At 50.9% G+C, this 71,120-nt stretch overlaps 2 protein-coding genes and 1 pseudogene across 3 annotated transcripts; 2 read left to right on the top strand and 1 right to left on the bottom strand.

Annotated features, from left to right (window-relative positions):
- Window positions 1-27,094: 27,094 nt before the first annotated feature.
- On the bottom strand, window positions 27,095-38,093 carry GPX6 (glutathione peroxidase 6; the record flags this gene model as incomplete). Its single annotated transcript, XM_080805997.1, has 5 exons — window positions 27,095-28,023; window positions 29,432-29,531; window positions 29,997-30,114; window positions 34,191-34,344; window positions 38,016-38,093. 5 exons carry the CDS (start codon window positions 38,091-38,093, stop codon window positions 27,817-27,819), a joined length of 657 nt encoding a protein of 218 aa, XP_080662123.1. The 3' UTR covers window positions 27,095-27,816.
- Window positions 38,094-47,176: 9,083 nt separating this feature from the next.
- Window positions 47,177-48,570, top strand: LOC308344650 (integrator complex subunit 12-like; annotated as a pseudogene). Its single transcript has one exon. The product of its transcript is annotated as an integrator complex subunit 12-like (transcript).
- A 15,170-nt stretch (window positions 48,571-63,740) lies between these two features.
- LOC308344651 (epididymal secretory glutathione peroxidase) lies at window positions 63,741-68,473 on the top strand (the record flags this gene model as incomplete). Its single annotated transcript, XM_080806378.1, has 4 exons — window positions 63,741-63,894; window positions 66,364-66,481; window positions 66,884-66,983; window positions 68,267-68,473. The coding sequence occupies 4 exons, from the start codon at window positions 63,741-63,743 to the stop codon at window positions 68,471-68,473; spliced, it is 579 nt and encodes a 192-aa protein (XP_080662504.1).
- Window positions 68,474-71,120: the final 2,647 nt, after the last annotated feature.

A 71,120-nucleotide genomic window follows, 5' to 3' on the forward strand; every position in this document is an offset into this window, starting at 1 on the left:
GGATGAGGGATCGAAGAGGAGGAGACTGGCAGCTGGGGGTTGGCTGGAAATTTGCAGGAGTCCGGGGAGAGAGGCTGAGAACGTCAGCTGGGAAATCAGGAGACAGGTGTGCGTGAGGTGCCGGGAGAATGGAGATTCAGTGAACGAAACGGGCATGTATGTGCAAATTGATAGGAATACGTGATTCAACCAAAAAAGGTCTCCTGAAAAAGGTAAATGTGAAGCTTGGCTTGTGGGTCCGTCCTCTCACCAGAGGATGGATTCCCGCTTCCCCAAGACACCTCTAGGTCGACTTGACCAACTTCCCCGTCACAAAATGTCACGTAACTAACTACCTGAATTCATTGTTAGGACGGTTTGTTGTTGCTGTTTAACCACCAAGGACAGGGACAGGGACAGATACTGAGGCAGAGGCAGTGGCAAAGGAAACTTCTCCAAAAAGAGAGAACACAATAAGCTACATTTGCCAGAAAGCTCATGTATCTGAGTTGAGGGGGAGACGCGTAAAACGAGATCCCACAGCACCGCCCCCCAATCCTCGGTGCTCCGGCTTCTTGGTCATTGTTCACAGCGCCTGAGCTTCCCATCTGCCTTCCGAGCATCGCCCTTTAGTGACTTGACCTGCTCTCTTTCCTCTGTCTCCGAGGGAGCAGGAACTTCCGGACACGATTCTGAAATTAAAGTCAACAAATGATAGCTCGTGGTCTGGCACAATGAGAAGTCACTTAGCTCATGGAGTCATCTCCCCCTGCCTGATCCTGTTCGGAATCCAGAACCTTCATCTTCTGTCTCGGAACAAAATAAAACTGAACCACCCCAGTGCCATCTAGGCTGGGGTGCATAGAAAGAGATACCACCAGAACACACCTCTTCTCATCTGGACTTGTATCAAGCAGGTGTCATTAGCTACAGACATTTAGGTGGGAGAAAGTTTGCAAAAGGGTTGGATCCCAAAAGTCCGAGAGGGGGAAGCAGGTACAATTTGGCCGGGGTCCAGTGAGAGCCGCTAAGCGTCTTGAGATGGCAGGTAGGATGAATGTACTTCTGTAGAAATAGGTTCCAAGTCTGAGTCAAAGGCAGACAAAACCACTTCTCACCCACTATGCCAGTGGTCCCGGAGGGGCTCTCATTGGCAAATGAATCTCCCTGGAGAAACAGTGTCCATCTTTCACTTGCAGTTCTGGTTATGATGACAGATTACATCAGTCCTTCCACTCATTAATCCCATCTTAACAGCAAGGGAGAGCAGGATTTACCCCAACAGTTTTCAGAAACCAAATACTCCATTGGTGATGGTGATGATGATGGTGATGATAGTAGGTTAATATATGTAGATTTAAAGTAATTTAAAAAGTGCTTTGAAAGTAGGATGCCTGTATGGGTCAGTCAGCTGGGTGTCTCCCAGGTTCTGGAATCAAGTCCCGCACCGGGTTCCTTGCTAGACAGGAGCCTGTCTCTCCCTCTGCCCGCTGCTCCCCCTGCTTGTGCTCTGTCTCCGACAAATACATAAAATCTTTAAAAAAAAAAAAAAAGTGCTTTAAAGGCCAAAGCCTTGCTAACTGTGTGACAATACTTTCATGTCCACACTTTCTGCACATCCACAAAGCTGCCTCTTCAGGTGCCACTTAGCTAATTAGATGCTGTCCTGATGAGGCTGTCACTCAGAGCTGCGTCATGCAATTCTCCCTCTCCTGCCTGTTATGGACCGAATTGTGTTCCCCCTTCCAACCCCTATGTTGAAGCCCTTTAGCCTTAATGTGACTATATTTTGGGATAGGACCTTTAGGGAATTAGGGTAAAATGAGGTCCTAAGGGCAGTGCCCTTACTTAATAAGACTGGTGTCCTTATAGGAAGAGAAAGAGACACCAGAGCTGTCTCACTGTCTCTCTCTCCTTGAAAGGCCACGTGAAGACACAGCAGGAAGGCAGAGGCCTGCAAGGCAGAGGAAAGGCCACACCACGTAACCAGCTCTGACGGTACCTTTATCTTAGACCTCTGGCCTCCAGAACTGTAAGAAGATACACTTGTCGTGTAAGCCACCTGGTTTGTGATACTTTGTTACGGCAGCCCTGGCTGACTGATACACTATGTTTATATCAAAAGGATCAGGGGACGAGGAGAGGATGTCCCAGGCAAAAGCAGAGAGAGCCCAGGAGATAGAGAAGAACAATTCAGTTTGTTCATTTGGCCTGTTCATTCCTCATGGAGAACTTTTCCCATAGATTTCCAAAGTTTTATTTTACATTTTCCTCTTCCAGGATTCAAACATGAGTCAGGTGTTCTCTGGGCAAGTACTTTCTCACAGAAAACAGAAAGTTATCTCAGGCCCCCAAACCCATAAGACTAAGGTTTGAGATCAGTCTAAGTGGCTTAATTTTGTTTGGCTCTGTGGCCAAAGCCTTCATTCTTGACCCTAATAAAAATAGAAGACAGGTATCATAAGAAAGGCATGGTTCTACAATCAGACAGACAGGCTTGGGTTTGACATTGAGCTCTGACCTTACTATCTGTCTGATTACATTACTGAGCCTGTTTCCTCATCTTCAAAGAGCTGATTATTAGACATATTTGACAGGATTGTTGGGTTGATTAAGTGAGAGTGTATCTGCAAACACCTGGGATATTGTAGACTTCCAATAATTCTCATTTGACGATAGGAGGGTACGCAGATGTTTCTGAATCAGCACAAAAGTGCAAACGGCCTTTGTAGACCTCACTTTTCATTCAGCTTTGTCTGTAATGTGGAGTTCTGCCAAGGTAATTCACTTGCTTCAAAATCACTTAGAGTACTTGCTAAAAGTATGCATTTCTGGGTCCTTCAGCAAACCAGAATTAAAACTTCTGGGGATGAGTCCCAAGACACTGTATTTTAACAAGCTCCCTAGGTGATTTAAATGCACACCCAGCTTAGGAATCACTGCATTATAGGATCATTCTATGTTTTTAACTGCAGAATTAAAATTCAGTTTCCAGTGGGGCTAACTTATTTAGTTCCTTGGGGACTAAAACCCTTCCTTGAAGACTGAAGACCTATAAGAAAATATACACTACTATTTCACAATTTAGTAGCATTCGGAAAACCATATGTAAATCATAACATGCTGGATTCTCTCAAATCACTAGTTAATTATATGGGAATTCAGAAAAAGGCTTTCAGCGTTGGGAACATTTTTCTTGTTCTTCCTCCATCCCTCCCCAAAAAAGAGAGGACAGGGAGGAGCTTCAGCAAAGTTATCACAAAGGAAGTTACTGATTTCTGGATTTCTCAGCTCTCGGTCCACAGGAAGTCCATTTCCATTCTGTTTCCCTCTCTGTCGGTTATCATAAAGAAACACGCCCCTTTTCCTTCAAAGTGAGAGTTTTGCAGTCACAACTGCTTCGGAGTGACTGGATCAGAATTTATGTAAGGAGCAGAGGGGGTTAATGGGGAAAGCAGCTTTCGGAGAAGAGGAAAAGCCTAGGCCCCGCTGGGAGTCGAACCCAGGATCTCCTGTTTACAAGACAGGCGCTTTAACCAGCTAAGCCACGGAGCCCGCACGCGCGCCCGCCGGAGCGCCGCGTCTGTCCTCGCTGTTGGGTGACATACTCTCGCCGGAGCGCGCGGAGCCGAGAAAGCGCACGAACCCCACGACGTCGTTTCGTTCCTTGAGCGGGAGCAGCGCGGCGCCGCTTGCGTGCTGCGGCTCCCGACCCTTCACTCGGCCAAGAACAACCCTCAGGGACCGTCAAGGCCCCGCACTTTCCGTCCCCCGCTGGGACGAAGCCCTCCCGGAGCTCGCCGCGCTGGGGCTGCGCCGGTCCCTTGGAACGCGGACGCGGCTCTCCCGCCTGCGAAGCGACGGGCTCTCCAAAGGGGGCTTCGTGCAAGACTCTGGGGCCGCGGGATTGGGGCGCATTTCCGCCCCGCAAGCAGTGACTCGGCCGGGGGCCGGGGGCCGAGAGGAGGGTGCGGGGTGCGGACCTCCGCGGAGTCAGTCACGTCGCGGTGTCACACCCGTCACAAAGCGCCGTGGGGGGGGGGGAGACGAGGGGGCGCCGCCCGCCCCAGGGGGTGTCCTGGGTCCAGGTACGACCCTCCTAGGGAGGCGGGCTATATCGTCCCTGCGGGCCACTGCCCTGCCCACTTCTGCACTGCCGAGGCCTCACATCGAGGGCAACGCGCCATCTGCTCGCGGAGGTGACGCCTTCTCCCCTCTAACACCACCCTCTGGGGTCGCTGCCCCCGCGGTGGCCCGCACCCTTTCCCCGAGGTCGCGCACCACGCCGCGACCCGAATCACCTCCACCAGGTTGTCCCCGAGGCGCGAAGAGCGGGGCTTGCAGGAGGCACCTGGTCCCGCTGTTCGCGGGCCGGAGGGGCCTGGGGCTCGGGGGTCTGAGGGCAGGGCCTGGACAGCCAAAGGTGGACCGCAGAGGGGCAGGGGCCGCCGGGCGGGGCTGGCCGTGGTAGGAGACCCCCGGGACCCCCCCCCCCCGACCGCGCTGTGGGCTCGGGGCCGCCGGGACCGGTCCTCTCCCGCCGGGAGGACGCGAAGACCCTCGCCAAATTCGAACTGATCCCCGTCCTAAAATTTGGGACCGTGTCCCTCTGTCCGTCTCTCTCCCACGCACGTCCGCACGCACAGCGGGGACTCCAGCCGCGCTGCAGGTCGGGTGGGGAGGACGCGGGGATGGGCAGGGTCCCCTCCGACTTGCTCCTGCAGAGCGCGACACAGCTCCCGGTCCCCTCCCCGCCCGCAGCCCGCCGCACACCTGAGACTCGACTGAGCGCGACCGAGTCGGAACGCAGCGGTGCCACGGGCACTCACAGACGGTTCTAGAGCTTCCGTGCAGACACGAGTGACTCCGAAAACCGCACGAGACTGAGGAACAAAGTTGGAGGACTGTCCCTACTCGACCGCAGGTTTACCATAAAGCGCAGTCATAAAGACGGTGCGGCGGTGGTTAAAAAAAAAAAGGAGAAGAAGACCGCGCCGTGGAGCAGAATAGAGCGCCCAGAGGGAGACCCGCACAGTGAACGGGCCGCTGAGCAAAGACGGGCGGAAGCCGACTCTCCCGCACGCCGTGCCCGGCGACTGGGTGTGCGCGCGGGAACCAAGGAACAAAGAATCTAGACACAGACCTGATACCGCGGCCTTAAAAAGAATATTTTATTTCTCTGACAAAAAGAGAGAGAGAGAGACAGAGAGAGAGAAAGCAGAAGCACAGGGAGTGGGAGAGGGAGAAGCAGCCTCCCCGCTGAGCAGGGAGCCCGATGCCAGCCAATGTGGAGCCCCATGTGGAACTCGGATCCCAGCACCCCGGAACCATGACCTGAGCTGAAGGCAGACGCTTAACAACTGGGGCACCCAGGCGCGCCTACTCTTGCCTATTTAAAAAAGATTTTTATTTATTTGACAGAGAGAGAGCATACCGTGGCAAGAGCGCCCAGCAGAGGGGCAGAGGCAGAAGCAGACTCCGCGCTGAGCAGGGAGCCCCATATGGGACTGGATCTCAAGACCCGGGGATCTTGACCTGAGCTGAAGGCGGATGCTTAACTGCTGAGCCACTCAGGCGCCCTAGACCATACACACTGTACCAAAAAACTTGACTCAAAATGGATCCTAGACCCAAATTTAAAATGTCAAACCATGAAATTCCCAGGAAGTAACACAGAGGAAAACATAGGTGACTTTGGGTTTAGTGATAACTTCTTAGACACAACACCAAAAACACGATTCATGACGGGAAAACGTGGTGAGCTGGAGTTCATGAGAACTTAGAATTTCTGTTCCGCAAGGCACGGATAAGAAAATGGGAAGACACGCCACAGACTGGTTGAAAATATTTGCAAAAGACGTATCTGAGAGAGGACTGTTACCCAACATATGCAAAGAACTCTTAAAACCAGCAAGAAAGGAAACAGCTCGATTATGTGTGTTTTTCCCATCATGGTAACTGTACTCTTTAACGCCTACCCCCGCTTTCCCCCACCCCCTCACCTCCCCTCTGGCAACCACCAGTTTGTTCCCTCAAGTGAATAGTCTGTGTCTGGGTTTCTCTCTCTCTCCATTTTCTCTGTTTCCCCCCCTCTACTCATGTGTTTTGTTTCCTAAATCCCATATATGCGGAGAGCCTTGCGGTACTGGTACTCGTACTGGTACTCGTCGGTCTCGGACCCACTGACCGCTGCCCCCCGGCCGCCGCCGCGGGTTCCTCCTCCTCTCGCCGCCGGCTGCCGGCCGCTGTGTGCAGACACCCCACCTTCCTGCTCGCCTCCTGGGTCAGGCCACACTGGGCTGCTCCCGTGATTTGGCTCTGGTTGATAACGCTGCAGGTGTTCTTGTATTTCTTCGGTAAACACCCAGCAGTGTGATTCCTGGATCACAGGACGGTTTTATTTTTAGATTTCTGAGGAACCGCCACAGTGTTCCACGACGACCGCACCAATCTGCGTTCCCACCAGCAGTGCACGAGGGCGCCCCTTTCTGCACATCCTCGCCAGCACTTGTTCTTCCTTGAGCTGTTGACGTTAGCCGTACTGACAGGGGCGAGGTGACATCTCGTGGGAGTTTTGACTTGCGTTTCCCCGATGGCGAGTGATGTGGAGCGTCTTGTCACGTGTCTGTTGGCCGCGGGTGTGTCACCTTCGGAGCAATGTCTGTTCGTGTCTTCTGCCCGTTTTTGACCGGGTTATTTGTCTCTGGAGTTTTGTTGTATCAGCTCTTTCTGTATCTTGGATACGAGCCCTTTATCAGATGTGTCATTTGCAAATATCATCTCCCATTCAGCTGGTTGACTCTAGCCTGCGGGGACGATTCCCGGGCCTTGAAATTCCGCCAAACTGTTGTTTGCCTGGCTGAACTTGGAACATCCAAAAGGGACTCGGAAAGTTCATTCTGCAATGACTTGGGACGGTGACTCCTGCTCCCCTTTCAAGAGCGTCCCTCTGAAGGGGGAAAGGCTACAACGGTTATCCTGGACCTGGGCCCCCGTCGCGTGCTGGGGAGCAGAGACCTTGCGACTTTCACAGATCGGTAAGCGGAGAGGCACTGGGCCCAGAACGGCTTCTACACAGAGCCTAACTCATGCCTGCTTGTGGGGATGCAGAAGAAGAGTTGGGGCTGAACGGAGCTGAGATGGGGGGGAGATTGGGGTGGCGTGAGCCTTGTTTCACGTGGCGGAGGTGCAGGTCTTTGGGAAGCGGGGGGCAGATGACGTTGGCCGTGATAGTGTCTCCCGCCCCTTCACCCCTCCCCGAGAGCTCCACTTCCGAGTCGCCACAGCCTGGGAGTAGTCGTCCGGCACGGCAAAGGGGAGCTTGAGGATGTGGTGGAGGCAAGGCCCTTGAGACGGGAAGAGTGTCCCGGCCTCCCCACGTGGGCTCAGAGTGATCACAGGGTCCCCGGAAGAAGGTGGGAGGAGGGTCCCAGTCAGAGAAGATGTGACAACAGGAGCAGCGGTGAGAGCGACAGGGTCCTGTCAGGAGCCAAGGAACATGGGCAGCCTCTAGAAGCTGGAAAAGGCAAGAAGGAAGCCCCCCGGGGGCCTCTGGAAGGCAAGCAGCTCTGTCACCTCTCGGTTGGAGCCCCAGAGGACGCATGTCCGCCTTCTGGCCTCCGGGTCTGGAAGGTCACACACTGATGCTCTTTTAAGGGAGGAAGGCTGTGGTCAGTTTGTAGGGCAGCAGAGAGGCAGTCAATCCAGACTTCCAGGCCAGTGTGCCCTGAGAAGTCGTGGGGCTCACTGCTCCCCCATGAAACCCTTGAAAGGGCTGGAAAGCTCTGGGAGGACCCCGGCCCGGTTCTAACCACAGCGCTGGGACTGGGAGCTGGCCGCGGGGCTGCACAGCTGTCCCTTTGGGGAACTTGATCCGCGGGCCATCGTCCCGTCGTCCCCACCGACACACTTCTGCTCCAGACCAGGTGTGCCTCCGCGACAAAAGTCTCGTGCCTTCTCTGAGGCTCGAACTCAGGACCTTCAGATTATGAGACTGACGCGCTGCCTACTGCGCTAAGAAGGCACCGGCCCCGCGCCCCCCGGCAGAACCCTTCCTGCCCGGCCGCTCCCGCCGACGCCCGTCTCTGCGGGGTCGGGCTCTTGTCCCGAGCCGCGCACCCGAAGGACGCGTGGCTGCCGGGCCCCCTAGGTGTCCGCTACCCGAGCCCCGACCCCTGATGGGATCCGGATCCTTCCCAGAGCTTATCCTCCAGGACACCAGCGGGTGGGGGGGGGGGGGTCCCACGTCGCCGGCCACCCCGCTCACCGCCCGCAGACCCCGCACTCGGCTCGGGCGCCTTGCACACCGCCCCGCGTCACACGCGCGCGGGGACCCGGGCCCGAGCCGCCTGCGCGCGGACCTCCAGGCCGCGACGAGGACCGGCGCCGCCCGCCCTGGCCCCGACCAGCCGCGTCCCCGGCCGCAGCACCCCGAGTCCCGCAGGGCGCGCCGCGGCGGGACCGGGGGACCGGGGGCGGTGCGACCCCCGAGGAGCGGGAATAACACACCCGGCCGAGGGCAGGCGGCCCGGTGAGGCGGACAACGTCCTCACCTCCGGGGTCGCAGCGCGAGTCTCCCACGGGCCGTTCAGTACGGCGGGGAGGACGGCCGCTCCCGGCTCGCGCCCGGAGGCCGCGCGCTCTGTGACAAGCTCCGTCGTCTGTAAAATGGGTCAGCAGCTCGCCCGGGCGCTTCAGAGCCTGAGCACCTGACACGAACAGTTCCGCGAATTCTCCGGACTGATGGAACAATGATAGTAACCGATATAGAAAAGCAAGTCCAAGTGCGTGGGGGGGGGGGTAAATATGAAAATATGAGAAAGGCTGTCACTGAGGTAGACAAAAGTAGATGGGGTGTTCCGAATATGGTGCTGAGTAGCTGTCTAGGAAAACCACGCTCAACGTATCACCTGCAACAATAAAATACATTTGAAATAGATACAAATTTTAAAAGAAGGGATAAAACCACAAAATCTGTCCCAAGACAGATATTTTTATAACTTTGGTGTATAAAACTAACTTTTGCAAAAAACTCAGAGACAATTAAAGTGACATAACCCACTATATTAAGACAATATTCTGCTTAGATATACCCTCATCCTCTAGAAAAATGCATAGGCAAGGTGAAAAAATCAAATGAACAAACTGGGGGAAATGTGTAAGTTGTGTTATCAAGAGTTAATTTTCTTAGTATAAGTAAAGAAACCTCAGTAAGAAAACTTCCAACTTGTGGGAAAAACTTGAAAAAGATATAAATACTGAGTTCATGAAGAGGGAGAACCAGGGGCTCCTGCCTGACTCGGTTGGTTATACCCTTAGCTCTTGGTCTTCGCTCAGGTATTGATCTCAGGGCTCTGAGTCAAGCCCCGTGTTGTAAAGAAGAAAGAGGAATATTTATGAGAGTACTATAGAGTGAAAAGATCATTAACTTTACTCTCAAGAAAAATTCAAGAGTGAAACTACAGAAGGGTCCTGCCTTTTCCCTATCGGACGGGAATGCTGTGTATTAGCAAACAAGGTTGAGTTCGTTTTCTACGGCTCCTGTAGCAAATTACCACAAGCCCCGTGGCTCAAAGTGGCAGAATCCGTATTTCCTCCCTCATAGTCAGGAGGCCAGAAGTCCAAAAGTCAGTATTACTGGGGAGAAATCGAGGTGTTGACAAGGTCATACTGGCTACTGAGGCTGCGGGGGAGAATGTGCCCTTGCTTCTTCCAGATTCTAGTGGCTGCCAGTGTCCCTGGCTTGTCTCCGCATCTGTATCAACATACCTTGTCCCTTTCCACATCTCTCTTGGACAAAGGGCACAAGGACACTTGTGATGACATTTCAGGTCTGCCTGAATCATCCAGGATAAATTCCCCATCTCAAGATCCTTAACTGAATCTCTTCTGCAAAGACTCCTCCAGTATTTGGCCATATAAGGTAATAGTTACAGATTTCCGGAATTAGAACAGAGATATCTTGGGGGGGGGGGGCTTTTTTCAGTCTATGGCAGGTATCAACGTCCTGATTCCTACACTTATAGGCAATGGATTACTCGGTCCTAACCTTAGTCTCCTTCTCTGTGAAACAGGAATAATAATATAAACTTCCTTATGTAATATTGAGAATATTCTATGACTTAATACGTGTAAGGAACTTATGGCAATATCTGGAGCTTAGCTGGAGATAAATGGCAATTAATTGTCATTAGTACAATGTTGGTCAGGGTGTCAAGGAAACGGTCACTTCCCAGGAGCTGCAGGAAGATAAATTAGTAATATTTAGGGAAGACTAAGCCAAGACTCACCAAAATCACCATCACAAATATGATTTGACTGAGCAACTGTGCTTTTAGAAAGTCCTCTAATACTGCGCCTTTCTGAAATGCTGATATAACTTACTGCAACACCATTTGTAGAGTTAAATGTGTCTGGTGAAGCCAAAATGGGGTGTTGGTGTGGAATAAGGTGGAATTAGGTACATTTGTAGGTGTAAGTGCTGTCACGTTTTTGTAACTGTGAACTTTATGAAGGCTTTATTCATTTCTGTAGAACCTTTTGACTTTTAACTTGCAACATAAAGGTTGGCAGCGGTGGGATTCGAACCCACGCCCCCGAAGAGACTGGAGCCTTAATCCAGCGCCTTAGACCGCTCGGCCACGCTACCACACACCTGCCCTCCGGGGCTTCTTCCGGATGCTCTAAGTCTACGGGAGCGCTCCCCCGACTCCACAGTTATTTTTCTCCAGTGTTTCTCTGGGTCCACTGCGGTGAGACCCCCGCAAACGGCGCAGGTGGGACTCTCGCCCCGGGGGGCCTGCGAGGCCCGGATTCCGGGTTCCAGGCCTGCGGGTACAAAACCGAGGGCGTGTCCAGCCCTGGAGGGCGTCCCTGCGCTCCCATGGGGTGGTGTCGCGGGGGAAGCAGCCTGCAGCACGCGTACTTTCCGGGTGGGCCGGTGCGGTCCCACCCGACGCAGGACAGTCCCCCCCCCCCGTGTCCCCAGCCCCACCCATCGCGTCCCAGCCGTCCCTCCCACGGCCCGGGCCCCGGCCACTCACTGAGGCTGGCTGGCTCTCGCTCTCCCCATCTACAAAGTGACACGAGAAAAAAACTTCCCTAAAGAAAAGTGGCAGATGATTTTGTCCGTTCCTGTAAGGAGTTTAAAGAGCATTTCCCAGTGAAGCTTTTTATCAATGTCCGTATGGGCGAATTCGCGGATCAACTGTTCGTGTCAGGTGCTCAGGCTCTGAAGCGCCCGGGCGAGCTGCTGACCCATTTTACAGACGACGGAGCTTGTCACAGAGCGCGCGGCCTCCGGGCGCGAGCCGGGAGCGGCCGTCCTCCCCGCCGTACTGAGCGGCCCGTGGGAGACTCGCGCTGCGACCCCGGAGGTGAGGACGTTGTCCGCCTCACCGGGCCGCCTGCCCTCGGCCGGGTGTGTTATTCCCGCTCCTCGGGGGTCGCACCGCCCCCGGTCCCCCGGTCCCGCCGCGGCGCGCCCTGCGGGACTCGGGGTGCTGCGGCCGGGGACGCGGCTGGTCGGGGCCAGGGCGGGCGGCGCCGGTCCTCGTCGCGGCCTGGAGGTCCGCGCGCAGGCGGCTCGGGCCCGGGTCCCCGCGCGCGTGTGACGCGGGGCGGTGTGCAAGGCGCCCGAGCCGAGTGCGGGGTCTGCGGGCGGTGAGCGGGGTGGCCGGCGACGTGGGACCCCCCCCCCCCCCACCCGCTGGTGTCCTGGAGGATAAGCTCTGGGAAGGATCCGGATCCCATCAGGGGTCGGGGCTCGGGTAGCGGACACCTAGGGGGCCCGGCAGCCACGCGTCCTTCGGGTGCGCGGCTCGGGACAAGAGCCCGACCCCGCAGAGACGGGCGTCGGCGGGAGCGGCCGGGCAGGAAGGGTTCTGCCGGGGGGCGCGGGGCCGGTGCCTTCTTAGCGCAGTAGGCAGCGCGTCAGTCTCATAATCTGAAGGTCCTGAGTTCGAGCCTCAGAGAAGGCACGAGACTTTTGTCGCGGAGGCACACCTGGTCTGGAGCAGAAGTGTGTCGGTGGGGACGACGGGACGATGGCCCGCGGATCAAGTTCCCCAAAGGGACAGCTGTGCAGCCCCGCGGCCAGCTCCCAGTCCCAGCGCTGTGGTTAGAACCGGGCCGGGGTCCTCCCAGAGCTTTCCAGCCCTTTCAAGGGTTTCATGGGGGAGCAGTGAGCCCCACGACTTCTCAGGGCACACTGGCCTGGAAGTCTGGATTGACTGCCTCTCTGCTGCCCTACAAACTGACCACAGCCTTCCTCCCTTAAAAGAGCATCAGTGTGTGACCTTCCAGACCCGGAGGCCAGAAGGCGGACATGCGTCCTCTGGGGCTCCAACCGAGAGGTGACAGAGCTGCTTGCCTTCCAGAGGCCCCCGGGGGGCTTCCTTCTTGCCTTTTCCAGCTTCTAGAGGCTGCCCATGTTCCTTGGCTCCTGACAGGACCCTGTCGCTCTCACCGCTGCTCCTGTTGTCACATCTTCTCTGACTGGGACCCTCCTCCCACCTTCTTCCGGGGACCCTGTGATCACTCTGAGCCCACGTGGGGAGGCCGGGACACTCTTCCCGTCTCAAGGGCCTTGCCTCCACCACATCCTCAAGCTCCCCTTTGCCGTGCCGGACGACTACTCCCAGGCTGTGGCGACTCGGAAGTGGAGCTCTCGGGGAGGGGTGAAGGGGCGGGAGACACTATCACGGCCAACGTCATCTGCCCCCCGCTTCCCAAAGACCTGCACCTCCGCCACGTGAAACAAGGCTCACGCCACCCCAATCTCCCCCCCATCTCAGCTCCGTTCAGCCCCAACTCTTCTTCTGCATCCCCACAAGCAGGCATGAGTTAGGCTCTGTGTAGAAGCCGTTCTGGGCCCAGTGCCTCTCCGCTTACCGATCTGTGAAAGTCGCAAGGTCTCTGCTCCCCAGCACGCGACGGGGGCCCAGGTCCAGGATAACCGTTGTAGCCTTTCCCCCTTCAGAGGGACGCTCTTGAAAGGGGAGCAGGAGTCACCGTCCCAAGTCATTGCAGAATGAACTTTCCGAGTCCCTTTTGGATGTTCCAAGTTCAGCCAGGCAAACAACAGTTTGGCGGAATTTCAAGGCCCGGGAATCGTCCCCGCAGGCTAGAGTCAACCAGCTGAATGGGAGATGATATTTGCAAATGACACATCTGATAAAGGGCTCGTATCCAAGATACAGAAAGAGCTGATACAACAAAACTCCAGAGACAAATAACCCGGTCAAAAACGGGCAGAAGACACGAACAGACATTGCTCCGAAGGTGACACACCCGCGGCCAACAGACACGTGACAAGACGCTCCACATCACTCGCCATCGGGGAAACGCAAGTCAAAACTCCCACGAGATGTCACCTCGCCCCTGTCAGTACGGCTAACGTCAACAGCTCAAGGAAGAACAAGTGCTGGCGAGGATGTGCAGAAAGGGGCGCCCTCGTGCACTGCTGGTGGGAACGCAGATTGGTGCGGTCGTCGTGGAACACTGTGGCGGTTCCTCAGAAATCTAAAAATAAAACCGTCCTGTGATCCAGGAATCACACTGCTGGGTGTTTACCGAAGAAATACAAGAACACCTGCAGCGTTATCAACCAGAGCCAAATCACGGGAGCAGCCCAGTGTGGCCTGACCCAGGAGGCGAGCAGGAAGGTGGGGTGTCTGCACACAGCGGGCCGGCAGCCGGCGGCGAGAGGAGGAGGAACCCGCGGCGGCGGCCGGGGGGCCCGGTCAGTGGGTCCGAGACCGACGAGTACCAGTACGAGTACCAGTACCGCAAGGCTCTCCGCATATATGGGATTTAGGAAACAAAACACATGAGTAGAGGGGGGGAAACAGAGAAAATGGAGAGAGAGAGAAACCCAGACACAGACTATTCACTTGAGGGAACAAACTGGTGGTTGCCAGAGGGGAGGTGAGGGGGTGGGGGAAAGCGGGGGTAGGCGTTAAAGAGTACAGTTACCATGATGGGAAAAACACACATAATCGAGCTGTTTCCTTTCTTGCTGGTTTTAAGAGTTCTTTGCATATGTTGGGTAACAGTCCTCTCTCAGATACGTCTTTTGCAAATATTTTCAACCAGTCTGTGGCGTGTCTTCCCATTTTCTTATCCGTGCCTTGCGGAACAGAAATTCTAAGTTCTCATGAACTCCAGCTCACCACGTTTTCCCGTCATGAATCGTGTTTTTGGTGTTGTGTCTAAGAAGTTATCACTAAACCCAAAGTCACCTATGTTTTCCTCTGTGTTACTTCCTGGGAATTTCATGGTTTGACATTTTAAATTTGGGTCTAGGATCCCCTTTGAGTTAAGTTTTGTACAGGGCTGAGGTCTTTGTCTAGTTCTGTGCCTAGTTTGTTTGTTTGTTTGTTTTGCACGTGGACGTCCAGTGGTTCCAGGAACACCTGTTGAAGGACTATGTCCGCTTCACGAACTGCCCTTGCTCAGCGATCAGTTGACCGTGTGCGTCTCTCTCTGGGCTCTCTATTCTGCTCCATCGATCTGTTTATCTATCTTTCTTTTTTTAAAACCAACACCACACTGTCTTTATTACCGTCACTTTAGGGTAAATCTACGGTTGAATAGTGACGCTCCTCCAACTTTGCTCTTCAGTTTTGTGCTGTCTATCCTGAGTCATTTGTGTCTACATATAAACTTTAAAATGTTTGTGAATATCCATGAAATAACTTGCCGCAATTCTGGTTGGGTTGCAGTGAATCTATAGATCAAGCTGGGAGGAACCGACATCTTGATAATATTGAGGCTTTTTGTCCATTTATATGAAATATCTATTTATTTAGATCTTTTCTTTCTTATATCAGAGTTTTGTAACTTACCTCATCTATCCCACACATATTTTGTTGGGTTTATACATAAGGTTTCTCTCTTTTTTCAGTGATAATATAAATGATACTGTGTTTTTAATTTCAAATTCCACTTGTTCACAATCGATTTTTGTATATTTAACTTTGTATCCTTTATCCTTTCCATAGTTTGCTTATGAGTTTCATGAGTTTTTCTTTTTGGCACTTTGGGATTTTCTGTGTAGACCATCATATCAGCTATGAACAAAGACAGTTTTATTTCTTGCCCCCCCCCATCTCTATACCTTTATTTCCTTTACTATCTTATCGCAGTAGCTGGGATTTCCAGGACGATGCTGAGTAAGAGTGGTGAGAGTGGGCATCCTTGCCTTATTCCTGATATGAGCAGGAAAGCATCTTAGATCTTAGTTCCTTGTCAATAATTCTGTTAGTAGTAGGTTTCTTGTAGATGCTCTTTATTAAGCTGAGGAAGTTCCCTTCTATTCCTAGTTTGCTAAGAGCTTTTTATTATGAATGAGTACTGGGTTTTGTCAAACGCTTTCTCTGCATCTATTAAGATGATCATGTGAATCTTGTCTTTAGCCTGTTGGTATGATGGATTGCCTTAATTGATTTTTCGAAACTGAACCAGCCTTGCACACCAGGAATAAATCCCAATTGGTTGGGTGCATAATTCTTTTTATACATTGCTGGATTCGATTGGCTAATATTTTCTTGAGGATTTTTATGTACATGTTCATGAAAGATATTGGGTTTTTCAATTTTTTACCGGCTACAAATGCCCTCAAAAAAATTGTTTTTTGAGGAAGACCTTATTGCACCTTAACTTTTGAAGGACATCCTCACTGGGCACATAATTAGGGTAGTTCTTTTCTATTAACACTTTAAATATTTTGCTCCACTCATGCTGGGTGTTCTCTGGGCTTCCTGGAGATGTGGTTTGCTATTTATCATTAGTTCAGGAAATTCTCGATCATTATTGCTTCAAATATTTCCTCTGTTCCCTTTTCTCTTTCTTCTCCTTATTTCCCATTAAGCATATGTTATACCTTTTGTGATTTCCCCGTATTTCTTGGGTATTCTGTTCTTTTCCATTCACTTTTCTTTCCTCTTTGAATTTCAGTTTTGGAAGTTTCTATTAACATTTTCTCAAGACTGTTGATTCATTTCTCATTTGTAAACAGAACTATAATGATGCAACAATAAAGGTCAGTCAGCCACCAACTTTCTTAATACTCCTCCTGTTCTATGCCAAAACCTTGGTTTTTCAAAAGGTCTCATTATCAGGATCTGGTACACAATGTGAATGCCCTCCTCAGATCTAAAGCTGTTGGGTTGAATTTTTCCATAGGACAACTTTGTTCAATTGGTCAAATATGAAGGATTATTTTAAAAAAAAGAAAAGAAAAGAAAATTCCAGAGCAAGTTTCTTAGGTCCTTACATGATACTCTCAGACAGAGCTACAGGTGTATGTAACTTATGGGGGGAGTGATCCTCAGAAGGCGGGACAGGAAACAGCAAAACGAAGATGTAGCCTTGGATAAAGTCTGCCTTAGCCTTGGAAAACCCTTGGAAAAGGGGGGTCTTGAGTACACATAACAAAGCAGAGTGGTCACTGATTTAAGGGGTTTGGAGTTTTCTGCCTGCCCCTCCCATCCCTTAGTTATTGGTGTAGCTGATAATGGAGTGCTCATCTATTCTATGAGATGTCTCTAAATAGTCAAGGTCAAGTCAGTGGAGAAGGTCACATGGATAAACCATTGGGAGGATGGGTGTGGAGTCCTGAAAAAAAAAACAAAACCCAGAAAGAGGGAAGAAACTGTATTACTGTAAGATAACTGGGTAAGTGGAAGATACTCTGGGTTTGAAACTTTAAAGTGAAGTGTGAATGTCCTGTGTATTATCTATTAGTTTAGGAGAAATTACAGATTTTATTTCTTTGCTAGCATAAACCATTCATTTTGTTGTAATGCTTTGTATTAGTTTCCTAGAGCTGCCATAACAAATTAGTACAAATTGGATGGCGTAAAACAACAGAAAATTATTCTCTCGTCGTTCTGGAGGCCAGAGTTTAAAATCACGCTGTGGGCAGGGCCATGCTCGCTCTTCAGGTTCTAGGGAAAAACACTTCTGTGCCTCTTCCAGCCTCTGAGGGTTCTGACAATCCTTGGTGCTCCTTTGTGGTCAAATAACAGACATCTCCGCCTCTGTCTTCACGCGGCCTTCTTCCTGGCATGTCTGAGTCTCTGCGTCCAAAACTCCTTTTCCGTCCTCTTCCAAAGACACCAGTCCCTGGATTATGGCCCTTCCTAATCTGGTGTGACCTCATCATGACTTGATTACATCTGCAAAAGCCCTATTTCCAAATAAGGTCACATTCGCAGGTACTAGGGGTTAGGACTTCAACCTATATTTTGGGGAACACAATTCAACCCACAACGTGCTTGGAACCTTGGTCTATAAATTTAAGACAATACCTCAGAGGGCTATGGCAGGGGTTAAACACCTGACACCCAAGTCAGTAAGTAATAATAATAACAATAATAGGCAGCACGATATAGTGGGTCTTACTGATTGCTTATTTATGTGCCAGACACCCTTCTAAAATATGTTGTGCGTCCCCGTAAACTCTATCAGGCACACCTATTGCTATTTCCATCTCTTGTTTGACGACAGTGATGCCCATTGAGGTGAAGCAATTTGTCAGATTCCCTTGGCTGTCTGGTGGAGCCACTGAGGTTCGAACACAGACCGTGTGACCCAGTTCAATGAAGTCCTAATCAAAACGAACAGAGGTGAGGTCCAGGCATAGCCAGGGAACACGGCTGATTGTTCAGTCCTGCTGTGTATGGTCCTCAGAGTAATATAGTAGCCACTTCATGACTATGTCTTATTAAAAAGTTAAAAAAACAATTTTGAAACATTTGCCCATGATATTCTCGAAGAGACAGGATAATGTTCTCTGATGACCCTGCCCCCATCCTATATACTCCCTATATTATCTTCTTGCTTAACTTTCTCCACAGACTTCGTCAGTATCTCATATACTTATGATTTTGCATATTCAATTCTTTATTTTCTGTATCACGCCAGGAGAATGTACGATCCAGGACAGCAATGATTTTTGTTAGCTGGGTTCACTGCTGTGTTTCCTGCTCTTAGAAATATGCCCGGGCAGTTACCAGAGCTGTGGATAGGGGATGGGGCGAAGTGCATAAAGGTATAAACTTCCAGTTATGAGATAAATATGTCCTGGGGATGTCACATACACCATGGTGACCACAGTTAACAATACTGTTTTATATATTTGAGAGTTGCTAAGAGGGTAAATATTGAAAGTTCTCATCACGAGCGGAAAAAACCTTGCAACTCAACAGAAAGGAGGGGGAGGGGGAAAAAGGAAGAAAGCAAGCAAACCCGCCATATCAAAGATCAGCGTTGAGTGTTGCTGGATTAATGGATGGCAGGATGGGAGACAAGGAGGCACTGAGGTTCCATAAATCCCCAGGGCGGAGACTAAGCCACCCTGGTAACTGGCAGAATTCTCCAACCTAAAACAGTTTCGAGGTTCCTCAAGACATTAAAAATAGAGCTACCTACAACCCACCAATTGCACTACTGGGTATTTACCCCAAAGATACAAATATACTGATCTGAAGGGGCACATGCACCCCAATATTCATAGCAGCCATGTCCATAAAAGCCACACTGTGGAAGGAGCCCAGATGTCCTTCAACAGACAAATGGATAAAGAAGGTGTGGGTCATACAATGGAATATTCCTCAGCCATCAGAAAGGATGAATCCCCCCCCTTTGCATCGGCATGGATGGGACTGGAGGGGATTATGCTGAGTGAAATAAGTCAAGCAGAGAGAGACAATCATCACTTGGTTTCACCCGTACGTGGAACATAAGGAACGGCCTAGAGGACACAGGGGAAGGGAGGGAAGACTGAGTGGGAAGAAATCAGAGAGACAAACCATGAGAGACTCTGGATTCCAGGGACCAAACTGAGGGTTACAGAGGGGAGTGGGTTGGGGTCGGGGTAACCAGATGATGGGTATTCAGGAGGGCACACGTTGTGATGAGCACTGGGTGTTATACACAACTGATGACTCGTTGAACACTACATTAAAAACTAAAAAAAAAAAAAAACTAGTACATACATGTCGGCTAACTCAACATAATGAAAAAAAATTAAGTAAAAAAAAAAAAAAAAGAATTCCCCAACCTGCTCTTTTCCCACAGCAAGTTTGTCATCTCACTGGGACTGTGTCCAGGACATATTACCTCCAGTTGATTATTATTCCTCAAGTTTCCTTTGGAGGACTAACAAGGGATCATAATTATTTTTCCTTCTCCTCAAAATGGCAAGCATGCCCCTGCAAACATCTGTCTTCCTTGTGGTGAAATCATTACAGAGCTGGAGACTGCTGGCGCCTAGAGAGGTGTCACATACCCACACGCCGGGAGCTTTACCCTACAGCAGGCTGTGGGCGCTCCAAACCCGGTAACGTAGACCGTGTACGAGAGGTGACGGCGGCGCGGGTCACAGGCCCGGTTCTTTGCGCGCGGTTTGCGTCCGAATCGTTGGCGCCTTAGAACCGACTTCTTTCCAGGAGGAAGTCACTGGAGAAGCGGCAGCCGAACAGCTCGTACGACATGCGCCCGGGCGGCGCGGCTGTGGGTTTGGGGAGACTCGCTGGGGATCGGGGGACCGAGACAAGGGAACGCGCCCACGTAAAACGGTTTCCGGGGCGTGAGCCCCCCGAGAAAACGCCAGGCCCTACTGGGAGTCGAACCCAGGATCTCCTGTTTACGAGACAGGCGCTTTAACCAGCTAAGCCACAGAGCCACCTGCGAGGCGCCCCGCGGCTGGAGCGGCCTCACGGCGCCCGGGCTGGGTGGGAAAAGGCACTCACGCTCCGGAGTCTCCGGCGGGTCCAGAAAACTTGCCGCGAGCCGCGAGCCGCCTCCTCCCCGAGGGACGCGCCGGGCGCAGGACGCGCCGGAGGCAACGGCGGAGACGCGGCCCGCGCCGGACAGGACTTTGCTCTCATCCCGCGGAAAAGCGTAACGGAAAGTCGAGGCTGCGCCGCCGGTGGAGAAGACCTAGAAGGAAAACCTGCAATTTAAAGAGCACGACGGGGCTCGGCATGAAGGGCCGGCCCCGCGCAGCCCCGCGCAGCCCCGCGAGTGGAAGCCGCGCCAGAGCTCCAGGTCCGTGCGGCCCGAGGGCGCCGTGCGGCCGCGGAGCCCCAGCGGGTGTCTGCCCGGCCGTCGCGGGAGCAGCTGCCCCGGCGGAGCCTCTCAGGACCACCGCGGGGGTGGGCTGGGCGGTGGGGGACGCGGGAACCTTCGAGACATCCCGCGAGGCCAAAGAGCCATTTGCGGGCCGGTTTCCCGCCTCTCGCCCACGTCTGCTCCCCTCGGGCTACGTTTCCAGACCCGGGCAGTTCCGTACCCGAGCTCGCGAAGAACCGAAGGCCTCTCCGCCCCACCCCGGCCGCCCACTCCCGGGGACCCGCGCGCCCGGGAGGTCGCACCCCTCCCGCGGTGACCGGCACACCCTCCCCGAGGTCGCACCCCCCGCGGTGACCCGCACCCCCCCTGAGGTCGCACCCCTCCCGCGGTGACCGGCACACCCTCCCCGAGGTCGCACCCCCCGCAGTGACCCGCACCCCCCCTGAGGTCGTACCCCCCGGAGGTCGCACCCCCCGCGGTGACCCACACCCCCCCTGAGGTCGCACCCCCCCGCGGTGACCCGCACCCCCCCTGAGGTCGCACCCCCCCCGCGGTGACCCGCACCCCCCCTGAGGTCGCACCCCCCCCGCGGTGACCCGCACCCCTCCCCGAGGTCTCACCCCCGTGGTGACTGCACCCCCTCCCCGAGGTCGCACCCCCAGCAATGACCCTCACCCCCTTCCCGAGGTCGCACCGCGGGCGCTGCGTGCTTGGCGCCGGGAAGCCGGTCGCGCCGTGCGCCGGCGGGAGGGGCGGCGTCTGGCCGGGGGTGGGAGGGGCCCGGACTCGGGGGTCTGCGCGCGGGAGGCCTGGAAGCGCGGGACTGCGGGGCGGCGGGGCGACCGCGGTGCGGGGGGTGAGGGGGCGGCGGGGCGAGGCGGGGCGCCCGGAGCTGGGCTGGAGCCGGGGACTCACCCAGCCCGTGCTGGAGCGCGCGGCCGACTGTACTCGCGGGCCCCGTCCCGCTGCCCACCTGTGTGCTCCGCGGCGCGGCCGGCGGGGGACCGTCGGGCGACCGTCGGGCTGCGGGACAGAGCTGTGGTCTCCGTCTGTGCCGGTCACTCCGCTCCGGGCGGGCGTCGGGTGGGACCGGCACCGGGTGTCCTCTCGGTGGGGTCAGCGCAGGTCCAAGCACGCGGGTCTGACTCAGGGCTCCCGCTGGGAGGCCGCGGAGTGCCCGGCGGAAAGGCGGCCCGGACGCGCGCGAGCTCCTTCCGCGTTTGACCTTTGGGTCTCTGCGCATTGGAAGAGCTCTGGGGGAATTTGCTCTTTTTCTTTCTTTCTTTCTTCTTCTCCTTCTTCTTCCCCTCCCCCTCCTTTTTGAGGTCATGGGCCTAGGCGGCCCGGAGCGCTGGGTGAGGGCTCTCGTCTCCAGTCTCCGGCAGATTCGAATCCCACCCAACGACGGTCACTTCGTGCAAAAGCCGCAGAGCGGTCTAGGGACAGCCCTTCCGGTCTCCAGCTGCGGTCCTTTGCCTCCTGGGGAGCTGATGGCTTAGCGGAGGCCGAGATGTCTCTGTCACAATAAATTAAGGATAATTAAGACCCGGTTAAGAAAACAACCTCGAACCCAAGCTCTTCCCCTATTTACCCTTTGTTGTCCTATCTTTGGTCACGATTTGGAGTCCCAAAGGTTAGGATTTTACCTTTGTAGAGCGATTCTATTTAGTTAGTTTTTAGAAAGAGAGAGACAATGCCTGTGCGTAAGCCGGCGGGGAGCTGAGAGCGGAGGCGTGTCAAGCGGGCTGCGCGCTGAGTGGGGCGCCCCATGGGGGTCACGGAAGCATGACCTGAGCCCGGACCGAGAGTTCCCTGCTTAACCAATGGAGCCACCCTGGTGCCCCCACTCTTTTATTTATTTTTTTTTTTAAGATTTTATTTCTTTTAAGGATCCTCTACACCCAAAGTAAGGCTGGAACTCCCAACCCCTAGATCAAGAGTCACACGCTCTGCCGACTGAGAGAATCAGCCTTTTACTTGATATTTTCTAGGTTCCACCTGTCATTGTTCTACGTTTGTCTGAGAGGATATTCCTGTGATTCCATAATCCACATCTTCAGACCATCCAGCATAGGCTGATGACTTCTAAGTATCCTCCTCCCACAGACCTCTTTAGCATTTCACAGGATTATACTCAGCTGCCCATAAGACATTTCCACCTTCAACTCACCCAGTCCTTCCTGTTATGGCTTTTCTCCTTGTTAGCACCACAGTCTAGAACCTAGGGACTCACTCTAGATGACTTTCCGTCATTCGTTCCCTCCTCACACATGTATCCATCAAGTGTCTGCTGTTTAAGCTCAAGCAGGAACCCTTTCCTGTCTAATGGTGGCAGTCTCGGCATTCTAAGTGGAACCTACTACTGAAAATCATAATTTGACATGATTGAGGGTTTTTACTAGAAATTCCTTTAACCTGTCGATAAGCTAGCTAGTCCAAAGATAAAACTCTAGTTGTAATCTGATATTTGTTTCTAGAGAAGCTTATAGTCTAAATAGATAGCAATCTTGAGTTTTTGACTGGACAGAAAATTCTGGATCAAGCTTACCGTAAAGGATAGTTGAATTTGACCAAAAATTATGAAAAACAATCTTAATTGGTGGCATATAGTGTTCCAAGTTTGTTCCTTTTTTGCATAGAGGGAGTTGTAGACATTGGGTGGCCTGATTGGTGGGTCTGTAAAGGGCAGAGTGAGCCACAGCCCCTTGGGACCCGAAACTCCATGGTAAGACTTTCACCCTCACATTGTGCTATCTTCTGTCCCCAGCCTGAGGGTACCTCTTAAAACACAGGATGGGTGTGCGGTTTGGCTCGTGTTGAATAATCCAGTTAGGGAGCACCTGACACGGGCTTTTTTCCCTGGGCCGTCTGCTCTGTGTATCTAATGTCAGGTGCACATCAACTATCCATTCTCTCTTAGACTGAGAGAGGACAGGTAGAAATAGAGAGTTTAAAGTTAGTTCACATTTTGCCTAGGGTTTGGAGATACGGTCTGCCAAACTGTACTGGCATAAAGCGGCTGAGTTCGAGAGGACGTGGTGGCAGACAGAGGGCGTGGATTCTGCCGAACTGCAAATTAGGACTCGATGTTGAAGCCCAGAGACCCTCGGAACCCTTAGAACATAGTGACTGATTAAAATGTATTTTATTTAATTGTATATTAGAATTTTAAGTAGACTATTAAAGTCATAAATGATTTCCTCTCTTCTGTGGGAAGTCACAGTTTGAAACTCAGTTTTCCCTAATAAGGGAACAGAAAAATTGCCCTGCTGAATGTCACTGAGTTTGGATTACCATGCACCTTTCTAAGTAACACTCCCGCTTGCCCGAGCATGTAATGCGTGATTCCATCTGTCTTTAATGTATTTTCCAAAGTACTAATGTCCTTAGTATCTCTATTTAACACAATTTGTGTATTCTGCCCATCTCACCACCAATTTGCTTATTAATCATCTGTACTTTGCACGTCTTATGAATTCCTCCCTTTGTCTCATAAAGCTTACTATCTACCGGCTTACTATCTAAGGGGGGCAGAATCTCTATCAGGAATGTCCCAGATCCAAAGAAAATAAAGTTTCTGACCTGACACTTGAAAGGGCGAGAGAAAGCTCTGTAGTCAAATGGATGAGTGGGCGGGAGGGGTGGTGAAGGGAGAGGAGAAAGTCAGACTTCCCCTTGCCTCCAAAACACATTGTACGTCTGAGTCTTTGGGAAGACATGCTAAAGGGAAATTGTTTTGACTTGTTAAAACAGTAAAGACGACTTTATTTAAGGTTGTTGCAACAGAGACCAGGAATGGCAGTGGGGGAACAAGACTGATCTCATCTCTGAATACAGCAGGGACACGTAGGGACTTAGAGCCACAGGCAGAGAGGGGAGTGGACAGAACACCATGAAGGTGACATACCAAGGGCAGGAGGGTGCACTGACTCAGGAAGATTCTTGGTAGAGGCTGGCCAAGGTCCAGGCCTGGTTGAGAAGGGGAATCAGAGGAGCCTGACCAAATTCTGGTTGAGGAGAAAGTCTGCCAAATAAAACACCTTGAATTTGGACCCAGGTGGAAAACACAAAGGTCAGAGACTGAGGCCACTGAAAGCCAAGTGGACGGCCAAATTGTCCGTGTCAACCCTGGGTCCTAGGAGCACCTGCTGGCCAAGTGGGCGGCGCAGCGAGGCCGAGGCTGGGCGGAGAAGCCAGTAACCGCAGAGAGCAGGGGAAATCTCCCCTCATTCACCCAGTGACAATGACAATGACAATATTTTCTGCATACCTCCTTTCCCCAGGGCACTGGTCTTCAGACATTAGCATGTCCTAGGACCACCTGGAAGGCTTTTTAGGACAGAGATTGCTGTTCTCCCCCGCCCCCCGCAGTGTTGCTAGTTCAGTGGGTCTGGGAGGGACCTAAAAACTGCTTCTCATACGTTCTCGGATGATGGTGTTGCTGGTGGTCAGGGGTCATCACCTTGAGAATTAATTCCCTATCGAGAGAGGATGAGAAAGGGGGAACGTGAGCGAATGAGGGCACTCGCCTAAGGACTAAACTGTTTGTGGAGGGTAACAGGAGGGTACCAGGTCGTGTCCAGGGCCTCAGGCGGGTTTGCGATGGCGGGACGGTGCCCCCCCCACACCTGTGCTGACGGCTGGCTGCTAGTGGCTCGGAGCTGCCCCTTCTCCGGAGATTTTCGTTCAGCCCACGGAGCCACCTCCTCGGGGACGTTGTGTCCCGGGGGCCCACGGGTGATCTCATAGCCAATAGGTGACTGACCTGAGTTACAAAAGGCATCCCTCTCCCTTCAAGATGGAACGCGGATAGTGTGATTTATTCCAAAGCTAATCTCTAGCAGAAATCTCGTGTTGTCTTCTTTCTTCTGCCCTATCCTGCTGCGCTGATTCCCTCTTCGGGAACCATCCAGGAAACTGTGGGCGCCTGGATCCTAGTCTTAGATCCTAGTTTCTAGATCCCAGAAACGTCCAGTATTCACCGGTCCTCAGGGCAGCCGTGGCATCTACACGGTAAGAGCCTCGAGGGAGACCACGGGCTGCTTCACAGCGCTGGGGACAGGTTGCTGGCGAGGGGCCGAGTCCCGCTCTCTGGACTTTAGGAACCCCGTCCCGCCCAGGGGCTCTCCTCGAAGGTTTTGTGAGCAGCGGAACATCTGCATTGTAGACACCTGTTCGGTGGTTTATGGGGTCGATTTATGTGAAAACACTGGTTTTGGAATCAGCTAGCTCAGGTCTATCTAATTGGCATGACAGTTTGTGGGAACCTCCGCTCTGGAGAAACAATGCGGCAGCAGCAACAGTGCCGGCGAGGTACTGGTGAACACGGTGGCAGTAACGGGAAGGTTCGAACTACTGTAACGGACCGGAGCTCCCAAGACAGCCCAGACAGTCTGCCTGTGCGTGGCTCTCCTTGGGACCAAGATCTGTTATAGGGGTTGGTGTGGAGGGAAGAAGTGGGCACCTTTACCAGATGCTCCCTTTATGAAGACTTCAACATTCTCCTTGTCATTGTCATCATCATGGGCAACGTCCTGATCAGGTCTGCAGCCCCCACACCTGCCCCCAGCTGCACTCACCTCCCCGTGCAAGGAAATTTGTTTCTCACTTCTCTGGTCCTTAGGCGGTCCCAGGAGCGACCTTGGTTTTCTGTTCAGGGTCAGCCCCTGCTGGGCATCAGGAGGAGGGAACCTGGATCTCTCAGGGCGGTTATGGGATGGAGCCTCCCCCAGATGCTGGGCAGAGCGCCCTCCACAGGAAGCCGAGCCCCCCTCCTTCACTGCTTCAGGACTTCTCCATGGGGCAGGGACCCGCCTTTCGGAGGAGTCACTTCCGCACGGCAAGTGCAGGCCTCTGGGCCAGGCTGAGTCTGCACGCTGCGCGGCCCCATTCTTCTCCACCACCCGCCCGGACCCTGAGGCTTCTGATCTGAAAACAGTAATGAATTCGACCCCTTCTGAGGACAGCTACGGTCCCCGGTCCCCGGGAGAGCTCAAGAACATGAGACACCCAGAAGAGAGTCAACAATGAGACACAGTTCTCACACCACGGCGAGCTGGTGCCCACTGAGTCCCACGGAAGCCCACGTCCTGTGGGTATGGCCACAGACCGCCAGACTTTTTTCCCTTGCTAGACTCTGCCTGCGAGAAAACATCCAGGTGTTTGGAAACTGTTTTCCGTGTGTGTCTACCCCCTCTGAATTTTAGAAGCAGCCCACTCCTGGAGGGGAGGCCCCAGGTCTCCGCGGACACCAAGTCTTCCCCGAGGCCCGCATCGACACGGGTGGTCCCGGGTTTCGGCAGTGCCTGCGTTCGTTCTGGAAGCTGGAGTCGCTTTCCTTGTCGGCCCCGGCTTTGCCAGCTTTCACGTTGCCGTAGGAAGGTTAGGTCAGGGATCATTTCTGATTGGTAAGAGGACGGCATCTCCCATTGACGCTGATACTTAAAGTCCCTCTACTTTCCAAGTGCCAAATAAGATTTTAAAGGACAAAGAATTTTAAGTGCAAAAGATGTTTGAAATATGTTCAAAGTAATTTTTGAAAGGGAAAAAACCAGCTAGTTCACCTCACTTGCTAGCACGAGCTTTTCTCCTCTTCTCTGTCCTCACAGGAAAGACTGAACTGTGACGACGGCACAGCCTTCGCACAGGGCTTCCCGGCACCTTCTCTACTCCTTGGACTGGGAGGGAGCTTTGGTATACTTTTCTCCTGTTTTTATGTGTTTTTAGATTCTTAACAGTGAGCAGGGAATTTTATAGGCAGAACATGTGTGTCTTTGTTGTTTGGAGAGAGCAAGGCTACCTCCCACTTGGGTGCCCCAGAGACCGGCATGGAGGGTGGCAGACTCTCAGAGGTCTGTGTCCACCCCTCACAGCAGCCCACCGCGGCCAGCCCCACGTGGTGTCTGGATGGGCCAAGGAAAGTTCCAGAGCGTGTTTGAGGCGCTGGGTGAGGTGTCCGAGGAAGCTGGGACCGAGTGAGAGAGGTGGACGTCCCAGACACAATCCGGGGGAGGGAGAACACGGCGGGAAGCCCACTGCTGCAGAATTCACTTTATTTGAGGCAGTGACGGGAAGGAGTTTGAAGGTGGGGCAGCTCGGGTGAGGGGAAAGCGCGTCCTTCAGAACGAAGGGACATCCCCGCCCAGGTGCCGTGCCTGAATGCACTAAGGGACAGGCACCAAGGAAGGCTCTGGTCGGGTCCGACCCGGAGGGCTTCAGGACCCGCCGTCATGGAGATGCCCCTTCTTTCACGCGAGGCCTGCAGAGATCGGTGAGAAAGAGAACTCCAGGGCGTCAGGGGAGCAAAGGGGAGCGAAGGCCGCATCCGGGAGAGGAGGAGCCTTACAACCTGCTTTATCTGGGAAGAGAGAAAGGCTACAAAGGGGATCTTGAGAACCTTCTAGCTTCTGCTTCATTAACCCTTCAGGCTGGAGAAAGGACAGAGGTCAGAACTTCGGGGCATCGCCTTTTTTAGGGCCACTGGGTAGTCTGGACCATCTACCCTGGCATATGCTTTTACTTTGGGGTGGAGCGGTGAGAACTTGGTATTTCCGGAGCAGAGATTTGGGGACAAAGGTATTCTTTCCCTTGTTTTCGAACACACTCGTGAGCGCACGAACGCCGGCGCACTCGTGCTTCGGGGAGAGTCTGGTCGTAGGGGCGCTGGGCGGGAGGGACGTGGAGCAAAGATGGATCCAGTGTTGAGCACATCCTTCGGGTGGGAGGCAGGCGGCCACTTCGGACGGTCTCTGGCCCTTTCTACTCGCTTTGGAACTGTTTCAGGTACGCCAGGATGTCTGCCTTGACCGTGCTGACAGGAGCCTTGTGGAACCAGCGCATGACAGGGACCCCGTCAGGCCCCACCAGGAACTTCTCAAAGTTCCAGCGGATGTCGTGGACCTTCATGGGCTCCCAGAAGAGCTGGTTTGATGAACCCAGAAGGTCAGAGGTCGGAGGGCAGGAGTTCTGGAGCAGATGGGAAAAACAGAAGGGTTCCCCCCTGCTTCTGCGTGACCCAGGTCTATCCCCAACCCTGGAGAGTCTGCTCACCATCCGCATCTCCGTATATTAACTACCTGACGTGCTCCCAGCAAAGCACAGACATTTAGTGCACCATCGCCCACCCGGGAACCGGCAATCGGCCGCGCGCGGGCTACAGAGTGTGACAGTAAACGGAAAACACTCCTCCTTTTCCTGTCCGCCCCTCCCAGGAGTACATCATGGTGCTGCAGAAAAATACTATTTTCTGTTTTCTTTGATAAGTCATATCATTTCTAGAGCTTCAGTTTTCTTAGCTGGAAAAAAATGCTTTGGTTTAGAGTAGTGGTTCTCAGAGCTGGGGCTTCACAGTCTGGTAAAAGTTCAAAAACTATTTCTTGGAGATTAGTATAGAATAACTAACATTTTATTAACATTTAATTATATATTATATATAATAATTATAATTATATAGAATAACTAAAAAGCCTAGTTATTCCTTATAATTATAATATATAATGATATAAATAATATATATTATATATATAATAAATATAATAATATAGTAATATAATTATAATTTAGAATAGAATAACTATATAGAACAACTAAAAATCAAAAGTCAACTATAACTAAATTTAAAAATTAACAGATTTTTAAATATTAGGTTGAAGAAAATAAAATCGGTCGTATCACCTTTTTTGGGCAACACAAATGGTAATTTGTGTGATTTAACTCAACATTAATTTAGTATCAGAATATATTTTTATACTCTTTTATACTTTTATTTTTTATTTTATTTTTTATACTTTTATTCTTTATACTTTTATATTCAATAAATTAGGCTTTGTGGAAAACTCCCCACACTGTGTTTTTTTCCAGGTTGCCATGGATGGGTTAGAATTTCAACAAGGACCAGACCTGTCTGGCAGGCCAGCAGAGGGAAGCCGTGGCCTAAGAGAACGTCAGATGGTTCTGTGGTCTTCCGCGGTTCTAACACTCAGCGGCTCCCCGGTCAGTTAGCACATGGGACCCTCCATTCTGTGCTCCATATCTGTCTCCCCGACTGCACAGGGGTCCGCCAGGGAGGGGCTGGGCCCTGTTAGTAGGTTGGGGCTCCCTGTGTGGCACAGCTGCTCACACCTGGGACGGATGCCACGACTGTCGGTCACAGGAGCAGATCATTGCCGTTGGGGAGGGCGCGTCGGCCACATCAGAGCTGTCTTGTTCCATCTCCTGTACTTGAGCTCAGGGCTCACAACGGATCTGGCCATGACTCCTGAACTTATCTGAGCATTTTTTTCCAAGGAGTCCAACCTCAATCCTAGAAACGAGCCCCATGCCTTCGGGGTGTCTCTACCCACCTGACCAGTTCACGAGGTGGGTGGTGACTCACCTTCAGGAAGGTAAAGACCTTCTGTTCTTTTTCTCCATTCACATCCCCTTTCTCAAAGAGCTGAAAATTGGGAACAAAACCACCACCGGGACGCACATACCTGCAATGAACCAGAGTGTTCCCAAGAGGGTCCAAGTTAGGATAAGGAGGGGCGGTAACAGCCGCAAGTCCGCGAAAGGAAGTCAGAGATGAATAGGAAGAGACAGTGGACAGGGAAGGGGAGGCAAGAGAGATGTCTGGGGGCGGCACTTCATGCTTTACGGAGCCAGGAGACAATTCTAAGGAAACTGGAAGGCAGTGTTTGAAGGTCAGGATTCCCGACTCGTTTCTATTTCCCACATTCCCTCCTTTGCCCTGCGCTGCTTTTCCCATAGATATTCCCCTAGCGTCCACGTCAAGAGCCCGAGGCGCGTGAAAGGTTGGGCGTTGCCAGCCACGCAAGCTTGCACGCGAAGCTTCACAATGATGTTCCTGAACCCCATGATCCCCCACCCGCCCCAGAAGCTTCCAGAGGGGGAAGGGAAAGGCTGACAGGGCCTAGGCAGGGACCCGAGCCGGCACTCACTTGAGCCCAGAAAGGATCTCTGAGTTCTTTCCTGGCTCTTGTTTTCCAAACTGGTTGCAGGGAAAGCCCAGCACGACGACACCAAAAGGCTTCAGCTCCTCCTGTAGTGCATTCAGTTCTGCGGGGAGACAATGAGCAGCATGGGCAGCCCGGCAGGGAGCCGCGGAGGACGCTGGGATGTGTCCATTTACCACAGGAGTACAGGGACAATGTAGGGGGAAGGTTCGAGATTACAGAGACTGGGGAGGCGGGGCACAAAGCTAGAACACAGGTTGACAGAAACACACCCAAACGGCTGCCACCTTTCTTGTGCTGGTTCCCTACGCGGCTGCACGGCACCCTCCAGCTGGGGGGACCCCAGAGAGCACAGGTGGGTTAGTCCATGGGGTGGGCGGGGGCACCTGCTGGATGCTGAAGGGAATTAAAATTTAAATGCCACGGCCAGCCTCCTTAGTGGCGGACAGACTGACGGACGATACATTTTGAAGGAAAAGGCAAACAAAATGGACCGGCTCCCTCTGCCCCCATCATGCCCCATAGGGACACACCTGACACCCCAGTCGTCCTCCCAAGAGCCCCCTTTGGCCCTCTCACCTGAGAGCTGTGGAGGGAAGCCTAAATTTGAGCCCAGGTCCAGAACATGCTCTACCCTCTTGTCAACTCTAGTGACCTAATGGGTGTCACTGCCCTGGGACACTCACTGGGATTCCAGGCTACAAACTCCAAACCGCTCTCCAAGACTGCTGGGAGGGCTTCCAACGTGTCTGCGTAGACCCGCACCAGTCTTCCCGCCTTCAGCCACTCTCGTCCCCACCGATTCAGTCCCAGTGCCCGCCCCACTCAGACTCAGCTCCACGTGCTGCTGTCTCCCCGAAAACCCTCCGCTTCAATGACAGTGCCTTCCTGTCCTTGTAGGTTTCTTCGTAACGATCCCTACTCGCCACCGCCTTTCGCCATCAAGAATACGTCCTTCCTATGGCTGAAACCTCCGCAGACCCTGCTGCTAGGCCTTCGGCAAAGGCCTTCGACTCTCTCGCCATTTCCCCGTCTGGAGTAAAATCTGAATGAGACACTTTTTAAAAATCTCAGGTATTTAGTAAAATTCTCATGGTTAGTAAGTTATGTCATGGCAACAGAGTGGAAAACTGTGGCTTCAAATACATGAGGAAGCTCACTGTGTGTTGATACAGAAGAACATCTGAGACGTTGTATCATGTGAAAAAACAAGGCGTGGAATCAGTTGTGTGTGCCTGCGTATACGAGAGAGATTTGCTTGTCTATACATTAAAGATTTGTGACAATATACACCATAAACTGATAACCTTGGTTACTCAAAAAGAAAAAAGGTGGATATTCTCACTCTTCCCCGCCACCCCCCACCCCCCACCCCCCACCCCCACATGGAGCCGGACACAGGGCTTGAACTCACAACCCTGAGATCGAGACTTCAGCTGAAAGGAAGAATCAGACACTCAGCCAACCGAGCCACCCACCCAGGGGCCCCCTGGAAGCTTCCTCTCCTAAACCCTTTTGCATCTTTTAAATTTTCAATGTGAATATATTCCCTATTCAACACAAATTTAAATTAAAACTAAATTGAAACAGATTTAAAAGCAGATTCACATTCCATGGAACTGCTGTTTATATATCATGACTTTTTAAACTCACTATATTTTTTCTCAAATTTAACTTTTTGAAAGGAGGAAAACCCTACTTGCTAAATGATACTAAACTGCTGCTAAATGATATTAGCCTTAGATTCTGAGATTTTATACAAATTAAATAAGGATTTAGTTTGTAGTTTTTCAAGTTCTCCCTAGGGTTGATTATACATGCAAATAACTATAAAGTAAGCCCAAAATTCTTTCAAATGTCAGATCTTCCTGTAATCTGCACTTTTGAAAGTATCTTTTTATGCACAATTTCATCATGAAAAAGTCTTTAGGTTCTCTTGGTGAATGTGAACCGTTTGGTTTTTGTTGTTCTTTGAAGGAGGGGCTATTTCAATACAATTTTTGCCTAAGTCAAGCAGCCCCCTCTGTATTAGTCCTTTCAGGATGCTTTAACAAATACCATAGACCAGGGGGCTTGTGAACAAGAACAACTGATTTCTCAGAGTTCTGGAAGTCCAAAGTCATGGTGCTAATGTGGTGGGGTTCTAGCAAAGGCCCTCCACCAGGTTGCAGACTGCAGGCTTCTCACTGTGTCCTCCCATGGTGCAACGGCTGGGGGGGTTCTATGCTGTCTCTTCTTATAAAAGCACTAATCCCATCCATGCAGGTTCACCGTCACGACCTCGACATGTCCTGAAGGCCCTGTTACCATCGTGTCGGGCGCTGGGATTTCAACATGTGAATTTCGGGGGGACACATTCAGACCATGCTGACTCTTCTTCTTTTTCTTTTTCTTCCTTTTAGAGAAACAGTGTGAGCAGGGTGGGGAAGGGCAGAGGGAGGGAGAGAGAGAATCTTAAGCAGGCTCCCTGCTGGCTTAGTGTCACGACTCTGAGATCACAGCCTGAACCGAAATCAGGAGTCAGATGCTTAACCAACTGAGCCGGCCAAGTGCCCCTGAATGTTAATTTTAAAATATCAAAATTTAGTGAACTGTGTATCTTAGAGGTGAGATTACAATATACTTAAATTTAAGTGGTGTTAAAAAAGAGAAAATTCTCCAATTTCTTGTTATCGAAGTCACATTAAGACAAATTGACGGAAAAAAGAAAAAGGAAAGAAAGAAAAGACAAATTGATGGGACTTTATATTTTTGATCATTTGAATAGATACCAGTGTCAACATGTGGAAAATTTTTCTTAAAAACTGCTCACATATTATTTTGCATATGTGCATATGCATATGTTCACATATTAATTATTGCAATTAATCTTGAAAAAGACATTTTTTTTAAAAAGCAGAAAAGCCAAGTTATGGCATGTCAGAAACTGCATTTATCTCTATTAAAATCCATCCGAAACTTCAAATAAGCTTTTCTGGATCAACAGGGAAACCAAACTCTTCCCCATGAGCACAAAGAAAATCCACCTCAGTCACCATAGAAGGTCGGGCCAGGTTTGGAGAGATGGAGTGTCTTTCCAAAGAGCCGTCCCACCAAAGATTACCTGCAAGAAAGCTATATTTCCCTCTTGGAGGTGCTGAAGAACCCAAGAGCATTTTCCAGAAGATCCTCTCTGCTGTTGTTCCCAGAAGTCACCAATGAGAAGGATAAAGGTGGCCCCTTGAAAGCTAGACTCTGGCCTGGGGTCGTAGCTAGGGCTTCCTGTTCTCCTGTTAAACAACTTCACAGGGGCGCCCGGGTGGCTCAGTGTTAAGCCTCTGCCTTCAGCTTAGGTCATGATCCCAGGGTCCTGGGATGGAGCCTCTGCTCAGCAGGGAGCCTGCTTCCGCCTCCCCCTCTGCTGGCCTCTCTGCCTACCTGTGATCTCTCTCTCTCTGTCAAATAAATAAATAAAATCTTTAAAACAACAATTTCACAGGACATCAATATCACACAACATCATGGTCACAGTGGTCATGATAAATCAAGACAGAAACAAGACTGCTCTATAAGACTGTGTTTTAACACAGACAAAACATGAACTGCATCCAGACTGCAAAACTAGCCAAGCATCTCCATGTTCCTGCCAATATACGTGACGTCTGCTTCTTTACCAGCTACAGTTTTGGCCTTGCTTTATTCCCCTGACCTCGTAGATAAGATTTATTAAGACATATCTGAGTCACAGTCACAGAATTCTCCCCACTCCCTCATTTCCTGACAGCATCCAATTCAGAGCAAAGCTTCAATTCCTTGAATCTTTCCCCAAAGCACCGAACACAAGCCCAGATTCTCAAATAAGTTCTTTCCAGCACTTTCTTATTGAGAAGCCCCATGTTTCCCTACAATATATGTTCTCCCTCACAGCATCGAGCAGCAAATGCCACTTGTTCAGTGATAGGTATGTTCCTGGTGGTTTTTGATTAAATTTTCGGGAGAATCTCATCCCTCGAATCTGGAGATAATTCTCCTGGCCTCCTAAGGAGTAGAGCAGTGACAGGATTTAGAGGGACGGACTCCCCCGATCGCCTATCCCCCCTCACCCCACTCCTCCCAACAACAAATTAGGAAAACCTCTGGAATTAGAATATGGGCATCTGACCAAGCTCGTTCCGGAGGAATCGGAACCGGGGCTCTTACCAGGATACTGAGCTGTCAGGCCTCAGTACGTGGCCACGTTGACAAAGAGGACATGCTTGCCCGCGTAGCGCTGGAACTGCACGTACTCCTCGTCGTTGAGGGTGAGGGCTCCGTACTCGTAGATGGTGCCCGTCACCCCCTTGTAGCAATCCAGCTGGAATGGAACAAAAACCGCCTTGCTGTGACAATAAGGCAAACAACGACCCCTAACAGCCGCGGACTTCTGCAGAGTGTTCAGAGATCTCTCATGGAACACCTCGAGATTCTAAGAACTGAAGAGACCTCTGTCTGGTAGTATTTTTAGTTATGGCGAGACCACCACCAGAATGTGTGTCTTGTAAGTCAAAATCCTTTCTGTGTGGGGGTCGCCTGGCTGGTTCAGTCAGTGGAGCGTGTGACTCTTGATCTTGGCGTTGTGAGTTCGAGCCCTAGGTTGGGTATAGAGATTTCTCAAAAAATAATATCTTAAAGAAAAAAGCCTGTGTGTGTGTGTGTGTGTGTGTGTGTGTGCGCGCATGCACGTGTGCGGACAAGCACTTTGTGATGCTCCCAGCTTTTGTCTCTCACATGGGTATCGTCCTGTGAGCTGGGATGTAGAATCCCAAGAAAACCGTGGACTGGAAGGGCTGATGCTTTCCAACTCTGACATTAGTTCTGCTCCAGTCTGAAGGGACCTGATACTCCAAAATGCAGACTTTTATTCACAAGATGGCTTTCTACAGCTGGAATTGCACCCCAAGCAGGCAGTAGTAGATGACGTGGACCCAGACACCCCCTCAGAGGTTGCCTTTTTTAAATTTCAGAGAGGGCAGATGGTCTTACGAATGCTGGTCTTTGAGCATCTTATGTACATCATCTTACATGTCACAGGGACCCGATAACAGAGCACTCAGAGTGGTTTGAGGACCTGAACAAGACCGGGGCATATTAGAAACACAAGTGTCTGAGACACCTCTCCAAATAAGACATACAAATGGCCAACAGACACATGAAAAGATGCTCCACATCACTCGGCATCGGGGGAATACAAATCAAAACCACAATGAGATACCACCTCACATCAGTCAGAATAGCTTAAATTAACAAGACAGGAAACAACAAATGTTGGCGAGGATGCAGAGAACAGGGGACTCTCCTACACTGTTGGTGGGAATGCAGGCTGGTGCAACCACTCTGGAAAACAGTGTGGAGATTCCTCAAGATGTTAAAAATAGAGCTACCCTACGACCCAGCGATTGTATTACTGGGTATTTACCCCAAATAGACAGATTCAAAGGGGTACATGCATCCCAATGTTTATAGCAGCATTATCAACAATAGTCTAACTATGAGGAGAGCCCAGATGTCCATCGACAGATGAGTGGATAAAGAAGATGTGGTATAGGGGCGCCTGGGTGGCTCAGTCATTAAGGATTTGCCTTCGGCTCAGGTCTTGATCCCAGGGTGCTGGGATCGAGCCCCGCATTGCACTCCTAGCTAGGCAGGAAGCCTGCTTCTCCTCCTCCCACTCTCCCTGCTTGTGTCCCTGCTCTTACTGTGTCTCTGTGTCAAACAAATAAATAAAATCTTGAAAAAAGAAGAAGAAGAAAACGTGGTATATATATATATATACACAATGGAATATCACTCAGCCATCAGAAAGAACGAAGTCTTGCCATTTGCAACAATGTGGGTAGAACTAGAGATTACGCTAAGCAAAATAAGTCAGTCAAAGAAAGATAAAAATGATTTCACTCATATGTGGAATTTAAGAAACAAAACAGATGAACATAGAGGAAGGGAAGGAAAAGATAAGACAAAAACAGAGAGGAGGGCAAACCGTAAGACTCTATAGTTAAGTGAACAAATTGCGGACTGCTGGAGGGGCAGCGGGTGGGGCATGGGCTAGATGGGGGATGGGCATTAGGGAGGGCACCTGCTGTGATGAGCACTGGGTGTTCTGCGTAAGTGATGAATCACTAAATTTCACTCTTGAAACCAGTACTTCACAATATGTTAACAAACTTGAGTTTAAAAAAAAGAAGAAGAAGAAGAAGAAGAAAATAAATGCAAGTTCCTGGTTCTCCTGAGACCTGCGGAATCAGAAACTTTGGGGTGGTGGTTGGAGAAGAGGAGCGAAGGCCGGACTGTGCTTCAGATCAGCCGGCAGTCTCCAGGCAGGGTCCGTGAGGCATACAGACTGTAACACCTGTACGGCTCCCTCAAGGATTTCCTTAACATTTTACCACTATAGCTTTGCTCTGGTTAATGCCACTTCAGTTTGGTAACCATAAAACCAGCCATCCTTCAAGCACATGGCCCACCGATAGCCATCTTAAGGGTCTCATGACTAATGTTTTCTTCGGCAGTAGTCAATAACTTTATCCTAACAGCAGCTAGCCCCTCAAGGTCCTGGGAGACCTGCTTCCAAATTCCTTAGACATTTATGCTATCCCTAACCCCTACTAACTAGAAAGCATAAAATCTGTCACTCCTCACAACCTCCGTGCAGCTCTTTCTGCCCATGGGTCCTGTTTCTGTGCTATAATAAAGCACTTCCCTGCACTGAAAATGTCTCAAGAATGTTTTCTTGACTCTTTGCTCAGCCGCCCACATCAGGTAGGACCCAGCAACTTGTGCTTTGACAAGTCCCCCCATGGATCTTGTCTGGGGATCGCTGCCCTCAATCACAGGTATTCTCTCTCTTCTGGGGGTAGGGGAGCCAGTAAGAGAAATGTAATTGGTTTTGGGGTGCCTGGGTGGCTCAGTGGGTTAAAGCCTCTGCCTTTGGCTCAGGTCATGATCCCAGGGTCCTGGGATCGAGCCCCACATCGGGATCTCTGCTCGGCGGGGAGCCGGCTTCCCCCTCTCTCTCTGCCTGCCTCTCTGCCTACTTGTGACCTCTGTCTGTCCAGTAAATGAACAGAATCTTAAAAAAAAAAAAGAGAGAGAGAGAGGGAGAGAGAGAAATGTAATTGGTTCAAATCCACAAGTGAGACTGAGTTTTTGAATGAATTCATCTGGTTTTAAAGTTAAAACCTGGGGCACCTGTGTGGCTCAATGGGTTGGGCCTCTGCCTTTGGCTCGGGTCATGGTCTGGGGTCCTGGGATCGAGCTTCACATTGGGATCTCTGCTCAGTGGGGTAGCCGTCTCCCCCTCTCTCTCTGCCTGCTGTTCTGCCTACTTGTGATCTCTCTCTCTCTCTCTGTGTCAAATAAATAAAATCTTAAAAAAAAAATAAAGTTAAAACCTGCTGGTTCCACGTCACCCACTTGAATCCCGACCCCACGTCCTGAGGCATATCATACATCTCTGACAGGGCGGCTACTGACCTCCAGTGTGGAGATCTTTTCCCCAAAGTCATCAGGAGATTTGGGGTCCAAATCTAAGACCAAATCTAATTTGGTCTTAGGTCCACCAAGACCTAAGAGCAAATCCTCTTACTCTGGTCCACACTTTATCCTCCCCCACTAGCTCCCGCTCACCACCCCACCGGGGAACGCAGGCAGCCACCCTCCCTCCCACCCTGTGCTCCTGCGTGTCCCGTTTCCCGGACCCACAAGGCTGCCCGGAGTTCAGAGCAGGGGCGGCGGCGGCGGAGGGGCAGGCAGGACAGCAGCCTTGGCCCTCCGTCCACCTGCTCCACGAGCGCCCGGTGCCGGACACGGTCCGCGGAAGGGAGTCGGCTTCGCGGAGCCCCAGCCTCGGAGAGCGGCTGCCGGAGTCGTCGAGCTCGGGAGGCGGGTCCCAGCCTCAGAGAGGACGAGGGAGGACTCCTCGCATCCCTGGACACCAGGCCAGTCGACAGGGGCTGCAGTCCACTGGGTCCCCAACGGGACACTCACCTTCATCTTCTGGTTCGGCTGGGCGAGGCCGACCAGGAACAGCGGGAAAAGCCCCGCAGCCCAGAGCTGAGCGAGCATGGCTCGAGCGCGCAGGGCCAGGCGGGTCTGCGGTCCCCGGGGCACCTCGGTCCCTTTTGAGCCCCTGGTGGGGATCGGAGCCAAGACACTCCCTCCAATCGCAGAGCAGCGTGCGCGCGCACACACACACACACACACACACACACACGCGTGCGCGCGCAGGCCCCTGCCCTCTCCACACTGTCTCTCCCCTCGCTTCCCTCCTGCCCACCTGCCCCCCCCTCGAGGCCCCTCGGCCAGCCCCGCCGCTCCCCTGCGCCTGTTGTGGCGCACGTGTCCGGCCGGGCCGAGGAGGCCTGTCTCCTTGGAACCCGGAGTGCTGTGTCCACCCTCCCCGAGGGCCGAGGGCCTCCTGGGGTCGCTGTCCGCGGCATCAGAATCTGCTTTTTAAAACCGAGAGCGTCACGTGAGGCACACGCACAGTAAAGTCTGAGACTCGTGGTCGCGGGGGACGGTCATCCTCCGGCCTGTCGCAGCACACTGTGTGCTAGCGATGAAGCCGGGCCGCGGGGCCGCACCGTGTTAGACGCCCGCCCGGCCGCCCGTTCCCTGGCCAGCGGCTTGTGGGCACAAGGGGCCCCGCCGCGGGCACGGGCGCCCTGGGCAGCGGCGGGGCCAGAGCCCCGACCTGTGAGTCCGGACGGCCCCGGGCTGCAGCTGCCTCCTCGGCATCGTCTCCGCCCCGCACCCCCTCCCCACAGTGGTGAGGCCCTCGTCGGGGCGGGCGGAAAGCGGTCACAGGGGGAATCGGCCAAGACACACAGAGCTGCTTCTCCCGCCCCCTCTGCCCCCAGCTCCCACGGTTCTCCCGGCCGCTCCGCTTTGCCAAAGTCTCCTGTGACGGGGGGGGGGGGACAACCCCTTCCTTCCTTCTCAGCGCTAAGCCCTTCCCAGCCCAGCCCAGCCCGGCCAGGTTCACACCCACCGCCCGCTCCGCTCCCCGACCTCAAGGCGCCTGGGGCTGAACTCCTGGGAACGCCTGGGAAGACGAGCTTTTCGCTGGCTCAGATTTCCGAGCTCTTCTCAAAGGCCTGTGAACCGGTCTGGTCGTTGGCCCCGATCCAGCCTCTCGGGTCCCCAGGGCGCCCTCCTCGGCCCGCCCTGGGTGTGCTGCGGGGCTCTTCGGCCTCTCCCCGGTGTCCGTTCACAGGAAGGGCTGAAACTCACACTGTGAGGCCACAGAGAGACTGGGTGTGCCCTGGACTGGCTCCTGGTCTCAGCACGACTTCCCGGCTCTGGGCCTCACTGTTCCCATCTGCACGGTCAGGGTGAGTCCGACAGTCGGCCTGCTGGGGCTGCTCTGAGCCACCATCACTCTGAAGGACTCAGCCCAGCACAGGGCACAGGTCAGCAACCACTCCCACCCTCGGCCTTGAACCCGGACAAATGAAAGCCAGCCCTGGGTTCCTGCCGTCCACCCCTCGCTCTTCTCCGGTTGGGTCAAGTCTGCACTGAGACGGGCACGTTTGCTCATCCTGCAGTCTCGGGACACGCCTCAGGACAGAGCTCATCACTAGGTCTGATGGCTGAAGCTCCAACTCTCCAGTCCTGCTCCAACATTTCTGACAAACCTCTGGGCGGCGAGGGTGCTGGCCTCCGGCGGCGAGAAGGGAAGGTGTGGAGCCCACACCGGGCAGCAGGAACGTGTCTCTGGTCCACCGGAGGCTATCTCTGAGCTGCCGTCCCCTTCTGTCCTCCAGAGCCCACTTCCCCGACCTGCTCCCAGAAATCTTGCTTTTGCCCCTTCGCTTGTCTCCTTCCTTCCCCACAATCTGCCTCTGTTGCATGACTTGTTTTAAAGATTTCATTTATTTATTAGGGAGAGAGAGAGAGCACGAGGGAAGCGCAGACGAGGAGGGAGAAGCAGACTCCCCGCTGAGCAGGGAGCGGACAGGACCTGGGGCTCGATCCCACGACCTGAGCAGGAGGCAGCTGCTTCCCTGACAGCCCCTCTGTTGTATGGTTTTCTAAAGATGAACTTCATTGACATCCCTCATGTTAAACATGCTTTGGTTCCTCCCTAATTCTTACACCATTCATTTGAAATCCTCCCAGGGAGCACTCTGGATGTGACACCGTGTCCCCTCCCTCCATGAAGATGTCATGTTTCTGGCAGACTGAACTGGCCCCATCACCCCACCTCCACCCACTGAGCTGTCAGTTCTAGACATTTTAGGAAAAATCTGAGCCAATACTTTGGGAGCCTTCCTGAAAGATTTCTTGACATATTAATGACCTATTATTCAAAATTCAAAATGATGGAACACAGTTTTATCAAACGAGACTTCCGAGGTGACTGCTGAGGCCTGAGTCACAGATCAGATCCTAAACAGCCTGACCAGGACTTGAATCGGACCCAAGCTCAGGCCGACTGCCTTTCTCAAGGAGCCTAGGGCAGAAGAGGGCGAGACCCAGATCAGTGTGTCTCAGTCACCGTTTCTGTGGCCCAGTCAGGATAAAGCAGTTTTTAAAGGGCATAGGCAGGAGTCCAAAGGGAAGCAATGATCCGCACCGGGTTGTAGGATGTTGTGGGCTGAATTATGTTCCCTCCACAAGGTGTACTGAAGTCCTAACTAACCCTCTGTACCTTGGAACGTGACCTTATTTGAAAAGAGTCTTGCGGCCACTGTGAGTAGGTAACATGAGGTCATCCTAGAGTAGCCTTTTTGTAAGAGGGCGTCGCGCGAGGCTGTCCCGTGAAGACGGGGACAGAGACTGAAGTTACGCTGCCACGAGCTAAAGATGGTCTGGGGCTACCAGACATGGGGAGAGGCAAGGAAGTGTCCTTCCGCCCGGGTTGCAGAGGGAGCAGGGTCAAGGTGACAGCTTGGTCTCGGGCTTCTAGCTGCCAGGACTGTGAGACAATACGCTGCCCCGTTCTCAGCCACTCAGTTGGTGGCCCTCTGCAGGGCCGCTCTCGGAAACACACAGTAAGCTCCCGTTCAGAGACAAGAACTCTCTTCTCTCCGAATGCTTTCCGGTTTCTTCCGGTCCCTTCTGTGCGTCCCCAGGCTCGCCAAGGGTTCCTTCATTCTCAGTTTCCTTGATCAAAAAGGAAACAGATCTCTGTACGGCTTGCAGACGTGCCTTCATCCTGGCTCCGGAGCAGAACTACTTCCCTGTTCACCTGATCGCCGACTGAGAGATTCAGGCCTCTGCTTAATGCTACCGAAAGATTGTTCGGGTTCAGTCCATCTTCCCAGGCACCCAGGGGCCGCCCTCACAGGACGCAGGGATCTCCTTCTCCGCCCCGCAAGGCAGAGACACAGGCGGCTGTTGTGCACCGGCCGCGTCGGAGCGCCGTCCTGTTGTATTGCAAACCGCGTCTTCTCGTTCACTGTCTCGTGTGTCGTCCTCACCGCGGGAGGACAGATGGGCGGGAGAAGCGGCTCTCCTTCGGTGTACATACGGGAGAGTACAATGTACAAATATGAAGTTACTCAACCTCAAATCTAACTTTTTGTCTGTTTTTTAGTCTCCTTTGACTTCTTTAAATCCATTAACTACATGTACTAGGAATTTGAGGAGAGTAATGATTTTGCCGTATTTTGTTGTTGTTGCTGTTACATTTTTCAAAAAAAAAGGTTAATTTACTTTAGAGAGAAAGAGTGCACAGGTGGGAGGAGGGGCAGAGGGAGAGACTCTCGGGCAGACTCTGCGGAGCACAGAGGGCAGGGGCTGCGGCGGGGCTCGATCTCATGAGGGATTATGACCTGAGCCAAGATCGAGTCAAACGTTCAACCCGCTGAGAGCCCAGGCCCCCCTGCTGCTACATTTCTGTCCACGTCTCTGTGTACTATTGCCTTATCCTTGAGGACCCCTCAGACCCAGGCTGGCTGTGGCCCTAATCCAGAGCCTTCGAGAAGGCAGCGGGTCCTGAAACGACATCCCCTGGAGGCCTTGACCCCACTGCCCACGTTCCCAGCCTCGTCTGCTGCACCGGGTGGCTCTAGTGTTTGGCGAGGCAAAGGGGACAGACAGCCTGTGCAGAAGAATGTGCTCTCCCCGGGGGGCGCCAGTGCCCATCACCCCCACCTTTGTGCTCCAGAGAGGCGTCCCGAGTCCACACACAGCCGTGGGTGTCTGGGATGCCGCTGGCACCCACAAGAGCTGAGCAACTTCTCTGCCATGGGACCAGCCGTCCCAGCCTCTGTGACCTGGGCCTTTCTCCTCCCGGGAGGAAGGAATCCGTCAGCTCCTCAACACCGCAAGCCAAAAATCCAACTACTGCCTGGGGCCGGGCTGGACTGCAAGATGACCGCCTTCGCCGCCGACACCTCGCAGCTCTTCCTACTTCCGTTTCTTTTAAGAGGGGCCGAGCTCCTGGGGAGCCTCCTGAGAAGACTGGGAGGAGAAAGCGTTGACTGGGGAAAACTCCACTTTTAATGCCCGAATGTTTTCGTTTCTTCAGTTCACATGTGGCCTTTCAGAGGCCCGGAAAGGGCAGTGAGGGGCCCGTCTGACCTCGGGGGGCCTTACCTAAAACACACGCGCTGCCCTCTGTCCCGCAGCCATCCAGTGGCGGTAGGGGCAACGACGTGCAGCCGGGAAGTGTCCCTTCCTCGCGTGGATTCTCACCCAGTGGCTCACACCGAAGCGTCCCTTCCTCGCGTGGATTCTCACCCAGTGGCTCACACCGAGAGCTCCAGGCCTGGGAGGTCCCTGCAGCTCTCAGCCTGTCTTGGGGCAACCCTGCCTCTCCCTGGAGCAGACCCGCAGGAGCAGAGTCGGGAGGAACAAGGGATCCTGGAGGGACTGGGCGCCCGAGCGAGATGGGGGAGTTAGAGGAGACACAGGAGTGATGAAGGGAGAGGGGAGATGAGGGAAGGAGGAGGGAAGGAAAGAACAAAGTACGAGGGACGAAAAGGGAGGAGAGTCGGTATCAACTCCAGTGTAGTAATTCCTATATTTAGGAATATTTAGATAGATTTTCTGACTCCAGCATCACCAAAATAAGCATTAGGTTAATATTTTTCTCCATTTTACAAGTAAGGATGTAAAGACAGAGTAAAAATAAATAGATTCTCAGGTTATAGAGCCTTAACGTGTCAGGCTGGGACTCACACTCAAGTGTGTTCTGAACCCAAATCCAGACCCCTTGGTAGCCTGAATGCCAGCCCCCGAAGGTATCAGGCGTTAATCTCTAGAACCCAGACGTTATCATGTATGGCAAAGATTTTGCAGATGTGATTAAGTTACGGATCTTGGGATAAAGGAATTATCGGAATTATCCCGGATTATCGGGGTGGGCACTAAACACAATCACACGTATTCTTCAGGGACGGAGCCAGGGGAGATTTTACTAAGAAGACAGGAGAGACCCGAGAGGGACAGCAGAAGCCAGCGGTTGGAGTGGTGCCAGAAAGGGTCACGAGTCCTTTCAGTTTCCCACAACATGTTCCTCCTTTCCTTCCCAGCCCTTCCCAGAAGCATCCTTTAATACCCATATTTCTGCAACAGTTAGCTCAAGGCATTCTAGGCTTTTCCTATCATGCACCTCAAGATTCTTCAAGTCTCTACACATTACCCATTTTCAAAGCCACTTTGAGATATATATGAAACAGATAGACATATAGATATCTGTATCTATTTATTTAAATCTGTATGTATCTCCTGTTAAGGAAACAGATAACTATATCAATATATCTGTATTTATGTGTATATATATAGAGAGACAGAAACAGACACAGACACAGAGAGGTGTATTATAAGGAATTGGCTCACCAGATAATAGAGGCTGTGAAGTTCCAAGATCTGCTACCAGCAAGCTGGGAACCCAGGAGAGCTGATGTACTTCCTGTCTGAGTCCGGAGGCTTGAGAACCTGGGGAGCTGATGTTGTAAGTTCCACTCTGAGTCTGAAGGCAAAGGACTAATATCCCAGCTCAAAGACACAATTCTTTCTCTTTATATATTTAGGTAGGTAATATGCAACTCTGTTTGATCGTACCAGTAATACACCATATAATTATACAATTCAAGAGCATGGCTTTCGTGTCATAAAATTCTAAGTTCTTCTCATCGCCTAGAAAGAGGGGGGAAAGAGGCAAAATAGCTATTTTTGACTAGAATCTGATATAACCCTTGTGCATTTTGTAATCTCAAAGAATGATCAAAGTGTATATAACCACCAACCTTCTGGGAGTGGGGGAGGGGGGTAAACATATACCAAACCGCTCAAGAGAAAACAAGAAAGAAGGATACAGAACAGAAGGGACAAAATACACACCTAACACAGAGACATACATAATGCTCGAAAGTAAAAAGTTGGGAGTCACTAAGCATAAATAAACCAAAATAAAATTAGCTATGCTGTTTTGAGACAAGGTAGATTTTAAGACAAAATGGATAACCAAGGATTTAGAGAAAGTTTTTGTACTGATTAAGCATACAATTCACCAGGAAGATAACAGGTACTCTAAATTTGTAAGTACCTAATAACATAACTGATAATATACGAATTAAAAATTGACAGAAATCTACAGAGAAATATGTTAAATCTGCCCATCACAGTGGCAGACTTTAACACACGACTTTTAGTAACAGATAGAAAAAGCAGAAATGAGTAGTGATAGGCGAGATTTAATTAGCATGTCTATCAAATTAGACCTAGCAGACAGTTACAGAACATCCAACTGCAGGATACAGAATATTTTAACGCAAACATGGAATGTTTATAAAAACCCACCATGTGCTGGGCTATCAGTCAACTACCTGTACATTTCAAAGTCTGAAATGATACAGACCATATTCTCTGACCACATGCAATTAAGCCATTATTCACCTAACAAACGACTAGACTATTCCTACGTACTTGGAAACTGAAGATTATTATACCATAAAATAATGTATGTTATAAGATGACATCAGAATGGAAATTACAAAATAATTTTTCCTGGGAAAAAAGTTGTATGCTTTGAAAATACATTTCACATTGGTTGGGCCATTCACTCTCTGCTTCAGAGTAGAGGCGTCCAATGCTAACAGCTTTCCAACGTGTCCTTGATTTCCTTCAAATAATGTGTTTTTCTTCCTCTCCCACGTTCTTATGTCCTTCAGGGCCTGCTTCTGGACTCTAGGAAGTATTCCAAGCTGAATGATAATAAAATTATGACGGCAAACATTCTGGGCTGCACGCATGGGACACATGGAGGAAATTAAAGAAAAGGGAAGGAAGGAACTCTAAGGGAAGAGGCGAGAACTAATGAGACAGAAATCCGAGATAAAAAGAGGCTGACTTAACCAAAAACTTTAAAAAGATTACTGTTACTGATAATTCTGTGGCAAAAGTGATCAAGAAAAATGGAGAGAAAGCACAAATAGCTCATATAAGAAGTGGAAAAGGAAAGGGCTCGCCTGGCTCCGTTGGTAGAACATGCAACTCTAGATCTTGAGGTTGTAAGTTCCAGCCGCACATTGGGAGTGAAGTTTCCTTAATAATGATAAAAAAGAAATGGACAATCTTCATAATCACTTCATATCACTTGATATCCTACAGGGGTTAAGAACACATATATCACAAACAACTTAATGCCGATGAATATACGAGCCTAAGTGAAACACGCAAATAAGAGGATATAACTATATCTTTTCTATATTTATTTCTGTAATAAATATAACATATGAACAATAATTCAGTGCTTAAAGATATTTGATCTATTTTTAAAAATCTTTCACAAATAATTTTCCAAGTATAGATGACTCTACTAGTAAAATCTACCAAACATTTAAAGAAGAACTGATCCTGAGCTCACAAAAAGTCTTCTGGAGGGTAGCAAAAGAAGAATCCTGAATCGTGTTATGAGGATAGTGTAGCCATACTGCCGAAATGTGACAAGGACAAAAAAAATACGACAAGGGACACCTGGGTGGCTCAGTCAGCTGGACATCTGCCTTCAGCTCCGCTCAAGATCCCAGGGTCCTGGGGTCAAGTCCCACATCAGGCTCCCTGCTCAGTGGGGAGCCTGCTTCTCCCTCTGCCTGCTCTGCCTGCTGCTCCCCCTGCTTGTGCTCTCTCTCTGAGAAATAAATAAATAAAATATTTTTAAAAATATATGACAAGGACATTATGAGAAAGAAAAGCCATAGGCACAATCTTTTTCATGAACATAGTTGCAAAAATCCTATACACAATCTTAGTAAACCAAATTAAGCAATATAAAGTTGGATTTCCACCCCCAGGAAAGCAAAAATAGTTTAACATTCAAAGTCGAGCAATGAATACACCAATTTAACAAAATAATGTCACAGGGTCATCTCGATATGTGCTTCAAAAAGCATGTGATAAAATTCGGCATTGATTCATATTTTAAACTTACAGCAAGCTGAGGAAAGAAGAGACCTTTCCTACCTGATAGAGTATCTAACACATGTCTGCCACAAGTGTCACACTTCATGGTGAAACTTGATCATTACCCTCTGAAATAATATTCAAGGAAAGGATGTCTCTGTTACTACCTCAATTCAGTATTGTGTTGGCAGAATTAGACAGTGAATTTAAGGCAAAAGGGAAATTTAATGTACAAAGATTAGAAAGAAATGAAATTGTCATTAGTATACCCTGTAAACATACAATTTAAAAAGAAACTAGCAATAAACTATTATAATTTTGTGACCTTAGCAAAGTTGTTAGATAAAAATTAATACAAAATTCACTATATTTCTGTATAGTTTTCATAAACCACAAATTTAAGCTTAATTTTTAAAAAGAACATAACCAAATACTCAGCAGTGAAGTTAGCAAAAGATGTCCTACATTGCTTTGATGAGAAATGTTAGTCTTAACTGGTACGTGTTTGAAGAGTCCTAAATTAATCTTTAGTATACACGTTAATGAGTTAGAAGAGTCAATGATGTAAGAATGTCATTTCTTTTTTTTAATAATTAAAATAAGAAATATTTTAATACAATAGCTTCTCAAAGTCAAAATTAATGCAAAAAAATCCATGATGAACATTATTAAAGTTTTAAATAAGTACCAGGGTTCAGATGAGCCATATTGGAACCTAAGGTAAAAAGAAAAATGTGGACCGGGTCGGAAGGGGCCTCCAGGAACGGGCAGAGCTGCGTGGCGGAGCGGTGTTTGCAATGGCTACTACTGTGAGCTTGGGACTTGATACCATTTTTTTTTTTTTTTAAAGCACTAGGCTTCTTACATTCAAAGAGTAAGGATTCTGCAGAAAAGCTAAAGGCACTACTTGATGAATCTTTGGCTGGGGGAACTGATTCAAGTTACCGTCCATCTCAGAAGGATGTAGAGCCACCCAAAATTTCAAGAGCAAAACCTGTTTCTGTTAAACAAGAGCCCAAAACATCATCCAGTCTTCCTTCTGGCAATAGTAATGGCAAAGCCCTCGCAACTGAAAAAGTAAAGAAGGAAGCTGAAAGAGACCAGCTGATAAAATGAAATCAGGCATCACAGAAGGAGGTGATATTCCAAAGAAACCTAGATTGGAGAAACCAGAGACACGGTCCTCTCCCATTACCGTCCAAACTAGCAAGGATTTAGCCACGACTGACCTTTCCAGTTTTGAGGAGACTAGTGCTGACAATTTTGCCATCGAGATGGGATTGGCCTGTGTTTGTAGGCAAATGACGGTGGCGTCCTGTAATCAATTAGAAGAATGTCAGGAGTGCCATAATCTCTACTACCGAGATTGCCATGAGCCCCAGGTGACAGACAAGGAAGTGAATGACCCTCGTCTTGTGTGGAATTGTGCTCGATGTACCAGACAAATGAAAAGAATGGATCAAAAAACTCACAAACCACCACAGAAACCAGCCCCCACCGTCGTTCCTGTCGCTCCAGCTGTCAAAGAGCCATTGGTTAAGAAACCAGAAACTAAACTCAAGCAGAGACAACTTTTCTAGCATTTAAAGACAACAGAGGTCAAGACATCCACAGCTATTTCAGGAAATTCTTCTAGTCCCAGTGTTTCCTCTTCCGGACCTGGTAGCCTAACTGGATGGGCAGCTCTTGCAGCTAAAACTTCCTCTGCTGGTCCGTCAACAGCGAACCGGAATTCAACAACCCAAAACAATAGTGGGAAGCCTGCGACCTCATCAGCTAACCAGAAGCCTGTGGGTTTAACTGGTCTGGCGACATCATCTAAAGGTGGACTAGGTTCCAAAACAGGTTCCAGTAATAGCACTGCTCCCTCTGTTCCACTGAAACAACCTCCACCTCCAACTTTGGGCAAAACTGGCCTTAGTCGCTCCATTAGTTGTGACAATGTTAGCAAAGTGGGTCTTCTAGTCCAAGTAGTTTAGTTCCAGGAAGCACCAGCCAGCTCAGTGGGAACAGAAACAGTGGGACAGCAGGGCCCGGGGGAAGTACCGCTAGCAAAACCACTTCAGAATCGAGCAGCTCTCCCTCAGCATCCCTTGAAGGTCCGACTGCACAAGAATCACAGCTCAATGCCATGAAGCGATTACAGATGGTCAAGAAGAAAGCTGTGCAGAAGAAACTCAAGAAGTAATGTGGCCAAGTAGGTTTTTATGTCACATTACCCTAAAATCTTATTATTAGAACATAAACTGTAATGTACTATAATTTAATAAAAATCTTCACGATGGAAAAAAAGAAAACTGTGTACCACTATAGATATGTTTTTATGGATTTTTTTAAAGATTTTATTTATTTATTTCACAGACAGAGATCACAAGTCAGACAGAGATCACAAGTAGGCAGAGAGGCAGGCAGAGAGAGAGGGGGAAGCAGGCTCCCCGCTGAGCAGAGAGCCCGATGTGGGGCTCGATCCCAGGACCCCGGGATCATGACCTGAGCTGAAGGCAGAGGCTTAACCCACTGAGCTACCCAGGCGCCCCGTTTTTATGGATTTTGAATAGTTAATTTTTTTTCCAGAACATTTAAATGTTGAAAAAATATTGAAAAAACAAAATCTCAATATCGAACAATCAAAAAGTATTAAAACTCACCATGACCTTAGATATTTTGTTGATAACACAGAATGCATCATAATTTTACTTCCCTGGTTGTAATGGAACAAACCCAACAACATTTTCAAAATCTTCTTTGCTTATCCTATTTTCAATTGTGGGAACTGCAATGCTTGACAATTTCTCTTGACAAAGTAACAATCTTTTAGATATCTTTTTAAGGCCACTAGTTCACAAAGATCGTTCCAATCTAACTTTAACATTATAAAATGGATTCTACCCTGGTTTTAATTTTTAAAAAGCTCTCTCTGTGTCATGGTTCAAAGCAACTAATAGGCAAAGGCAGGACACCACAGCAGGAGAGGGACAAGAACACAGAGAAACCGTCTTTGGGGTGCGCTGGCGTGCAAGGTGTGCCAGGCAAGCGGGACACAGAGCTTTCCGGCGCTACAGGATCTACAGCAGACACTCAGGAGCGGCAGCCCACTGGGGGGAATCTGAAATTAACCTCAAAACGAAGCAAGGACCTAAATGTGAAACGTTTTAACTACAGAACTTCCAGAAGAAAACATGGAAGATTTTTGTGATCTTGAGCTGGGCAGAGTCCTTAGGACAGCAAAAGCACAACGCATAGTAGAAAACCTTATAAACTGAACTCTGTAAAAATTAAGAACTTTTACTCTTTGAAGGACACAATTAAGGGGCTGAAAAGACAGGACAGAGATGGGGAGAAAAAATTTTAAGTCGCATACCTTAAATCTGGACTATATAAAGAAACTTCCAAAATTCAATATTACGAAAACAACTCAATTAAAAAATGGCCAATCAATTCAAACATACAGACTGCCAAAGACATACAGATGGCAAATAGCACATGAAAGATGTTCAGGATCATTACTCATGAGAGAAACGCAAACGAAAGCCACAGTAAGATACCACTACCCCTGAAATGCAGAGACTGACCACACCAAGTGTCAGTGAGCACGTACAGTGCCTACAACTCACACTGCCGGCGACAATGTCTACCTTCACGGGAAGCACCCCGGCCAGTAAACACGGAACTTTACATGATTCAGCCATTCCATTCTCAAGAGACAGGAAAGCACGTGTGCACGTGAAGACTTGGACACAAATGCTCACAGTAGCTACATTGTTTACAGCCCAATAGGAGAAGCAACCCAAATGCCCACCAAAAACTGACTGGATAGACAGACTATGGTGTAGCTACACAGTGCAGTGCTGTGCTACTCAGAAGGGAACTGTGACTATAGGCACCAACACAGAATCTCAGAATAACTACATTGAGTGAAAGAAGCCAAACAAAGAAGAGTATACACCGCATGATTCTTTTCTATAAGAGTCTAGAAAATCAAACTAATCTAAATGACAAAAAGCCGATGTCATTTCTACCCAAATCATTCTATAAATTCAATGCAAGTCCCAAGCAAAGTCCCAGATTTCCCAAATTCCTAAATTTCCGTGGACTGAAAAAATGATTAATAAATTTAAATGTGGCTTAAATAAAGAACACAGGAAACAACAAGCTTTAGTGCTGCTGTGGGGAAAGCAGAGCCTTCTTACGCTGTCGGTGGGAATGGAAGTTGGTGTAGCCACTCGGGAAAATACTATGGAGGTTCCTCAAAAAGCTAAAAATGGGGGGTGCCTGGGTGGCTCAGTTGTTAGATATCTGCCTTCGGCTCAGGTTGTAATCCCGGGGTCCTAGGACTGAGTCCCACATGGGGCTCCCTGCACGGGGGAAGCCTGCTTCTCCCTCTCCCACTCCCCCTGCTTGTGTTTGTTCTCTCGCTGTGTCTCTCTCTGTCAAATAAATAAATAAAATCTTTAAAAAAAAAAAAGTTCAAAATGGGACTACCCTATGATCCAGTAATTGCACTACTGGGTATCTACCCCCCAAACACAAAAACAGTAAATCAAAGGGATACGTACGTGTTGATGTTTATAGAAGCATCATTTATAGTTGACAAATTATGGAAGCGGCCCAAGCACCCATGGATAGATGAACGGATATAGAAGATGTGGTGTCGGGGCGCCTGGGTGGCTCAGTGGGTTGGGCCTCTGCCTTCGGCTCGGCTTATGATCTCCAGGTACTGGGATCGAGTCCCACATCAGACTGCCTGCTCAGTGGGGAGCCTGCTTCTCCCTCTGCCCCTCACCCAGCTTGTGTGTGTTTTCTCTCTCAAATAAATAAATAAAATCTTTAAAAAAATGGGGTGCCTGGGTGTCTCAGTGGGTTAAGCCTCTGCCTTAGGCTCACGTCATGATCTCAGGGTCCTGGGATCGAGCCCAGCATCGGGCTCTCTGCTCAGCGGGCAGCCTGCTTCCCCCTCTGTCTCTGCCTGCCTCTCTGCCTGCTTGTGGTATCTCTCTCTCTGTCAAATAGATAAAATCTTAAAAAAAAAAAAAAGATGTGGTGTCTCTTGCTCACTCTCTACACACACACACACACACACACGAATATTACTCAGCCATTAAAAAGAATGCAATCTTGCCATTTGGAACACCATGGATGGAGCTAGAGAGTATTATGCTAAGGGAAAAAGTCAGTCAGAGAAAGGTAAATACCATATGATCTCATTCATATGTGGAATTTAAGAAACAAAACAAATAAAGGAGAAGAAAAGAGACACACCAAGAAACAGACCCTTAACTCTAAGGAACAAATGATGGTCACCAGAGGGGAGGTTGGTGGGGGATAGGGGAAATAGGTCATGGGGATTAAAAGGACATATACCACGATGAACACGGAGTAATGTACAGAATTGCTGACTCACTATATTGTCCTCCTGAGACTAATATAACACTATGTTAACGATACTGGAATTAAAACTTAAAAACTTAAATATAAAAAAACCTGGAAAAAATTTAAATATAAGTGCAAATGGTCAAAAATAGTCAAGACTTTTGAGGGGGATAGGAGAACTTGCTTATAAAATATAATTGTTCATTAAAAGCTACATTAAACATTTGCTATCTTAAGGATGAACAGAGCAACGAAAAGAAATAGAAACAGACGTGCACATCACAACACTTGACTTATGACGAAGAACACTGCAAATAGAAAAAGAAAGGATTTTTTAAAAATAAATAGTGATGATTCAATTGGATATCCATCAGGAAAAAAATTAAAATGTTACCTCCACCTTATGTCATATACAAAATCTCTGTCCATTCAAGTCTTTGGCCTCACTTCCACCAAAACAAGAAATAAAGAGGGAGAGAACCAGATGACTGAGGAACCAATGAGGCAAACAGGACAACTGGACTTGTGTCTTCAAAGAAGCCCTAAAAAAGCACTTTAGTGGGATTGTTCCAGATTTAACGTAAAAGATGTGAAAAATACATTAGCAATCAATATCAAAACGTGAACCTTGGGAGGCGCCTGTGTGACTCAGTCAGTTGTGTCTGCCTTCGGCTCAGGACATGATCTCAGGGTCTTGGGATCGAGTCCCACGTTGGGCTCTCTGCTCAGTGGGGAGTCTGCTTCTCTTGTGCACGCTCTCTCTCTCCCACCTACCCCTCTACCCCACTCATGCTCTCTCTCTCAAATTAATAAATAAAATATTTAAAAAAAAACAAACCTTGAATGAATCCCAGTCTGAACAAAAATTATAGTCAGTTTAGGAACTGTTGGATGATTTTGATGATGGAATGAATGTTAGAATTTTGGAGGGGTTTTAATTGGTATCTGAGGAAGAATCAGATATCTTTAGCTAGAATATGTTGTTCTTAGGATCTAAGGTACTGACGTATCACAGTGATGTATCTGTATGTCTGCCACATACTTTCAAATGATCCAACAAAACAAACAAGCAAACACACATAAGTGCACATAAATTAACAACATCAATACTGCTGAAAGCAGGAGGTAGCTAATCCAGGGATCACATTTTGGTTTTTTTTTTTAAGATATTTATTTATTTATTTGACAGAGAGAGAGTAGGCAGAGAGGTAGGCAGAGAGAGAGGAAGGGAAGCAGGCTCCCCGCTGAGCAGAGAGCCTGATGCGGGGCTGGATTCTAGGACCTTGAGATCATGACCTGAGCCGGAGGCAGAGGCTTTAACCCACTGAGCCACCCAGGCACCCCACGTTTTTTTTTTTTTTTCTAAAGCAGGCTTCATGCCCAGCACGGGGCTTGAACTCATGACCTGAGGTTGAGAGCCGCAAGCTCCACCAACTGAGCCAGCCAGGTGGCCCCCCACACTTGCATTTTTCCAGCGATCATGTTTCTGTTTTGTAAGTGTATATTTTTTCATTTCCAGAATAAAAGCTTGTGAATAAATGAAATCTAGGAGTATTGTAGATATAAATGTGAAAGGCTAAACAATGAAGTTTGTAGATGACAAATATCTCTGTGACCTGGGGATTAAGAAAAATGTCTTGGATAACACACAAGAAACACTGATTATAAAAGGAAAAATTTTTTTAAATGACTAAAGAAACGTGTGAAATTCTGCTTACCCAGTACATCAGAGCGCAGGTGCCTTCAGTTCGCTCACAGTATTTTGTTTGACTATCTAGCTACCGTGCAGAGAGGTTTTTCAAGATCATGAGTACATAGATGTGTCAAAGGAGGAGGTAACACATTTAAAATGTGTGTATACTCTTCATGTAGTGGGAGAAAAAAATTCAGCTGATTTTTTTTCCTTTCCTTTTTTTCAGGGAAGAGTGAGCATTCCTGTTAAGCTGGAGCACAATTTAGCCAAGACAAGAGGAACGGGATCAGCGGAGAATCCGTCCGCGCTTTCCGCTGACAGACCCCGTAGTTGCTCGAGTTTGCTGGGAAGGTGATTGTGCTCCTGGGATCTGGAGAAGGACACAGCGGGCACTTTCGCAGTGCTGTCTGCTTGTTTTAGCACGCCGAGCCTTGTTCGGCGAGGTCCCAAGGAAGCCGGAGTGCGTGCCTAGATGAGTTTACGTACAAGGTCGTCGATCACAGAACCGTTCCCGCCTGCCACGCTTCGATGCACAGACACAGAGAAGCACGGAGTGTTACTGAAGCGCTCTGATCCCGAGTTCAGGGGACGGGTGTGGGCGCTGCCCCTACAGCGGTACGCACAGGGCCTGGACCCGCACAGCAGCGGCCCTACTTAAGGGCTGGGGTTTTTCAGAGCCCAAACCAGGAAAACCAATAGCCGGTGACAAGAGAGAAACTTGGAGCTCCCGGGATATCTGTCTCTGTTTCAAAGGCTCTGAATACCAGCCAAGTCTCCAGGGGAAAGAAGCAAAGTCGATGTGAAGTAACATTGCTTTCTTGTTGTCAACGATTAACCTAGCACTTTCTTCGAGTTCTGCATTTATCTCTTCCTTGTTCCCTTTCCGCTATAATTTAGCTTGCAAACACACCCACACATGCGCCAAGAAGTTAGTGGCAGGCCAGTCACGAAGGTCCGGCAGGTCCTGGGTGCAGGCAGCAGGCGACAGGGACTGCAGAATTTGTGTTCCCTCCACAGCAAGGTCTGCACGCACAGGGCACACCAGGTTTGAATCATTCCTCCCGAGAGTCAAGGCTGAGCAAGGCCACCCCTTGTGGCCCGGGGATCTGGGAGTGGCTCTGGAAGGCCGCCTTACCAACCCAGTCCCCGAAGCGGAACACAATGATACTGACTTTTAAAATAAAGATTAAGAAATTATACCTGAAAATGTCTGGCACGGAGTAAGGACTTAGGGAATGCTCACGTAAGTCCCGCTGTTTCTTTGTCTTCTTCCTTCTGATGAGGGAGCAGAAGGCAAGCCGAGGGCAAAGCAGAAGCCGACACCCTCCACACCCCATGGGTGTGTGTCACGGACAGTCCTCAGGCACTCCGGTGGCCCTAAAGGAAGAGCAGATAGCGGACTTGTAGAGATCACGATCCTGCAAGACCGGAGTCTCCCTCACTTTACAAATGTCCTAGTGAGTTACAAGGAAGGGGCTTTCTTACCAACAGCCTAACTTCCAGAGACCCATGACTCCGTTCCTGAAGCCCTAACACCATCTTCCCTCCATACAGTTGAGGGAGGCTGAGGCAGAGGGAAATGTAAATAAAACTGAATTTCTTTTAAGCCTGCGGTCCATTGACAAGGATGTGGGATGGGAGGAGTGTAACGTTCCTCCAGGAAGCTCCCAACTGTTTTCCTGTTAGTGCCTCGTTAGAGGGAAAACGGCCTGGGCTGGTGGACAGCCAGGCTCCAGTCTCCGGAGCGTCGTCCTCAGCACGTGAAAGTGCTCTCGGAACCTCCCTTCCCTCACCTCCCAACCCCCTGGTAGCGGGGCAGCGGCTCTTTCTGCCCACAGGTCCTGTCCCCGCGCTTTAATAAAATCACAGTTTTGCACCAAAGACGTCTTAAGACTCTTTCTGGTCATGGCTCTGAACCTCACTTACATGCTAAACCTTCACCACTTGCCCCCTCCCCTTCTCTCCCGCTTATCTCATTCACCCTCTGACCTGCTCTATTCCTTTTCTATCCATGAGTTTTACGAATTCCCCATTCCCTGGGTGTCTTTGGCGTGTTACTCTTAGTTGAAGGTTTATTATGGAACATCTCAAACATTACGAGGGGTAGAGAGGAGGGCACGGTTCCCCTCACGTAGCTATGACGTCAGCGGCAACGAGCACACTCGCTGGCTCATTTCCTCTCGTCTAGATCCACACGCGCGCTCCCCACAGCCCCCGCCCTGCCCCAGACACATTCTCACAGAATCATTTTGAGACAAATCCCGACCATCGTACCACTTCCTCTGTGAGTCTTTCCTGCCTCTGGTGATCTTAGCCGCAAAGAGCGCCCACCTCGTCTCCGGGCGTCCCTGGGACACTGCACGGAGGTTCGAGGTCCACTCCTGCCGTTTCGTTGCCCGGACACCCTTCTTCCGGTGCCGCAGGCCGGCCGGCTGTAGGATGGGGGAGAGGAGAAGCCAAGCGGTCGTGGTCTTGAATTTGTTGTTCCAAATCTCAACCGATGGCCACGGAGAGGGTGCGTAGAGGGTCTGCGTCTGTCTGGCCCTGGCACTGAACCCGGATAGGGCTCACTTTCCACCTTCCTGAGCGTCTGGTTCTCATGTATACAGATGCGGCCTGGAGCACCTAGATGCCTGCACGACCCAGCAGAGCTCTAAGTCCCCAAGATTTCTTAATTCTTACTCTTGTTTCTCAATCGCCTACAGGTAAAAAACGGATCAAATCAGGTTCAGAGGTGATCAGAATCTCTCAAAACCTGGGAAAATGAACTGAGGATGTCAGCCTTAGAAGGGACTTTGGTGATTCTGATTTATAGGCGGGTAAACTGAGGCCTAGGGAAGTGTTTTCCCAACGCCCCACGGTGCTGTTTCAGTGGAGTCGCTGGTGACGGCGGCAGGGTGTGCTTGTAGATAGGGGCCTGTTTATTCCTGCGGGAGCGGCGAGGGTCGCAGGCACAGCCTGGAGACTTTGCCGGGGGAGGGCTCACGTTTTGACCAACGTGGGCTCCTCAGCTCCTCAGCTGGACAGGGAGCTCCTTCCCACGCCCTCCGCCAGCGCATTAGGACAGGAGTAACAGACGAGAACCCTGCCTAGGGGAGCACACAGCCTTCCTCTCTCTGCCTCCCAGCCTGACCCCCAGGAAGCAGAGCTCTTCCAGCCTTCCTCCTCCCTGGAGCCCCAGAGGAAGGCGGGCGTCAGGGACACACCCTTGGCAAAGTCTGAGTGAATCCTCAGGACCATGGCCAGCCTCGCCCAAAGGAGAGCCCCAGACATCAGCATGTTCAGAGGAGGAAGTCAGAAGGTTAAGGAAATATGTGGGTGAAAATTAAATGCAAAAGGACAGTGGTCTCTCCAGGACTTTCCTTCATTTCCAGACATGTTTTATGAGGAATAGAGCCCTGAGTGTGGAGAGACAGATGCATTTGAAGTAAAAACCAAGTTTACGGTCTAGGTCTACACTATTCTGAGACTTTGCCCAAGTCCTGTCCCCCTTCTGAACCTCACTTTTCCATTGCAAATTCGAACAAGGAATGCGTGTCCTCCCTACGCAGGGGCTCCGTGGGAGGGCTCAGCGGGGTCACTGATGTCAAGGCCATCTGTGAGCTACAAATCGTGTAGAAACGTACACATTATTATTTCATAGTTGCAGATTTAGGAAGAGGTCTCATGCCGCACACTTGCACCTGGAGTAAGGAAAATCCTGGAGGTCTGCGTGGGGGTCCCAGATGCCCACAGAGATGATCTAATTCAGGGAAAATATCTGAGTAAAACTGCCCCCAAGTAAATGGGGACAAAATCTCTAGGGCAGGTTTGGGTTGGGAGGCTGGGTTGAATCTGGGAGGACAACATCTTGGCAAAAGTTGAACTTGCTTCCTTTATGATCGGAGAAACCAAACTTCTATTACTTTTAGCTAAAACCCAAGAAACTTGGCATGGATTTTCAGGTAGGATGAAGTCATTTTCAGGCTAGGAGGAAGTGTGAGGGCTTTGAGTCTAAGCCGCCACTCACTAGCTGCGTGACCTTGGGTGAGAAAGTTCTCCTTATAAACGTCCTAGCGCAAGGAGTCTGAGTGGGAAAAAGCAGGCAGTGGTTAAGATGTAGGGATTTTTGCCCCCCTGTCTAGTGAAGATTATGGACTACTTGCAGTTGTAGGATTTTTACAGTCAGAAAGTGACAAGCACGGCCAATTTCGATCCGGACAGGCTTTCCGCCTCAAAGCTGTGGCTCAGGTCACGAACACGTCCACTTGAGGTCTTGTTTGATAAAACTGCATTCCGTAGCCTCTTGGTGGGCGTAAATAGAGAGATAATTTGGGGGGGGCGGGGGAATCCCAAGGTCCTCTGGATAATGACCTCCAAGATGAAGAATCTAAGTCCAAACAAGCGTGTTTGAGGGAGTGCGTGCACTTTGCAGGTGTGCAGAGAACGCGGGGGGGAGTCCTGGCGGGGAGGGCACTGTCCAGAGAGCCCCGGGACCTGCGTGTCTGGCTCTGATGCTCTCCTCACCTGGTCAGCCTGACCTTGCCAGTGTCTCGGGGTCAGCAGGCAGGTGTCCAGAGTCTCCAGCGGCTGCAGGAATGGAAGAGCCTGGAAGAGAGAAGATGAGCCAGAGATGGTTTCCACGTTCCAGGAAGGAAACGGTGGGGTTTGATTGCGGGCTCCAGCAGAAGGTGGAAGACAGGCAGCGGCGTTGCTAGGGGCAGGCGGACCCAGACAGGAAGTGCCCCTCGGGCCTCCTGGGGAGATTTCCAGAGACTTCTCCCGGACAGAGTTCTTGTCTCTGGGAGGCGACAGCAGTGGGACACAGGGACTGGGGTAGATTTTAGGCCCCTCGACCTGACCCGTGAGGCAGAGTTTATGATGCAAGTTTCTCTTCTCCTCTGGGAGTTCCTGTGCACTGAGCAGAGATTCAATGGCAAAGAGGCAAGGAATTTGGAACAGCGTGCGGGAGCAGGGCGTGCGGGAGCAGGGCGTGCGGGAGCAGGGCGTGCGGGAGCAGGGCGTGCGGGAGCAGGGCGTGCGCTCACAGGACTTCGGGGAAACGGGTGTTTCTGTTCGCTGGTTTCTCCATCTGTTGAGCACACGTGGTGCACTTACCTTGGGGCCACGTCCAGGGCTTGACGTTGAAACGAATCCTCTTTATTTTTTTCTACTTTCCCCTGCTGAGTTCAGGTTATTCTCCCAACTTTACAAGTAAAAGCCAGAGGTGCGGAGGGTAAGTTGCCCCAAGTCCCGCAGCTTGGGCAGACGCGATTAAAACCGGGATTCGGGAGGCTCCGGCTTCCATCTCCGGCGTTCTGGCATTTTTGGAGCGGAGAGAGGGGACGGGGGGTCAGCAGGGGTGGCAGACCACCGCAGGGGAAGCCGGGAGCCGGCTCAGCTGCCTGGGGCCGGGTCAGACGTCACTGTTTTGGGCTCCCCTTCTCCCCTTTCCACCACTAGACTGGAGGCCTCTGAGGAGAGATGACAAATCTGGGAGAACGAAAAGCTTCTGTTTTCCAAGAGAGCTCAGGAATGTTTAACTCACACGACAGAGCCGGAGCCGACCGGACATGAGTTTTGGGGAGGAGGCGGCGGCAGCGGTGGCGGCTCTGTGTGTGGCCCTGGGGGGCCGCTTGGGGGAGAGGAACTTACAGCAGGGCAGGGGGAGTGACCGGAGCACCCTGGCTCAAAGACCCTCTGGGGGGGAAGGCTGTGGGAAGACGGGGGACAAGATGGGAGGCGACCTCCTCAGGGAACCCAGAGTTCCCAGCGTCTCCTTGTCACTCACCTTGGCATGCGGAGCCCAGGGTGGGATTCCAGCCCACGAACTTTCCCCCTTGCTTTACTCATTTGCCTCTTGTCATCAGGGCCCTCAGCCTTCCAGGATGCAGAGCTCTTTCCTCGCCAATTCCCCCCGACAGCTGGGAAAGTGGGAGCGGACTGGGGACAAAAAACAATTTTCAAAAAATTAATATAATAAGGGGTGCCTGAGTGGCTCAGTGGGTTAAATGTCCGAGTCTTGATCTCAGCTCAGGTCTCGATGTCACGGTCATGAGTTCGAGCTTGGTGTGGCGACTACTTAAGAAATATATATATATAATAAGACAGTCATTGCACAGCCTAATGATGATAAAGTGCCACCAATTCAAGAGTTTGGTTAGCTCAACCCTTTGAATTTGGACAAATGGGGGGTAACCTAAATGATGTTTTAAGCTTCAAGGGGCTAATAACCTGATGAGGGATGCCCACGTTTTTCGAGAACACAAACAACAGGAGTCTGAGACATACTTCACCCATGGGGAGAGGGGAGGGAGAATAGGATTGGGAGTTGAAGTCTGGGAACAATACACAAAACTAGAGAGGGGCCTTGCAAGGACAAATAATTCGGGAGTGCGATGAATTCTGACCCCAGCACTTGGGGACCAAAAGTAGACTCCCTGGGAGGCAGGAGTCTACGTCATGGAAGTGGGAAATCCCCCAATTCCTAGGCTCCAGTCCGTGTCCCCCATCCAGTCCCCATGTTAGCAGAACTGCAGCCCAACAATGGCGGCATTTTTCTTCTGGAGGAATTTGTGTCTCCTGTCTTCGTCCTTTTCGGGCCCCGGGGCTTCCCAAGATGAAGAGCACTTTCAAAAGAACCGCACTCAGAACGGCAGATTATCCCCCAGAAAACTGGCAGCGGCCGGCCCCTCTCCCTGGTCTGGTGCCCAAGAGCCGCCTAGACCGGACCCATGCCCCCAGGCCGGGTGCCTCCACGCCTTTCGACGCTGGCCAATCTGATAAACGCGGAATGCATCTTTGATCGCGGGTGAGGAGAACACCGTCTCCCAGCTCAGACGCCGAGGGGTCAAGGGCCTGCTGCCTCGTCTGCAGGGCTGGCCGCCCTCCTGATGACTTGTCGGCCCTTGAAGGCAGTTGGGTCATGAACATAGAAAGGGGCTTCCTTCGCCCAGGTTGAGAGTATCTTTCCCTCCTCGGGCCCAGTTTCCTTCCAGCTCTCTTGGAGAGGTCCTAGGTGGTCCACACATCGAGCGATTAGGAGTGGAATCTGGACGTCTCTGTCGGCCGTCTGCAGGGGCCCCACTGCGAAGCTGGAGAGGCCTGGTCTGCGTCCACCCTACTCCCCACGCAGGTAAAACACACAGTAATCTGCAAGGACCGTGGGTGCATGCCCTCACCTTTTCAAGATGCTGCCAGAATTCGTGAGTCCCAGGTCTGCGCCGCACCGGTGAGCACCGAGTGCCCACGGGGTGTGTGTGGGTGAGGGTGTGGTTTAAATTCTACGTCCCCGCTCATGGCCCAGAAGTCCTTACCGCCTTGCGACTGGCCTGCGCGGGCTTGGCTGGTGTATCCGAAGGCCGCCGGGGCGAGCGAGACCTCGGCCTGGAAGACGAGAGCCACAGACAGCGGCCATGACCGCGCAGCTGAGAGCCTCCCTCCTGGCGCTGGTTCTGCTAGTCAGCTCTCCGCAGACCCGCGCCAGGCCCGATAAGACGAGGGTGAGTGACCTCCAGACAGGCCAAGCGACTGCTCTGTCCTGCTCCAGTCCTTCTTGTAAGACTCGGACCTCTGCTTTCTTTCTTCTTGTGGTTTTCCATTAACCTTTCTTCTCTTCCGGCCTCTTCTTGGACCCTAGAGACAGGTGCTCCTTGAGCCGCGTACCGGGAGGGACGCCTCCTTACTGTGTCCTTGCTCTCCTGCATCTCTAGTCAGGGGGGCCACACCGGTGCCTGCGTCAGCGCTGGGCCCGAGGTGCAGGAAGGCAGCGGGCGTCACGGTGGGGGCAGGGTTTGGAGGGGAGGGTGGGCTTCGTCATCTGGGCTGCAGCTCCGGGGGACAGCTAGGACGAGGAGGAAGAAAACCAGTGTGGAAGTTTTACGGGTGGATAAAGTCAGAGAGTTAATCAGAGAAACATAAAACGCAGGCAAAATCATTGGAGGTCTAGGGGCACATGGGTGGCTCCGTCGGTTAAACATCTGCCTCCTGATCAGGTCATGGTCTCAGGGTCCTGGGACTGAGCCCGGCAGGGAGTCTGCATCTCTCTGCCCCTCCCCCCTCCCATGCACATGTGCTCTCTCACGCTCTCTCTCTCTCTCTCTCTCACTCTCGCTCTCAAACACATAAATTAATCAATCATTGGAGGCCCTCAAGCAACTGGATTTAGAATCAGGAGTCTTGGATTCTGGCCCCAGTCTAGTCCCAGTTCACGGCTCAGCCGCCTTACTGGCGAACCGTGTGTGCAGCTGTGGGGGTGCAGCCGTGGGAAGGGAGGCAATGATCTGGATCACCTGGAGGTAAAATGGAACCATGAAGGGAGAGGCCGGCAACCTTTCATCCGGGTAGTGCAGCCGTCACTTCTGGTCTTGGACAAGTCCCTTTGCCTTTGTTAGCCTCTGCTTTCTTTCTCATCTTAAATCTGTGGGCAACAGTACGTACCTCGCGGGCGGGTGAGCAGCCACCCTGACACGCAGAATGTGTTCCGTAAAGGGCAGCGCCGTTAAGACCTTCCTACCTCTCTGAAGTTGACGGGAGGACCTCCTGGCTGACGCTCTACTTTTGAGAATTTTTGTGGCTTTTCTGTTACTCAGGGCTGCCTAACTGGGTATTAGACCCTGGGCCCTGGGCTGTAACATTTGCTTAATAAAAAGCTGAGTCTGGAGGCGTCAGAGATGTATCAGACAGAATTAAATAGGTTTGAAGCAGCGATGAGTGTCCGGAGCCAGCTGGCTTGAGAAGGGCTCCCCAGATCCCGAGTCTCTCTGAATCCCCACACCCTAGTTACCCAACGTGATTTTCAGTAAATACCACTGCAGTAGCAAAGGGAAAAAATAAGAGACAAATTCTTAAAAATAGTTAGGTTAGAACCAGCACGGCGCAACGGATGGATGCTTTGACACCGTGTTCTCTCCATGCCTGTCTCAGTTTTGCTCCCGGGAACATGCGAAAGCCTGCGTGGGGAAGGCACCTTTCTGCCCAGGAGCAGGGAGCGAGTTCGAGAGCCTGGTGAGCTAGTGAAGAAGCAGTTGGCCTGGAAGGCTGGAGAAAGTCTGGTTTTGCTTGTGTTGCGTCTGGACAGGTGGTGGTTGGCTAAAATCCTTTCCAGTCCGTTGGATTTCCAGGGAGCCCGGCTTCCTCCTAGTTTAAGCCTGGACCTTCCTTAACAGATTATGACCTTCTTCCCTTTCTCAGGTCAGTTCCTCGGCCTTTTTCTCACCATGTAGACTGGTGGTTTCCCTCTCACACGTTCTGTTTCATACTCCCTGTGCTCCATGAGTAACTGGCAGCAGCTTTCCCAATGTCGGAAAAGGGGTCCTTCACGGACCCTGTGTGGCTAGAGTGGAGGAAGAAGCGGGTGGGATCTGCCTCGGAGAGGGATTTAACCAAAGAACAGGCAGCGAGGACGTCCTGGACAATTCATTTCTGTATTACGGGATTTATCCGTGTTAGGTGGAATTCCGCCCAGATGAGTTCAGGATACTTGGGGAGGAACGGGCCAGGTGGAGCCGCGCTGAAGGTGAGGACGGGCAGGCTGAGGGGCTCACACTGCGGCCGCCAGGTGCAGCCGGACAGATTTCGGTGGCTTTAGCAGGTGGACCTGTGCCCTCCGCGTCCGCCGGTGGGAGCTACAGACGGTTTCAGAGCGGTGCCTTGGAAGACCATCACACCAGCAAGAGAGGGACAGGACGGAGAACACTATTCAAGGCACGGCTAAGATCAGGTTCTAGAACCTTAAATGGGGAAGGCGCCCTGAGGACCTGATTGGAATCTAGATAATGCCTTCATTTTACCAGCGGGGAAACTGAGGGCTGAGGATGACTGCCCAGGTTCACAAGAGACCTCGACAGCAGAGCTGGCTTCTGACTCGCAGGTGGAGTTCTCGCCACCACATACACAATCCGGAACCTTCCCTTCACTGGGGAATCCAGGCAGGACACCTTCAACCCAGAGCCAATGAGTAGCCTCATTTGCACAGAGGCACGAAAGGCAGTGAGCCTTCCTCTCTGGCCTCCCTTCCTTCTAGGGCTCCCATCCCAGCTCGTGGGTCTCTGCTCCGTTCCTCTCATTCAGTGCATCTCCTGCTTTCCTGCCTCTCCCAGGGTAACAGGACAGGGAGATGGACTGTTGCTCAAAAACCAGCGGCTTCCAAGTCACGAGACTTAAGCCTCAATCCTGTCATACACGCGTAGACAACTCCTGTTTGTTTCCTGGTTTGTTTTCAGGTAACACAGGCACCACTCTTTGAGTGCTTTGACAGCATACACAGACATGAGGAACTGTTGGTATTAATATCATCCTTTTTTTTGACTCTTTAGATGAATTGCTACAAAGATGTGAAAGGTACCATCTATGACTATGAAGCCCTCACTCTAAACGGAAACAAGCTCATCCAGTTCAAGCACTACGCGGGCAAGCTCGTTCTTTTTGTCAATGTGGCCACTTATTGTGGCCTGACGGCTCAGTATCCGGGTAAGACTTCAGAGCCACATCTCCTTGGGACTGAATTTTCTAGTTCATTATATTCTAAATCATAATTAGAACGACAGTCTCATCACACATCAAAATCAATCCTCGTGATCAAGTGACTTCCTTCCCTGATGTCAGGAGCCCGCCGACAAAGGCCCACAGGCCCAGTCTGGCGGGGCTGCCCCTGGAAACAAAGTTTTATGGGAACACAGCCCTGCCCCTGCACTTACACACAGATTTCACGTCTCCAGGCAAGGGGAGTAGTTGACGGTAGTGGTGATGGAGGCCGCCTGCCCGGCCAAGTCTAAGGTGTTCACTGCCTGAACCTTTATAAAAAGTTTGCGACCCCTTCCCTGTGTCCTGCCTCTGCTTTGCTCCTGAGCATTCCAGGAGAACTGACAAATCTCGGAGGACTCGGAGCCCCTCCACAGGTCCCAGAAGTCTCCTTGGTAAATACCAGAGACGGGATCCATGTTGGTGAGACTCTCCCAGGGTTTTACAGGTCACCTACAAAGCAGGGGGGGACCTGGGGTTTTATACGCGCAGCCGCGTTTGCTGAGAGCTGGTCGAGCAGGTGGGGAAGGAGGCGGGTCTTCCTGCCCGAGCTCAGTGCCTCCTGGACAGGACGGAGACACCCCCTGTCTGCCTTACCCAGGGAGGGGCGTTCTCTTTCTCATACCTCAGACCATGTCGTTTAGAAGACGATGAACAACAAGCAGGATGAAGGGCGCCTGAGTGGCTCAGTTGGTTAAATGTCCAACTCTTGATTTCAGCACAGGTCGTGATCTCAGGGTTGTGAGTTCCAGCCCTGTTATAGGCTTGGTGCTGGATGTGGAACCTACTTTAAAAAAAATAATGAATAGGATGAATTTTACCAGAAATAGAGGGACTTATATTTAAACTAACAAGAATTTCATTTTTTGTTGTTTTTGATTATGTTTTTAATAGGTTATATTTTCACAAGTCTCACACGTTATAGGAATCAAAAATCTAGAGTGAGAAGTCTTTCTGCCTCCTTCTCCCTCCCTTTAGATGACTGGTATTATCATATGTGCAAAATACACAGATAGAGGTTTTTTCCTGCACCTCCCAGGGGCAGAATAATATAAATACTACTTGCCACTTTGCTTTTTGTTTTAACAAAAGTACTTTAGGGTTAAGACCATCTCCTCATTCTTTTTAAAGACTGAATAACATTGTGTTGGACTCTAACTCATTTTACCAGTTTATAGTGACTTCAAAAGTCAACGTACTCAGCTCCCAGTCTGCCCATAACAGATGAGGACACTGCAGAGCGGTTGCGTAAGGACCGGAAGGCAGGGTCCCCCACTTACTGTCTTTTTCCCGGAAGGAAGTGATCATGTACAGTGACTAAAGACGGGGAAGGACATAGGGAGAGGTACTGAGGAACCATGTGGAATCAGGAAGGCGATGTCCGGCTTGTGAAAAAGAAGGAAAGAAAGAAAGGGAAGGGAGAGGGAGAAGGAGAGGAGCGGGCCCCGGGAAGTACCAGTTGACCAGCGGCCGCGCAGAACCTGAGCGGGACCGGCTAGTGTTTGCCAGGGGACTGAAGTCATCAGGCCCAGAAAGTGCTGGCGATAAAAATCTGAGCAGCCAAATGGGCAAACAGTGAGAGAAGGCAGGTGCGATCTTGTGTTTTGCCATGTCGGTGAGGACCGTTAGGTAGAACGAATCTTTCACATCCTGAGGGTGGTTGAAGAACACCAGGGAGCTGGGCCTGGAGTTTCTCTGGTTCTCTCTGCACCTGTCAGGTTTATCTGTTCCGTCCAGGGCTCCCAGTCTGTACGGACGGAAGCAGCCCATTCTCATCGGTGTCTTTTCCTTTAAAAAGGAAAGCTTCAGTCTAGCAATTGACCCACTAGGGAAGGCAAGCTCTCGTGTGTCTGCGGTTAACAAAAGGTACGACACAAAATTGACAGTTTTAGCCATTCCTGTTACTGGTCGGTAGTGTTCAGTGTGTGTGTGTGTGTGTGTGTGTGTGTTTTCACACTCTTAAGAAACAGATCTGCAGAACACTTCCATCTTGTCGAGCTGAAACTATACCTGTTAACAACACCTCCGTTCACTTTCCACGAGCACTTGCACCTCTTACGTCAACAAGAACCTGGGGAGGTTCTGAATCATAACAATGACTGGGGGCCGCCTCAGAAGAAGGGACTCAGGGAATTCTCTGGGATGGGACCCGGTCATCCCTATTTTTCAGGAAGGGCCCTCAGCCGGTTCTGACGTGCCAGACACTTGGGAAATATAATAGGGCCCTTATGATAAAGGGCTTTCGAAGGCGTGTCTGGAGCTGCAGCATCTAACTTCCGCCCGGTCACTAGGAGTCTTTCCAATCAGAGATTTTCTCTTCCCGAGGCCTCTCTTTCCCTGAAAATGGGCCCAGATCATTCTCTCCACAAGGCAGAGTCTCTCGCCCGGCCTCCTCACTGCCCCTTCTCTAACCCACAGAACTGAATGCACTTCAGGAGGAGCTGAAGCCCGTGGGCCTGGTCGTGCTGGGCTTTCCCTGCAACCAATTCGGAAAGCAGGAACCAGGAGACAACTCGGAGATCCTTCCAGGGCTGAAGTAAGTGCCTGCTTGCAACCCCAGGGGAGGCCTCCGTCGAGCTTTCTTCCGTCTCCAGTCTCCAGCACCTCTCGTACTGGGGATTAGGCGTACCTGCAAACGGACATCAGCTTTGTCCGACCCTGATGTGAGTCTGGTGGTGTCCAGAGACCTCCTTCTCCCTGGGAGCGAGATCTGGGGGGACCAGAGAGGTGCAGGAACACGGACACAGCTGGAACAGAAGCAGAACAGGAAAACGATGGGAACCAGGGGGCCCAAAGTCCAGAATGGCCTTATTTTCCCTTCCCAGCCCTGTCTCCCGCAACCGCCCTTCTCCCTGTCCCTCCCGTGGCCCCACGGTGCCCCTCTTAGCTTGCTCGCGTACGTGCTGGAGCTTCCTGGGAACGTTGTGCCTCGTTGCAGGCACGTCCGTCCGGGGAGAGGATACGTACCTAATTTCCAGCTTTTTGAGAAGGGGGATGTGAATGGCGAGAAAGAACAGAAGGTCTTCACCTTCTTGAAGGTGAGTGAATTGCTGACCCAAACCTCTTCTTCCCTAGCATTCCTAGCACAGAGCTGGTGCGGTGGAAATGGACCCAAGGCTCATGCCTGGAAGTGGCGTTGGGTTCTTGGCAAGAGGGCTCCACGTTAGCGTAGAGATTGGGGTTTAATTTGTCAGTATGTCTGAGATTCCGGCTTTCGTGAGGGAGGGGGCTCTGGAGAGTGGCCGTGTTTCCGAGGACCACCCTCGTTTGCTCACTGACATTCATTCATTCAAGGTACATTTACTGAGTATGAGGCAGTTTGCTATGGATATAAAGTATGGATATAAAGAAGGGGGGGGGCGCCTGGGTGGCTCAGTCATTGAGTGCCTGCCTTCCGCTCGGGTCGTGATCCCAGGGTCCTGGGATCGAGCCCCCGCACTGGGCTCCCTGCTCAGTGGGAAGTCTGCTTCTCCCTCTCCCGCTCCCCCTGCATGAGTTCCCTCTCTCACTTTCTCTCTGTCAAATAAATTAAATCTAAAAAAGAAGAAGAAGAAGAAGGATAAGACACAGTCTCTGGTCCTTGATGGGTTCCTGCTGGAGAGGGGGAAGTAGAAATCAGCAGGTTAACACCATGTCATAAGCGCCTTTTATGAATCACTGACTTTTAGATCCAGAGAACGGAAGGCTGAGAGGGTCCCTAACCACCAGCTGTTAATTGTTCCTAAATGCTGGATGGCAAGCCAGCGCTGGCCCAGATAGAGATGTTTATACACCCTCAGCAAACTGAAGAAAACAGCACTGTGTAAGGAGCTTTCATAAACTCAACTGACTCATAGGGCTTCCCTTTATTCTAAGATTAGGACCTATATGCAATTTATTCTTACAATGTTCTTTTTAAAAAATTAAATGATGAAGTGATGCTGTTTCTCTAAAGTTTTGTTATTTGACAAAACAAAATGTTGGAAGTCCATGTTGGTTCCAGAGATAATTTTGGAATGCTACTGGCCCAGGAGCCCTAAAAGCTGGGAAACTGCATTCTAACCTGAACCATTGGCTTCGCAGAAAAGGAAATTGACAGTCACAGAGGTGACGTGACTTACAGTGGCGAGGCTTTGTGATCACAGGGGTCACAGGGGAACAGAGGAGGGAACAGACTTTTGCTGTTACATCTGCAACCATCTGGATAGTTGGCATGGTGGCAATTCGGAGGACTTGTTAAGCATCACGGGAAATCAGAATGTCTAGGCACGGAAGGGAGCGGATTCCCTCTGGGTGAAAATAGCAGAAATGATGCTGTTTGTCTGTTATGTCTCTGCTCCAGCTCTCCTGCCCTCATCCCTCGGAGGTTCTGGGCTCTTTGAGACACATATCCTGGGATCCCGTAAAGGTCCACGACATCCGCTGGAACTTTGAGAAGTTCCTGGTGGGGCCTGACGGGGTCCCTGTCATGCGCTGGTCTCACCGGACTCCCGTCGGCGCGGTCAAGGCAGACATCCTGGAGTACCTGAAACAGCCCAACAGTAAATAGGGAGGCCGACGTGGGGGAGGAGCTGCTCTGCTTCTTCCCGGAAGACCTTCTAAAAAATGCCGCATCTCACTACCCTCTTCCTACACGGCCTCCCCTTGACTAAATCACTGCATACCACCAGCGTCCCCACTCTCCACTGAGCAGAGTCATGCAGAAGGCGACCGCTATTCCCCCCTGCGAGAGTGTCCACGTGGGAGAAGGAAACAACGGAACCCCAGATCCTCGGAGCTCTGTCACACATTCAGTCGCTCCCCGTCCAAGGAAAGCCAGCCTTCCGGAGGAGGGTTCAGTCTGCCGGCACGGCCTGAAGAACGTTCCGAGACAGAATGTTCCCCTTCTCTGCCCACCCGGAAGGCGCAGAAGTGACAGCGGGCGGGCGGCTGTGCAGCCCCGGCTGCACCTCTAGCGCCCGGCCTCCCCGAGGCCAGACAGGGGCCGGCCGTTTCCAAGTCCCCGCAGACCCGTGTTCACCCGCGACGCGCCCCCGCCCACACGCACGCTGACCGGTCTTTCTGGTTTAGGAGCGTAGGGAGGAGTGGGAGCAGGAGACGGCCTTGCATGGAGAGAGGGGCATCTCCGTGGCAGTGGGACCCAGAGCCTCTCTCTAGTTTAGATCCTACAGAAACTTCCCTGTCGTCCGACCTTCCAGCGCTCTCAGCTTAAGACACCTGGGCCCCCCCGCCCCCCGCGGACTCCTCAGCCCTGCACTGCCCCCCAGTAAAACGTCTTCGGCAGCATCTGGCATGACTGCGGTGGTTTTTGTACCCTAGCCTGTGCTCAGGCTTGTCTCCTCTCTCTCGTCTTCCTCGCTGTGACTATGACAGATGCTGTGTTTCCCAGGCTACCTGAACCCCTTGGATAGAAGGAATTATCCTCCCAGATCTTTGCAAGGTTGTCACCTGGACGCTCTCAACTCTTAGCCCCTGTCGGGAATGACCTCGGGTCGAGGTCACGGCCCCTTTCCAGGGGCAGCCTGTGTCCAATCACTGGTCCGTGGAAGGTAGAAAAGGCCAGACCCGACCTCTCCACTGGGAAGCGCTGAGGGGCCCGTCCCCGCTGCAGAGACCCCCGAGGGTCTGATGCTTTTCCGCTGACCCTGAGGTCGTGCTCCAGTCAGCTTTGCGTGCGAATCTCCATCTTTCAGTCTTTGCAGGGAACCCAGGCTGCAACGGTGGGCACCAGAAGGGGTCTGAGAAGGAAGGTGCTACGATGAGAGTTTCAAAGCCGAGCTCTCCGCCTTCCGGTGGCAGTGAGGAGACGGGTGGAGCAGAGCCACTGGTGCAGAGTAGCGGAGCAGTTTTTATTTATTTTTTTAGAGAGGAAGGGGGGGGGTGGTTGCAGAGGAAGAGGAAGAGAGAATCTTAAGCAGACTCTGTGCCCAGTGCGGAGCCCGACGCGTGGCTCCATCGCAAACCCTGGCTTCATGACCTGAGCCGAAACCTAGGGTCCAGCGCTCAACTGACTGAGCCACCCAGGGGCCCCGTAGCAATGTTTTAAACTTTCACCAAACCTGAATGAGGCGGTTACACTGGTGAAAGGTGTGATGTATCAGGTGCTTGAGAAATGCGGGAGAGGTGGTGCTTCTAAGGCGATGTAATTTTAAGGTAATTTTAAGGTGGTTACTAGAAGATGCTTTGGAGAGAGATGATTGAAGGCCGAGGGTGCTCTCTGACCAGTGAAAGGCTGAGTGTGGAAGCCAGAGTGCCCCGGTGGGAGGAGGTAAAGAACCTTTCACCTCCTGCAACCCAAGGGCACAAGAGGCTACGGTTCAGGTCCAAGACTTAATCACAGGAATAGCAGATCTCTAAAGAAGGTAAAATTCAGCAGCTAAATTGTGCCTAGGTCATGGCCTTGATTGGGAAAGAAGAAAACTTGAGACACTGGGTGGAGACATCTGGTTGGATGCATTAAAACACCTAAACCCCAGACTTCCCAAAACCCCCAGTTCTCCTCATTAAGGGTAAGCATGTCCTCCATGCTAGATGACAATGCAGACGCTTCTGTTCTGCCAAACGTTCCGGGCTCTGCCCCCGACTCAACATCTGTCCAGTAAAGAACTAGATTCTAAGAGTTCTGGATCAAGGGGCAGGGGACACAAAGTCAGCCATAGGAGGGCTCACTGGTATTGGAGCATTTTCCCAAAGCGCAGAAATTTCACACATTGGCAAGAAACCAACACACTGTTTGGATTCTCCAGACTGGAAAAAGAAACAGCTCTCACTCAATGCAGTAGAAATGCCAGGACTGTTGTGGCTGAGGGCAGAAAGGAGGGGTCAAGAGCAGAGAGGCATGTCCGCACTAGAGCGGACTTACCATGTGATGCTGGAAACCCACGGATGACGATGTTGCAGGAGTTTGAGAAAATAAAAAGAAAAGTGGTCCTCCACTTTTCTTCTCCACTTTAACTTCTCCACAGAGAAGTTATGTGGCAAGTGTCCTCGAAAGGCCTGGGCTCAAAGGAGATTCTGCTGAAATAATCTCACTGTTAGCAATGTGGATTATAGGATCCCAAAATGATTCAGGCCAGAGACGGCAGCACTCATCCATCAGAGTGTGAGTGTGTGTGTGTGTGTGTGTGGCAGCCCGCACAGTGTTGGAGATGACGCACAGAACACAGCTTCCCTAGAGCAAGGTAGATGAACAGCCA

The sequence above is a fragment of the Martes martes genome (genome assembly GCF_963455335.1).
Source record: "Martes martes genome assembly, chromosome: 6".
In the NCBI taxonomy this organism is placed as follows: Eukaryota; Metazoa; Chordata; class Mammalia; order Carnivora; family Mustelidae; genus Martes; species Martes martes.